This window comes from Strongylocentrotus purpuratus, unplaced genomic scaffold, assembly GCF_000002235.5.
Source record: "Strongylocentrotus purpuratus isolate Spur 01 unplaced genomic scaffold, Spur_5.0 spur5_scaffold_21, whole genome shotgun sequence".
NCBI classification, from domain to species: Eukaryota; Metazoa; Echinodermata; class Echinoidea; order Camarodonta; family Strongylocentrotidae; genus Strongylocentrotus; species Strongylocentrotus purpuratus.
Window position 1 is genome coordinate 40,508,556 of NW_022145607.1, and position 72,089 is coordinate 40,580,644.

The window sequence follows — 72,089 nt, forward strand, 5'->3', positions numbered from 1 at the left end:
TACAAATCGGGACGGACTTTTATGCCACATGTTCGTGTAGTCCCACATATTTATTTCTGTGTACAGTGCTTGTAACTTTACCAGGACTGGGATAAATATCTTATCATTTTGATGTTTCCAGAGCCTTGCAGTCACAACAATTATGCTAGATGATCAACCCTTTTCTGATCGATTCCACATCGTTTCATTAACAATGCAATGGCATGACCAGAACTCAACTTTATCTTTAACTCAACTAGAAACGTGCGCGTTACACCGTTGATATATCATGTGATAGTAATGTCAAGTGTGCACATGCATGCGTGCGTAACGAAGCTAGATGTAAGATCAAATGTGTGCTCGCATGAGATGTGATTCAATAGTCTGAAAGTACGCGGAAACCCTTCATCAAATTGCATCGGTCTCGCGATTTTATTTTGAGCGATACAATTGTCATTGACAAGAACACATCGGAATGATTTTGTGGTATTCATCGCTGTGTTTTGATTATATTCAGGCCTTCGTAATGCAAGCAGGTACTGTTACATGGGATCTGGAAGAGAGCCTTCGGTAACTATAAGAGATTTGCTAATGAAGTCTGCATGCAGCCCATCGCTCGTTACTAAGATACAAAATGAATTACTTCGAAGATTCTTGAATAACCAACCCTGACTCGCTTTCCATAGCAACATGTTTATTTGCAGAGTGAGTTCAATTACATTTTCTTCATTATCTTGTATTCTTCTTATTTTCTTTAAATCATGAGCACGAATTCTTTTTCTACACCATAAAGTTTTTATAAGTAAAGGATGGAGGGTCAGATCCGATTCATCATAATATTAATACAAGTTATTTTATCAATGTTTATATGTTATATTAGACAATATATTCTAATCAAATTTACACAACGCACAAATCGCATCCAAAACTTCATAAGCTCATCATGCATTTAAAAACATAGCTATTTAGTGGAACTCACAAAATCAAATGCAACTCCTGAATCCAATGGAGTTGTTTAAAAGTTGTAGTATTTGATCGAGAAAATGGGCTCAGTCAAGATCAAACTAATCTAGAAATATTATCAACACAAAACATGTTCACATTTTGATTAATTTGAGTAATGAAGATAACATATCGACATCATATTATGACGCAGTTTAAATCCCCACTGTACTACGTGTAGCCACTTGCTCCCTCTAGTTGAGTCTCTGCCCTTTCATATGACACCTCAGTCATGAAAAATAAGCTAGGAATAACAAAGTTCTGTTTGTTTAAAGTAGTGATTGCATTTCCATAATTTTATTAACTCAACTTTCTAGAAATGTGATTTTCTCTTTGAAATTTAGATACCGTCCGCCAAATGACTTTTTGGTTTCCTCTCTTCAAATTCATTTTAATCACTAATGCATGAAATATGCATCATATGAGTTGCATCAGATGAAAGAAGAGGATCTAAACTTTCCAAATATGTGTCATTTATTAATTATAACTATGACTAAATTATGATAAAACATCGATTATTCTCGGTTTCGTTTTTTCCGGGACGCACTGTATGGAAAACTTCCCCAATCGGTGCCTGTAGGTCCCCCATGAACCTCTTTTTCTTATGTTAATTGAGAGCTGAGTTGATGAGATAGCCACCTGTCAGTGACCTCGCTGGGTGGTCTAATCCTTTCTGGCCGAATTAGTACAGACGGCCTTTAAGTGAATACATGAAAATGAAATATTTATGATTTTGGTTTTATTACTTTATTGATTTCACATTCTATTATATCTATCTAATATATTTTTTCATTTTTGACTTCCAGATACTTTATAGCATTGTAATGTTTCCAATTTCATTAGATTATGATAATAATTAACACGTTTAATTCTTTATAACATTACCATGTTCATTTTTTAAAAATCTCTTCATACGACATCATTAACTTCACGTATAATCACTCTATAACTTCATTCCGTGTTCGTGTTACTATCAGGACAAACACAATAGTATATTCTTTCAAGAAGTCGACTTGAGGCAATTGTAATGCCTTACTGTACTACCTGTATGAATCACTCTAAACGTTCTTTCTTTCATTGTATCTTATTTCTCTCTTTATCCCTTATCCCTTGCCCTTGATCATGTTCTCCTTCGAGCTTTACTTTTAACAACATTAATGTGTTTATTGAAGGAACAAACAATTGACTGGTGATACAGATTAAAACAAGGAACAAGTTTTATCGGTTGGTTTGTTACCCGAGTAACCATGAACACACCGTCTGCATGATATGTTGGTTATTGGTTCTCTCTGCAAACATAGCTGAGCGATGATAACCATGCAGATTCGATGGTAGTCATGTACCCGAATTATAGAAGAGTCTTTGCGAGTGTGGTAGTACCTGCGCTTATTGAAGCCTGTTTGTGAAGGCAATTAACCCATATACGCCAGTTATCAAAAGGATTGTAAGGTTAGAACTAGTGTACATGGTTAGAACTATTAATTTGGCAATCACTTGTTGTACGATGTCAGTCTTACATGGCTTGTTGAAGCCCTCACCAGACGCTGACGTACGTTGCCCTACGTCAGGCAAATGACGCCTTGTTTTCGTACACGTCACGAGGCGTCATTTCGGTTGCGTTATGAATTATCAAATCGGGTCATTGTCGCCGTAAATATCCAGCAATTTGACAATTAGAGACTATATCACGACTGTACTGCGATGCTTCTACTTCAAAAGCGCTGCTGACTAACTGCCCCTACGATTACACCTAGACCAATGCCGACCAAGCTGTCATTTTTACTACGATTGCCGTTATACGACGTACATGACCATACTACGTTTCTCGTACGATTTGTGACGATGTATATATACATCTGGGGTGTTCAATCATTTCCTCAGTTATTTACCAACTTCGAAGGTGAACGACCTGATGCTGATTATCGTAATTAAAACGGATCGAAGTAGTTGCCGACGGTGCTGCGTTTTGATTACGACCACAGAGATATCCCCACAATGCTACCACGCTGCTTGTACGATAATGGCGTTCCGACTACGTTCTTAAGACTTTGCCCCGCTTTTAGTTGACCACGACCCGGCTATACGCTTATTTGTGCACGTGAGCGTAGAGAGAGCATGCAGCTTCCCCACCTAGGATCTCCTAGGTGGGGAAGCTGCACCCCAACCAAACTGCGCTCGTGGAGATCCCCCCCCCCCCCCCCAGACGTTTGGCCCACGATTGGCCCCGATTGGCCACGCTCTCGGCCACTTTTTCAATCGTAGTAGAAGAGGCGTCTATGTGTGAACGGGGTATTAGCGACAGGAAATGGAACTAGGATTGAGTGTAGAAAAACTGCTAATAAATATGCTTAACAATTTCGATAGAAAATAGCTTCAAAGAAAGAACGTAGATTGATGTTAAAGTCGAGAGCAAGATGCATAACATGTGGTTTCATAATTGTATTATGTGCTTTCCGGCAGTATCAAAAATTGAGTAGGATTTCCGGCAATTTTGTTGTTGTTGTTGTTGTTCATAGCTTATACCCGGGCCTCATCGACAACTCCCACACCTCACCGACAACAGCCAAGAAAAAAAAATACATTACCTCGAATGAGCAAGAATTAGTTTGGTTTATAATCGATGGCGTTTATCGGGGTTTGACTGCATGAGGTATTACCGGGTAATCGCTGATCTAAACATTTTACCTACCACATGAAGAAAAGAAATTCTCGAAATGGAATCTAATGCTAAAATGAAAGACTTTGCTTGACATCCAATATTTTATTTCTTTGTGGCTTAATTCCATAGTTTGAGAATATACCTAACCAAGGAAGTAGCTTTCTAGTTTGTTACCATACTTTAAAATATGAAGTATTCTGTGTTATTCTCAAATTTAAATGTACTCTGTAAACTTATTTGATTTCGTAGACACTTATCAATATTCGTTACTTATATAATTCTTTTGTTCTATTATATATTGTAATTCTGTATGGTCTATATATATTAATTTTTATTTTGGATACTTGAGTGGAAAAATGAATAAATCAAATCAAATCAAATCAAAATGAGTTGTTGATTGTAAATATGAGCTTACCTTTTTTGCCAAAATTTGTTGAAAATCACATGCACGTGTAGTTTGCTACAATTTTATGTTTTTTTCATGATCATAAATCTAAACTACCTTCCTAAACTCATCTTTCTGTGCATGATATCAAAGTTGTTGCTTTATCTAAAGTATCTTAAATTCTTTGAAAATGTGACAAAATCAGTGATAATTTTAAAAGAAAATGGCGTTCTTTCAATCTTACTGTTGGCCTAGAATACAGATTTTTTTAAAGATGATATTTGTTTTGTTTTGTTGTCCCTAGTATTCAGGTGTTTACTTTACACAATTTCCCACCGATTATTTGAAAATTTGATGCATTATTCTGCTGATTTGAAAAGTGTTGATTGATTTATTTGATTTAACACTTGTCAGATGGAACAACCTTATCAGCACGAGTGAGTGATGTTTATCATAGGGCTCAACATTTCAAACATTACAATCACACATAAAGGAAAGATACAACCTTATCAGCACGAGTGAGTGATGTTTTCATAGGGTCAACATTTCAAACGTTACAAGCACACATAAAGGAAAGATACAACCTTATCAGCACGAGTGAGTGATGTTTTCATAGGGTCAACATTTCAAACATTACAATCACACATAAAGGAAAGATACAACCTTATCAGCACGAGTGAGTGCTTTTTATCATAGGGCTCAACATTTCAAACGTTACAATCACACATAAAGGAAAGTTATCAACACGAGTGAGTGATGTTTTTATAGGGCTCAACATTTCAAACGTTACAATCACACATAAAGGAAAGACACAACCTTATCAGCACGAGTGAGTGCTGTTTATCATAGGGCTCAACATTTCAAACGTTACAATCACACATAAAGGAAAGATACAACCTTATCAGCACGAGTGAGTGATGTTTATCATAGGGCTCAACATTTCAAACGTTACAATCACACATAAAGGAAAGATACAACCTTATCAGCACGAGTGAGTGATGTTTCCATAGGGCTCAACATTTCAAACGTTACAAGCACACATAAAGGAAAGATACAACCTTATCAACACGAGTGAGTGACGTTTCCATAGGGCTCAACATTTAAACGTTACAATCACACATAAAGGAAAGATACAACCTTATCAGCACGAGTGAGTGCTGTTTATCATAGGGCTCAACATTTCAAACGTTACAATCACACATAAAGGACAGATACAACCTCATCAGCACGAGTGAGTGATGTTTTTATAGGGCTCAACATTTAAACGTTACAATCACACATAAAGGAAAGATACAACCTAATCAGCACGAGTGAGTGCTGTTTTTATAGGGCTCAACATTTCAAACGTTACAATCACACATAAAGGAAAGATACAACCTTAACAGCACGAGTGAGTGATGTTTATCATAGGGCTCAACATTTCAAACGTTACAATCACACATAAAGGAAAGATACAACCTTATCAGCACGAGTGAGTGATGTTTTCATAGGGCTCAACATTTAAACGTTACAAGCACACATAAAGGAAAGATACAACCTTATCAGCACGAGTGAGTGATGTTTTCATAGGGTCAACATTTCTAACGTTACAAGCACACATAAAGGAAAGATACAACCTTATCAGCACGAGTGAGTGATGTTTTCATAGGGTCAACATTTCAAACGTTACAAGCACACATAAAGGAAAGATACAACCTTATCAGCACGAGTGAGTGATGTTTTCATAGGGCTCAACATTTAAACGTTACAATCACACATAAAGGAAAGATACAACCTTAACAGCACGAGTGAGTGATGTTTATCATAGGGCTCAACATTTCAAACGTTACAATCACACATAAAGGAAAGATACAACCTTATCAGCACGAGTGAGTGATGTTTTCATAGGGCTCAACATTTAAACGTTACAAGCACACATAAAGGCCCGGTCACACAGCCTTTCGCGTCTGTATCGCGGGTAAAATTTCGCGATTTTTTTTTGCCCGCGGTTGCCCGTGGTGGAAAATGTGCAAAATTGGCTTACCCGCGGTTTACCCGTGGTATATGCCCGCGGAACAGACGCCGGCGACTGTTCCGCGTCCTTATCGCGGGTGAAGCGCGGCGGTACCGCGGCCTACCACGCTTACACGCGGTACACACGCTAATGCACGTGATAACAACGCGGTACAGACGCGGAACAAACGTGCTATGACCGTGCTCCACCCGCGATTACCCGCTAAAATTTCGCGTCCAATTCCGCGTGTAACCACGTCTTAACCGCGGCCGTAGCACGTCCTAGCACGTTCGTTCCGCGTCTGTACCGCGTCTTTACCGCGTGTGTACCACGTGTACCACGTGTACCGCCCGCGATTACCCGCGGTCTAAATTTTTGGGCAGCCCAAAACTTTTTCGCGCGGCCAACCGCGTGTGAATTTCTTACCGCGTGTAACGACGGGTAAAGTACGGCTGTATCGCGTCTTTATCGCGACCTCAAAGCGTCCAACAGCGTCTGCTTCACGGGCACAAATTTTTGGCCGTGATTCGGCCGCGATACGCCCGTGGAGGGCTGTGTGACCGGGCCTTAAAGGAAAGATACAACCTTATCAGCACGAGTGAGTGATGTTTTCATAGGGTCAACATTTCTAACGTTACAAGCACACATAAAGGAAAGATACAACCTTATCAGCACGAGTAAGTGATGTTTTCATAGGGTCAACATTTCAAACGTTACAAGCACACATAAAGGAAAGATACAACCTTATCAGCACGAGTGAGTGCTGTTTTTATAGGGCTCAACATTTAAACGTTACAATCACACATAAAGGAAAGATACAACCTTATCAGCACGAGTGAGTGATGTTTTCATAGGGTCAACATTTCAAACGTTACAAGCACACATAAAGGAGAGATACAACCTTATCAGCACGAGTGAGTGATGTTTTCATAGGGCTCAACATTTAAACGTTACAAGCACACATAAAGGAAAGATACAACCTTATCAGCACGAGTGAGTGATGTTTTCATAGGGTCAACATTTCAAACGTTACAAGCACACATAAAGGAAAGATACAACCTTATCAGCACGAGTGAGTGATGTTTTCATAGGGTCAACATTTCAAACGTTACAAGCACACATAAAGGAAAGATACAACCTTATCAGCACGAGTGAGTGATGTTTTTATAGGGCTCAACATTTAAACGTTACAATCACACATAAAGGAAAGATACAACCTTAACAAAATCAATGAACAAAAAATCTAAATCAGAAAATCAACAAGAATTGACTTTTGGTTTCCACATATGAATTTAGAAAAGAAACAGCTCTTTTTTATTGATTCATTACCATGATTAGATTTTGTCAAGCACGATACATGTTTAATCATATCGACCAAGACAATGAATTGATGGATAGATCTAATGGATAGATCTAAACTAACATGATAAATGACAATCCTGTTTCGGGCTTCTGATGAAACTTATCCGCTAAATATAACCTGTTGATCAAGTTTCGAGGTTAGGACTCGAGTAGTTTATACCTGAGACTTTTAAAATAGAGATCCACTTCAAAGTGTCACGCAAACGATCTTAAAACGACTGGACATGAGTGTTAAAAAAAGATTGTAATACATAGTATTACTAAGCATTATGCAGTCCATTTCATTTTCTCTTTCTTATTTTAGAGGAAAGAAAGTGATGATATGGTTTGAGGAAATAAAACTAATAGGTGTGTTTGAAGGACGGGTGAAATCCAAATATAAATTGATTCCTATCGATGTGCAGGGCTGCATACGACTCATATTTTGTTGTGCAAACATCTAAATATATTTCATAGATTTTTTGATTTTTTTTTTTAAAGACCTGCTATAAGCTCCACCAACAAAAAATGATCCAAATCTGATACATCGAGGAGGCGCGATAGCTCAGTCGATAGAGCAGTAGTCTAGTAATCCGGCCACCCAGGTTCGAAACCAAGTCGATCGATGAGGTAGTGCTCTTTGGTAAGGCATGTACTAAGCCTCTCGGAGACGACCTAAAGCCGTCGGTTCTCTGGTTGCTTACTAACAAGCATTTATGCTTTCTCAGTAGTCAGGTAAAATAACCACCACTACACTACATGTACATCTTGTGACATCATCTGTCAATCATGAGTGAATCAACAAGAGACAGTGGTATGTAGCTTCACCAGAGCTGACCATCTGTTTACAGTAGACCATACAATACCAATATAGAAGTTGCTATGTCAGACATGCTGTAGCATCACCAGGGAAAGGAAGGTAATGTGGAGGTATTGTGTGAAAGAATGCAATTCTTGTGTGAGCATGTGCTGAGGTGGGGGAGGTTTGAACTAAGGCGGTATACTACTTGCTAAGTTAAGACGCACTTTGAAAAAAATATCTTAAGTTTTTATTCGAAAGGCACGTATAATTTATATTCAAATATATAGATGCTAATCTTTAATGAATCCTTCCCAGTGTTCTTCTGAAGTTTTATATTAAAATTTTGACTAGAGATGCGAAGGTCGTACGTTTTATACCCGACACAGCATTTGCCCTAAAGCAAAGTAGTTGTTAAATTGGTATAGATTCGACAAGCATTGGAGCGCCACTATAAAATTTCACAAATCAACAATGATCCTTAGGGATTAAAGAATGTGCACACAATTTTGGCGGGCAAGCCTGAATCCGATGACCAAGGTAATAGTATATCTGTAAATTGCTAGGAGAAATAGGCGCTATAAAAATCCAAATATTATAAACTTTTATTGGTATTGCATGTTTTTTCTCATCGAGTTGTGCTAATAAACCTTCATCACCAATCGGTAGCTTTGCAATAGTGATCACCGATACCCTTTCCACATGAACGAGATAAAGGTACACGCTTTTATCCTTTCTATGTATAGTCACACGATTGGATTCAATCATCTTACGATTTTCATTAGGTATTGGGTAATACCGTGTATGTTTACACATAGATAATTGCAGTCCCGCGGTCTTAATTTGATTGTCTGCGAGCGTCATTAAAGGGACTTGTTAAAGGTAATACAAAGTTTTGGGAAATTCTGAACAATTGGTGGATAGTGATTCTTTACAATTTTGATATATTTGGATGCCCCTGTGGATGTATTATAAGCACTAGAAAATTTAGCGCCTGAAACACTTCTGCTTTCGAGAAAAATTGAATATAAAGATTTACCGGTGCTCCCGGTAAATTTTGATCACTGAATTTCTAATAGCGCCTATGGCCGTACAATGGTAGCTGCGACCATGCAAATCTCAGAATATGTAGTTGTGATATATAATCTTCCAAACAGGAATAGCTAATCGGTCGACTTTAGTCAATAAGCATTGTTTTATAGCTTATTAATATCTTGACCTTGAGAGGGAGCTATACAACACAAAGAGTTTATTGTTTACAATTTCATAACTTTAGACTCGATTTCAACCGCGACAGCGATCACCGAATATTGTAAGATCGCATATGCTTCCAATATGTTCATTTGAAACAAATTTATGACCCCATACCAAAACTTTGTATTACCTTTAACATTGTTCAGATGAGGGGAAATGGTGCTAACGTAGTTACTTCAATGCAAGATGTACAAATAAAGATAATCTGAAAGTTTTAGTGAAAACAGCCCATTATTAAGGATAAAAACGACGCCTTCAAAGTAAACCATAGATATCTTAGTGGTTTGAGAATTATTTACATGTTAGAGGGTGAGTACAGTAGAAGGAAAATAATAAGTAACATTTCATCAACCTTCAACAATGTTACAGAGTCACTTTAAGAGGAGTAATAACCGATGCAACGAGAAAAAAACGGTCTAATTCATCCATTTGCTCTTTTGTCTGTTTGATAATGTCATCAATAAAATCAATATTACCACTAAATGACAAATTATTTATATTATGGGTAAGCTGATAGATCAATGAAAAGAAAGAAAATAATGGCATTTATACCATTTTGTTTCTCGATTGCGAAAAACTAAAAGAAATTAATGGACTTTTATTTTCACTGTCGTTTTCTATTTCGTCATCACTTGTTTTCCCTTTTTAACAACAAGTTCACCCCCTCTCTCATGTCCTCTTTCACAGTTTCCTTCTATCCCTGCACCCCCTCCTTCTCTCTCTCTCTCTCTGTATCTATCTATCGATTTAAAATCTCCATATCTCCTTTCTTGCATATCGCCCCTCCACCACTCCGCCTCTCTTGTACTCGTTCCATCTCTCTTTCTACGACTCCCCCTCCCCCCCTCTCTCTCTCTCTCTCTCCCTCCATTATAAGTGCCACTCCAATCGTACATGTCGAAAGTGAATGACATTACCAATATTGTTTTTCCTGAAACCTCCTTCGATAAAATGTTCAAACATTGATTATTTTTGGTAACCGTGACGGGAATATATGACCTGAAACGTCATGTTCTTCCACATTATTGATTAATTTAGGGTTCAAAAGAACGTATTATGTTTGAGGTGTTATTCGATATTTTATTTTACTTCGATACATGTATGGGTAATTGTAATTCTTTAACTCTAAAATCATATCATCATAACCAGAAATATTTACCTCAAATTCTTATTCATACCATTGCCACAACTACTCCCTATAACAAACATTATAATCCATATATCAAACATACTGGAAATCTATCGAAAGTAACCCCCCCCCCCTTCCCTCGTATCTGTTTCCTCATCATTCTTTTATTGTACATTTTTATATTTTATTGTATTTAAAATGAAAGTGACTGGTGTTTGCTTTTTCGAAGGAACTGATCACTCGATAATATTTACAAAACCGCAAATGTATCTGCTGTAATATGATTTTCTATTTCCTTATTACATGTATTTTGATTCCATTATCGCTCGAAAGAAATTTGTCGTCGATCCTTTTAAACCTGTTCTCTTAATTTAAGATATAGCCCTATTTTTAACGGTTGGTTAAGTGCAAATTGAAAAGGTTTGCTTTTGAAACTCAATGAAAAAAAGTATTCATTGATTCGAGTAAACTATGTGTAAAGATGTGAACTGAAGCATTGTCTTGTAGTTTTATTTTGATTCTATTGTCACTCAAAAAAAGGCATCGATACAAAACTTATGTATGATCTCATTTTCCTTTTCGTCCTTTTTTCTGTAGAGCCAATTCCTATTTGTGAATTTCTGCCAATTGGCGGATTCTCTCTTCCCCTTCTATTTCTCTCTCTCTCTCTCTATCTCTCTCTCTCTCTCTATCTCTCTCTCTCTTTCTTTCTCGCTCGCGCTCTCTCTCTCTTTCTTTATAGCACACCACCATAATCAACACATCAATCATAGTTATTTGTTTGAAGCTAGATGGATAAAAAAAAATGATATGTCACCTATTTAAAACATTATCTTGTAGCTCAATAAGTCAACATGTCTTTCAGAAAATGCCATCGATACACATTTATGACTTTTTCTTTTCATAATTGCAACAGGATTTGTACAAATTGAGCGAGTATTCTTGTACTTCCTCTTTCTCTCTCTCAACTTTTTATTATTCATTAACATATTGTCTTTTCGATTTAGAGTGTTTTAAACTTAATGAAAACGACTCTGTCAATGCCTTAACCATGTCCAATATCCGTGAAATATTTGTTTGTACATGTAGTTCAATATTGATTCCGATGTCACTCAAAATATTTCGTTGGTGTACATGAAATATTTTCTACTAAAAAATGTAAAATAGACGCAATTTAGTCACGTAGAACTATGGAGCTTGGTGTATTTTCTCTTCCAAACTCCCTCACTATCTATTCCATATTGAAAAGTCTCTCTCTTTCTGTCTCTCTCCCTCTCTCCCTCTCTCCCCTTCCTTCCTCTCATCCTTTTTAAGTTTTCCCTCTATAATACCGTCACATAAAGTGAAAGAAAAAATGCGGACGCTGTAAAAGCCGTTCGATAAAAAGTTCAATTTATGCCATTATTGTATCACCTAAACATCATCTTCTTTGGTTTGTGCTATACATTGTCTGTGTAGTAGGTTGTAACTCTATAATATAAATGAGTTTTTCTTTCTAGATACGGAAAAACGTTCGTTCTGGCAAATTTTAGCCATTCAGACTTGTGCTTGTATCAATGAATAATTTTGCCTTTCAGTTTGTAAATAAAGCCTCGAAATTAAGAACTGTCGTATGCGAATCGGAAAATCATTGGTGTGACATTTTCCAAGGCTTTTTAATTATATTTCCATGGGTTCTGTAAACTAGTTCTATTTAAAGCCCAAATCCACTCCAAAAATAACTTACTTTCAATAGAACCAGAAAAATCAGACAAACCAATCACAAAAAGCTTGAGCAAAATCGGATAACTAATAAGGAAGTTATGAATTTTTAATGTCATGAAAAACTTTGAAAATCACTACACAAATTGGCAACTCACTCATGAGTCTGTGACGTATGGTCTTCACTATCTACTAATTATTTTCTTTATATTGATAATATAAATTTCCTATTTTCCCCCTAAGAATCTTATTTCTTCAACCCAGCATCAAAGTTTAATGAAAAGTAATATGTTTTTGTGTGGATGCACAAATAAAGAGTAATATTTGTCCAGTTAAATCATGAAAAATCGAATTTTGATAAACTATTTATATAAAAATCAATAATTATGAAATACAATATTCAGAAAATAGCATCAATTCTTCAAAATTCATAAAAGTTTTTGAGAAATGTCATGCACGCAATATGATACAAATCATATAACCTGGGCAAAGGCATGGGGAAATCAAGTTTTGGGAGATAAAAAGGGAAATTAATGGTATTAAACTATATAAAGCAATTGATAAGTTGTGAGGACATGACGTCACAAACTGATAACCATCTTGGCAATTTGTGTTGTGATTCTCATTGTTCCATGGTTTTACATACTTTTTCAAAAATTCATTACTTTCTTATTGGTTATCCGATTTTGCTCAAACTTTTTTTGATTGGTTTGTCTGATTTTTCTGCTTTTTATTGAAAGTAAGTTATTTTTGGAGTGGACTTGCCCTTTAAAGCCCAAACACGTTTGCTTCTTCTAGCGAGCTCGCGTCAATAAAATATAGACCGACACCCCCCCCCCCCCTGAACCTGATACTCATTTTGCAAAACACAATATGCAAATGTGGTCTAGTGGATACGGCATCATCGTCATTTTTGTCATCGTCATTAATGTTGTTATTATTATTATTATCATTAATGTTGTTGTTATTAGAATACCACAGGTAACATAATAATCTGAAGGGCTTTAAAAAACACATTGTGTAATTGAGAGCAATACGTTGTGTAAAAGTTTCTTCAGGCTGAAACTTAACAGCAATTTTGAGATGTCATAATATGCATCACATTTCGTGTTATTATTTCAACATCATATCATAATTATCAATTTTCTCATCCAAAATGGAATGGCGAATTCATTGTGTAAGATAAGTTTAAAGCTATTTTTGTCATAATCTGTTCAATTTTATCGGCGAAGGAGCTGATTATAAGAGACATTTTGCAGGGAACTGTTAATCGCTGTGCTAAATTCGGCAAAAAATAAAGGCGTGGTAAATGAGGGAAATCAGGAAGATTATCAGTCATGCAGACTGTTTTTTTGATACATTTCGTCACCCATGCATAATTATATTTATCTGAAGTGCGCTGTTAGAAATATTTAAGTGCATCATTCAGTGAGATCTTCATATTCCACTAATCATGAAATATATTGATCTTTTCATTATATGTCCATACTAATGGTAAACGGTCAGTAATAGATTAATGATCAAAGATGAATTTATAAAGATCTTATAACAGAAATACGCAGTCAATTTACGAAGAACTAGCACGGAATTTCCCAAAATAAGTTTTAACACTTTTTTGTTAAAACCTCATTTTGAAGAAGAAAATTATCAGTCATTCTCATATTAATTTAATGTCATTACTTTGGTCATGCCATATAATGTTCACGTATAATTGTTTTTTCCTAGGACATGCCCCAGCTCTATCATTGTCATCATCAAAATAATGCCATAATTAAAAATAATAAAAGATGAATGACAGTTGATACATTTTATTCTCGTCCTCAAATCATGGAATGTGCTTTTTATTAGTGTTATAAAGTACAAAACAATACAAGGCTGACAATAATGATAATGGTGGCTTCTTATATAGCGCACTGTCTTGTATGTCACGTCGTGACGCTCCTAATGATCCCAGATTATCAGCGCCCTTCATCCTCTAGAAATGACGCTATATAAATAAAATCATTGCTACCAATACTATTACAATTATATTGATAACCCCGGTCTTAGCTGGCGGCCAGATATGTAGCGCTCTCAAATATCGGGTACCCATTTACACCTTGAGAGTGGCAAAAGTGGATTATTGTCTTGCTAAGGGACGTTAGTGCCGGGCTAGGAATCGAACCATTTAACCCCTGGATTGAGAGTTAAGCGAACGATCCAATATCCCCCGACACCTTCAAAACTATACGGCAGAAAAAATATACAAACACAATGAATAGGGCTTACTTATTTTGTTTGAAATTAGAAATATTAGATCTCCGTGATGTGTTTACGTCTTAAACTCTCCCGGATTTATGTGTGTATCCGCGTGCTTGTGTGTACTTCATGATTGTTTTACTAATTGATTTTTGTGATGAAAAATCGAGGAAATCATGTCAATGGAGATATTCGTCGCCTCACAAAATCAACGTTATTCGTAAAGCAATGCATTGCCAGTTCTTTACTTGTGTGAAACATAGGTCATGTTTATGCGTGCAAGGAATGGGGGATCGAAGAGATGAAAGAAGATAAAAAACGGTAATGGGGTCAGAAAATCAAGGAAAGGCAAGCCCCCATCAAAGTGCGACGATTCTGTTTCCTTTGCCTCCCTAGTATTTTATCTTTCTTTTTCTTTCCCTTCTGTCCCTGTTTTCTTCCTTTTTTCTGGTTTTCTTAACGGCTATCATGTACATGGTTTGTCACAACTACTCCTCTCTTCATTGCGGTAAAATTTTAATGAAACCACCAAGATATGACATTTTGAGGAGAACAGCGCTGTCGACGTTCTGATTCGTTCAGATTATCTAATTTGTTTCTTCTTTCTTTCTTTCTTTCATGCTGCTTTATTGTGTTATCAACTTATCATGATAAAGAAAACGTGTTTGCATATCGTGCATATCGCTTGGATTCACAGACAAGCCATGTCAACTTCGAAATGTTTCATTAATGTTACTGCTCGAATGCTAAATGATGCCTGTTGTAAACGAGGCTGTGTTTGCCTGACGCAGCTTCTGAAGTGCCATGTAAGCGTTATATCGAACAAAAAAAGGAAATAAAAAACGACCAATGCAGACATTGCTTTAAGTAATTGGCCTATACACTACAAAATGTAATTGCTTCCATAGAGTTGATACGCTCAGGTAATAAAAGTAATAACAAAGTGGGCATATTTCAGTCACACCGCTAAACTAAACCCAAACTGACTCATTAACCGACCGATTCTTGGCCATGCGAGGTGATGTATTTCTTATTCAGTCTTGTGTCAGTCTCCTTGGTGTGACCGGGTCTTGGTTGTGGTTTTGGTACTATTTCCGATGCGGGAAGCGAGGAGATATGATAAATCGATGTATATAGTCGTTCTGTTCGCTTTTAAGGAATTGCCTCAGTTCGGTGCTCAGTTTCCGCTGGCCTTAAACTCTCCCATGCATGGGGGAACGAGACAGTGATGACCGAAAAATCGTTTTATTTGAATCAGACTTATAAAGGAATATATCTGACCATATCTAATTTAAAGGGGGAGTTGAGTTCTTGTTTAAGACCGTTAATGCCTTCACAGTGCATGGCTATTAATTCTTTTTTTATGACATTTCTAGTACCCCTTTTAGTACCTAAAATTGCTTTGAAAGTAATTGTAGACCCCAAAATGTGTGAAATCTAGATTAAATCCAATCATAACAATTTAGCTCCAGTTTCAAAGAAATACGGTGACCATTAATTAATTAATTAATAATAACAATACATGGGCCGGCTGGTTGTGCGTTTTATAACCAAAACGAAAAAGCCAACAAAAAAACAAAAACATTGGCATTGGCTGGAATAAAACATATAAGGCGCTATATCGTTTTTTCAACGGCTGGTTCATAATTATCGGGGGGGGGGCACAACAAATATAAAAAAAACTGTTATATTTGTGGAGATTTCAGGCGTCTCTGAATCGATTTTGATCAAACAAAGATGATTTTGTCTTTTAAATCGTATGCTATTTTAAATTTGATACCCAGTTTTGTTATTATCTCACACACACAAAAAAGGTGTGAAGCGCCCTCTGTACCGAAACTCGACTATCCCTTTAACTGGATGTTTCAGATACAAATACTGAGAATCCTGTTAATGTCTAGAATTGTCTTGGAATAACGAAACAGCGTTGACTTTCTGGTGGTTGACCTTTCAGATCTGCAGACAATTGAGCAATTTAACACGATGGGTTATAGTAATGAATTAGACGCCGTCTTTATGTCAACATGGCGTTTCTACTCAATTTACGTTATGAGCTTCCAATATAGGGAGCCCCTTTCCACTTCATTGTATATATCAAAGAAAACTTGCCATATATCCGGTTGCGTATACGTGTATCGCACTGCAATAAGCCAATTACTAGATACAATCTGGGCATGGGCTGATAAATGTCAATTGTAAAACCCACTGAGACAAATACTGCATACGTGCTCATACGGTAGTAGCTATGTAATCATTATTTACGATTTATTCACCCTTGTTACATTCTATGGAACACAGTTGGAAGTATTCTTCTCAAGCTAGCAAATAAAGTGTATTCATGATTTTGGCAGTATCTATTCTTAAATGCACAGCGTGGGACTACTCCTAAAAGTCCTTTGGCTATTCTGGTTCATTACTAAAACTATTAGCGATTACACGTGTTTGAAGGTATAGCTTTCATATCCGATTAATGGCAACGTGAGAATGAAACACGTGTCTGCTCTCTTTTCTGGACAAATCTCATGATATATTACTGTGCAGCTCATTCCTCGAGGAAATTTCTTCTTGAATATGATCCTGCTATTTCCCTCACCTGATTGATGATAATGACGTAACATAAATCGTTAATAGGTTTTACTTCATAATTCTTCCATCTTTAACCCTAATAAGGCCGGGGGGGCATTATGGTCCCCCCCCCCCTCCACGATTTTTCTGATTGCTCGGGAACGCATATGGATGGCGCCCCGCCGCTCGCTGATTTTTTTCTTTCGAGTCTTGCGCAACTTTTAAAAGATTTTTTTTTTTAATCGGACCTACGGTTACAAGGTCACGTGACCTTTTGTCTTTTCATGTCAGCCCGAAAATCGCTCCTTTTCGTGATTTGTGTACAAAACATATGGAAAAGTCATTTTTCCTAAAAACCGATCAAACATGGGTTATTGGGTCTTGTTTATGTTTAGGTGGTTGTTTTGGGAGTCAAAATAGTTGAATTGTAGTAAGAAATTAAATAAAACAACAAAAACAATGAAATACATAAGTTAAAAAAACAATGAAATACATAAGAAATTATCAAAACAAGGGATAACATAAGGAATTAGTTTGCTCTTCCAAATTTGTTTGTCGTATTATTATTCAGAATGGTCTAATGAATATATATAGTGAAAAAGAATGCTTAAATATGAATAATATATGATTTATGGGTAAAATTGTGATTTTTATGACTTTATTTGCATAAATTACCATAAATATGCAAATAGCCCGGCCTTTTTAGGGTTAAGCAATGCACAGAGTTTCTACCACGTTACAATTACGAGTGTGTGTAGTTAATGTATATTTCACAGAGATACAGCCCATTAGACCGACAGCCTGCGAGCCTTCTAAAAAGGTATCTATAAAGGTTGAGGAGACACTGGTTGATAATCTTAGAATCTGTGAAAGCTCACGAGACCAACTTTGTCCGCTTCGCAGGCTGTCCGTCTATTGCGATGTCCCCTTTAGAAGTGTTTAAACAAATCTCTTAAGGGTTTATTCCAGCCCGAACGGGACAGTGGATTTTACATTGCACATTTAATACAATTTTTCAATAGTCATTAATATCATTATTGTCATTATTATTATTGTTATTATTATTATTATTATTATTATTATTATTAGGAGAAATTAAGACTATATACCTGTTCAAAACAGACTATTGGAACAACACCAATTTTCGATATTGACAAAGGCGATCAACAAATTGTACATTGTAGAAGTTGCCAATTATTTGCAAAATGTAAACAACGTTAAGTAAAAATCAAAGACTGTATTAAAGTAGGTAATGTTGTTAGAGTATGTTTCTAAATCTGTATTTATTTCAAAAGCATGTAAGTTAGGGATGAGGAAGATATCGTTTTTTAGTATTTGTTTTAGTTTGGTGATATTTTGTGAGACCATGTTCATTAGTTACAGAGTGAAATACAGACGTATGATAGAATCAGATGAATATACAGAACCAAGAACCTTTTCATATTATCATGTGTTTTTTGACTGATCTTCGTATCCATGGTAAAATGGATATTTTCCTATAAAAATGGTCCTGTTTCATTGAATCCATTCAAGATATTTTTATGATTTATAAAACTATTATTCTTTATATTGCTTAAAGGGACTTGGTAACATTGTTCAGATGAGAGAAAATAGTGCTAAGGTAGTGACTTCAATGCTAGATTTACGATTAAAGATAATCTGAAATTTTTCCTTAAAAAAAGTCCATTATTAATGATAACAATTGGGAAAAACTGATCTGATCGATTTCTAAATTCTATGTTACTAAATCTAATACTATATTTTTATAATTAGATCAAATTTGAGGTGAATGTTAATCATCAGAAAACAATGAATTGGCTTTACATACCATGCCGAACATTTAGGTGTTGAAAGACTTTTAAAAGCCTGTTTTATGTCTTACTTTCATGGTAAAACCGTTGGGATTAATCAAAAATTGGTTGGGAGAATTTTACTGTAAAAAGGAGTTGCACATTGACGCCTCCAAACAAAACCATAAATATCTTGGTGGATTGAGATTTTTTTTCAGATTTTCAGACAGTAGAAGGAATATAATAAATAACATTTCATACAAAAATTGAGAATTTGTTTTCCTCAACCTTCAAAGATGTTACTGCAATTAAACGTGATAGTGAAAGTTATATAAACTTTCCAAAGATCCGACCTGAATCAGATACGGAGAATTCTTTTTTCCTTGACCCACAGCGTCTCCTTTAAGCAATGTTTTTGCATGATATTCTTGACTTACAGAATGCTAGAAATTACACATTATTCTTGAGCAGAAAAAGCAAAAATTACAAAAAATTAAGTCTAATCTAATGCAGCTCATTATGCCGTTCACCAATAAAAGTCAATTAATATTTACTAATCATTAAAGTCTCTAAATTGGCAAACGCAGTGTAACAAACATAATTACTGCTCTCGAGTACAATTCGTCTACTGAGCGCAGGAAGGGCGTTAACTCCATGTGAAGGTATATTATTTAACGCCTTTCTTGCTCACAGCAGATGAATTGGTAATTTTTCCTTTAACGCCCCACTGTCCTACTTGTAGCTACTTGCTCCCTCTATATAGAAAACTACCCCAATCGGTGCATGTTGGTCCCCCATGATCCTCTTTTTCTTATGTTAGTTTTGAGCTGAGTTAATGAGATAGCCACCTGTCAGTGACCTCGCTGTGGGATCTAATCCCTTCTGGCCCAGTAGTATTGACGGTCTTTCAGTTTCGAAATTTTCATTCGCATTGGATCATTTACTTTACATTTGTTATACTAATTAGGAGTAGAAAATAAAAACAATTGATGCCAAATCGAGGAAGGTAAGCTGATTAATTTAGACCTCAAGAAACGCTGAATTAATCTTGTTAAATCTTCTTAAAACTATACCCGGGGAGAGCGATGGGCACGTGAAACCCCTTGAAAACCAACAAATTTAGCCTCTTTATTCCCCCTCCAAAGTTTTAGTTCCAAAAATAAACGTGGAAAATAACTACGTTTTTTTTTCTGTTTCATTTTCTCCGTTTTCCCAGGGATATGTGAGTTAAACTCACATATCCCTGGTTTTCCTTTGTTTTTATTTCCCTCCATATCAGAGTTTTTTTTAAAGTAAGTTAGCAAATTGAAATGTGACTATTTGTTTTCGCTCGTCGGAGGTTTCTCAAGGTTGTTATCTCGCCACCCCCTCCCAAATGATATGAATCCTGGATCCTCCCCTGAATTAGGCTGAATAGCATAGCACTACTTTGTCACGCAATAACTATTTGTCGAGTGGAAGTGCATGTCTACTTCTCTGAGGAGTGTTGGTTGCCCTGACACACTGTGACCTGTTGTTATCAGATTGAGCTTCTGGCGAGCGGTCGGGTACTTTCTTTGAAATTTCAAGTGCGTAAGAATTAACACGATCCATTTCCAATTCCCCCACTGACTATTCTCCACATAGAATAGATGGGTAATAGGAAATAGGCGAACCAGTCGATCAATATCAGGCATATTTTGCCCGCTGATTTCCAGATGGAAATTTCACAAGCCTTAAGAGTCTGCTTTTCAGGGAAAAGAGGTTAATTTGATGTATTTTTATAAATTAGATTACATATTCGTTCGTCGTGTGTATTGACCAAACATCATACAGATTTTCTACTTTAATTGTCATGGAAAACCTTTGTTTCTTCTGTCTTATTGACAATGCATAAATAGCTATATTTCAGCCATTTTAGGACTCAAAGGGAATTCTTTCAACAGCTATTCAGAAATATAATTCAAAGTTCTGACACATCTATGAATAGATATGAGAAGTATGTTTTTTAACATAAATCTGCAATTGAAAGGTAATTACCTTCCGAAAGCGGACTTTATCATTATACTTATCATAATTATAATTGTCATTATTATCGTTATTAATATATATTATAATTTTTATTGAAACTATCATTACTATAATTTAAAAAAAAAAATTATTATTACCATCCCTTGTATTATTAAAGACAAAGAAAATAAACCTACCTTCACGAATCGTAAATACATACTTGGCCAGGGTAAATTTAGCCCCCTGCCAATACATATCACGGTTACACAACCATTTTCACATTATAGTCTACTCCCCCCCCCCCCCTCCCCCAAAACAGAAGAAAAAACACGTCGTTATATTTTTCTTTTTTCAAGCAGGGCATAAATATTTAATCTCACGATGCGAGTATTTTTGATATATTTCAAAGGCTCCTGCATTGATTATTCAAAAGTTTCATATTTTCCATCAATCATCCGTAGGACACGTATCGTCGCAAGATTCAATCAATTTTTGCGATGTACAGACCGCCTTTGGTCATACGTGATATGCCAACTATTGAATTACTAAAAATGACCTTGCAGTTTTTAGTAAAACATTATGGTTAACAAGGCCAAAGGCTTGTTGTTGAAATTTCCCTTTGCTTTAGGGTATCATTTTTAAAAATCAATATTGGCTATCATAGAATCTGAAATATGGCTAAATAGTGAAATGAAAAATAATATCATCAATATTGATGAAATATCTATTCTATTAGTTTCAAGTCTGCAGTTTGAGTCAGGTACCCAACTCTATGAAATTTGCTTAGGTCATTCCTTTGTTTAAAAAGGGTGATAAAATAGATGTGAATAATTATCGACCCTATTTATTTATTGTCCTCTTTTTCGAAAATTATAGAAAACATTATTTATTTTCGGATAGTATTTTTTTTTATAATCATATCAATTTTTTTAGGGAAACATAATACTGTACACGCATTATTTTCCTGGACTTCTCCAAGGCCTTCGACACGATTAACCACGATATTTTACTATATAAACTTTCACATTATGGTGTACGTGGGATGACCTTGGAGAATGTATTTTTAAATGACAACTCTTCAGCTCTTCGTATTATAGATTATGGCGTTCCGCAAGGTAGCATTCTTGGCCCACTCTTAATTATCTTATGCATTCAAGACTTTTGTCGATCATGTGATATTTTGTCTTTCGTACTTTTTGCTGATGATACAATTGTCTTTTTTCACAATGACTTACATAGATTAGTTGAAATAATTAATGTTGAGTGTAATATTTTGTTGTGGATTAGAGCGAACCAAATGAATCAACCAGCAAATGAAAGGTATGCTGTTTCGTAAATCTATAGATTCGTTGCTATCTAACACAGTTTCGGAAAATATCCCATTTTAGCAACGGTGTCGATTTGTATCCGTGGTTGGGGGGGGGGGATGATAGATGCCAAAATATTTTCGGCAATGGATCAAAGCAACCAAGAGGTAGAAGCGTGTGGCAGGTTGCACCCCCTCCCCAAGCGCGTAGCCAGGATTTCATTTTTTTTTTTTTTTTTTTTTTTTTTGGGGGGGGGGGGCGGTAGTGAGCACGCAAAGCGTGCGAATCACTTACAGAGCGCGCGAAGCGCACTCCCTAGGGGAATGGGTGCAGGGAGGGAGGAGTTTCCCCCCTCCCCGCGAAGCGCGGAAGCTCTGACGTTTTATTAGATTATTAAAGAAAGAAGACGATTCGATGTACCATTCTCGACTCTCTATCCTTGTCTGAATTCAGTTCCCCTCCCGCGCGAAGCAGGGAAGCTTTGACGTTTTAAATAATTATTACTCTTAATCCTTGTCAGAATTCCTTTTCGCCCAGCTTTCACGTTTCATTAAATTATTAGAGAAAGAAGACGATTCGTTGTATCGTGTCCTTGTCTGAATTCAGTTTTCCCGCGCGGAAGCTTTGCATTTCAATAAATTATTACGCTTAATCCATGTCTGAATTCATTTTCGCCCATCTCGCGCGAAGCGCGGAAGCTTTGACGTTTCATTAAATTATTAGAGAAAGAAGACGATTCGTTGTATCATGTCCTTGTCTGAGTCCATTCCCCCCCCCCCCACCCTCCCGCGCGAAGCGCGAAAGCTTTGACGTTTCATTTAATTATTACTCTTAATCCTTGTCTATATTCATTTACGCCCATCCCTGCGCGAAGCGCGGAAGCTTTCGCATTTCATTGCATTATTAGAGAAGGAAGACGATTCCGTTTATCGTGTCCTTGTCTGAATGCAGTTTTCCCCCTACCGCGCGAAGCGCGGAAGCTTTGACGGTTCAATAAATCATTACTCTTAATCCTTGTCTATATTCATTCTCGCCCATCCCGCGCGAAGCTTTACCGTGTCATTAAATTACCATTACCATTTTCGACTCTTAATCCTTGTCTGAATTCAGTTCACTTCCCCCCCCCCCCTTCCCGCGCGAAGCGCGGAAGCTTTGACGTTTCATTACATTATTAGAGAAAGATGACGATTCGTTGTACCGTTCTCGACTCTTAATCTTTTTTCTTCCTACGTCCTCTTCCTTTCTTCTTTCTCTCTCTCTCTCTCTCTCTCTCTCTCTCTTTTGGGGAGGGGGGGGGGGGACCGCCCCCATTGCCCCTCTGGCTACGTGCCTGTATCCTCTCTGTCTTTCTCTCCCACTCTCTACTTTTTGCACTTTTTCGCTTCGCGCTTAACATTTAGCTCGTTGCTTTTTAACGCTGCGGCTTAGCATTTGGCACACTACTTTTCTATGATGCTGTTGATTGATTAAATTGAATAAATTCATCAATTCCTGAAGAAGCCGTATGAGCGACGATTAAATATATTCTTGTCTCGTATACGGTTGTCTCATTTACGTATGTATTATGAAAATGGGATAGCAACATGTGTATATTGGTGGTCATCTTGCAAGTAATAACCATTAACTACTCCCATCTGGCTCTCATTAATTTTTCTCCTCATTTTTAATTTTTTGTTATGGTGAATTATTGGGGGGATGATTGTACAGGCCATCCCCCCCCCCCCACCTGAAATATTGGGGGGGATATATCCCTCCCATCCCCCCCCCCCGGGATCGACACCCATGCTAAAGGGCAAAATAAATCCTCGTTATAATATGATTATGGTATAATATAACTTTTCTTTCTCTCCTCTTTGTATATATTTCATTATATCTTCTTCTTGTTTTCTCTTGTTTGTTTGTTGCTGTTGTTTTTTTGTTTTGCTTTTTACTGTTAGCTTCAATTTGGATGTATGGCATTTACATATTTGTATCATGTACATAATACTCATATCGTTATTCTCGATGTTCAAATCCGTTTATTTATAACCTGGTGTGCAATTTTTGTTTGTCGTTTAAGTCGTATATTGTAATTTTCTATATTTATTTATATTTGTTATTTGTTGAAATGCATATAATTGTTTGTGTTATAAAGGGCCCCAAGGAAAACAAGTATTTTTTTGCTGAGTGGGCTACCCTTCTATTTAAAGATGTGTAATAAATAAATAAAAAATAAAAAATATATGAAGGTCCCAAATTATGGAACTCTTTAAGTAATGAAATAGATAATGCTCCATCTATTAATAATTTTAAGAAAACAAAATGTAAATTGTTTTTATTACAATCTTAAGGACCTCATTAAATTATATCGCCCATTTTTCTTTTCCCGTCCTCATTTCTGTCTTTCTTTCTTTCTTTTTAAACTTGCTGTTCTATCTTTTTTCTGTTTCGAAACAAGGTCATTTTCTACTCGCTGACTCAAAATGTAATTCGATATATTGCATTGTGCCCTGTCATGCATATCTCCTTTCCAATGCGCATTTCTCCTTCCTCATCTTCTTCTCAACCCCTCATGCAGCTCATCCTTCTGTAATATTTTCTATAGCCCCCAATCTCTCACTTCTTTTTGGGCTTTGTCTATGTTTTGTATTATAACCGTGTTCTCCTATCTTTGTCATGTAAAGTACTATCTTGTCCCGTTCTCGTCTTTTTTGGCACCCCCTTTCCCCCCGCCTATTGCTAGTTTCGTTTGGTAGTTAGGAATTTGTTAATTTTATTACTCATTATTCCCAACTATCATTTGAGGGGTCCACGATTATTGTACAAGCATTGTATTTTAGTGTACCCCTCTGTTTTCAATATGTATTCCTTAATTATTGTAAATGATTATAAATTATTTTTAATGTTTTGTTGGAAACAGAATGTAAATTGAATTGAAGTGAAGTAAAATCAAATACATGTAATGAAATAAGATATTTAACTTTATTTCTCACAGTTCTCCCACATTTAATTTGCTTCTGTTATATATTAATCAACTATTTGTGACATTTAACACTACCAATTAAATATTAGGTTAGATACATTTTATAGTAATTCAAATTACGTTTATGATATCGGAGAAACCTATTCTGATTATCTTCGTGTTGCGTTGAATTTCACAGACGAAATTGTATGACATTCCTTTTGTCCACCATTCGCTGATACCGAAATAACCTATGTATATTGTAGATTCATATTTCCAAACAATGTCGGCATAAACTGTTAAGATTTGAATGCAATGTCGCCCGCCTAAGATCCAACTCTTAATTAAGGACATACCTGCATGTTTATGAAGGACAAACCGCTTCTGACTGCAGACAATATAAATAATATACAAAAATAAATGTACAAGAAAATAACCTTTCGATACTGTTGTAATCACTGTAAGTAGTATTTGCAACCATGGTATTAGCGGGGTACGACGTGCCTATGGTTTAAAAATACAGCATTGCAAAAATAACTCACTGCCCCCCCCCCCTTTTCCTGTGTATAAACACCACTTGTACTGCAGAGGGGGGGGGGGGGGAGATCTGCTATCGCGAGTGAGGAAACGGGAGAAAGCGTGACACGTTAGGGACTTTTAGATTTCAACGACGACAACGTGGACTGCTACGTGTGACGTCCGTGTAAGGCACTGTTAGTGCCTTAAAAGGAAGTCACACGTAGCAGTCCACGCAAATCTTAAAGTCCCTTATATAAAGGAAAGGGCGGAGAGAATGGACTGAGGGCAAGCGAGTTTAAGGAAGATTCCCATTAACTAAAGGCTTACGAGACCAAAATGTTTGTTTCTTTATAAAAGGATTCAAGCCAGGGGAGCACGAAACATAACTGCCACTTTTCATTTTGAATATGTCTCTTTGACATTCAGTCTCTTGGCAATAATCATGTCTTTACCAATCTGACCCTAGATAATTGTCTCGTGGCACTCTCAGTTGTGTTAGCAAACAGGAGAGTAGAGTAATTGCAGTATCTGGTATTTCTGTCTAGTATGTCTAATGTTGACTCCGTGAGCTTTAGGCGCTATGGTAAAAAGTAATGCGGTTATTATTTTTTTTCGTAAAGATGCCTCTTCGATGTTTTTCTATGTTGAACTATGCATTGGTTACACTTTTTGGAGGAAAAACAGGTACAAATTAATCACTTATATTCTCGTTTTGATGAATAACTGTTTGACGTAAGCTATAAGGGGAATGAGCAAAATCAAGGATAAATGCTATGATATGCAACAAGGCGTTGTAAACATTGATAATCCCGCATTGTATCCATATCAACAAAGACATCGATATATTACACATTATTGTATGGAACATTATCTGTTGCACGTTTGATATAGGCTATCTGAAAGATAATTCTTAGTCCAATGAATGGGGAATGAAAGCCAACAAGTGACCATAATCCTCCAAACAGCAAGTGTTTCGCAATAACTTTTCTTTTTAGGGAGAGGAACAGGAAACGAAGGAGGCTCCAAGGATCACTCAATATCTTTGATTGATGGCCGGGATTCGATGTGAGAGGCTCTTATATGTCAACTGATGAGCTTGGCGCCTCTTTAAAGGAGAGTGTGACTTCATGAAAAAAATCAAAACAAAAACATAACAGAATAATAACACTCGTTGATTTTGTTTGTTTTTATATCCATACAGATACATTCTCACTATGTTGCTCATCACCAACAAAGAGTACAACGTGTACAAACCTTCGCTTAAAAAATATACTGGATGACGTCATTGAAGTTTTCAGAGAAGTCGAATCGGTGTTGCTCTTGATTCGTCGGCACTTCACTTTGACTGACAGATGTTCGATTGACCTTTATTATCTAACGCAGCGACTGACCTATAAAGGAATATGAGCGTAACTGAATATGGCAGTACCACGTCGATGCCTCCTTTCTACGCCACCGGACCAACATACTCCCCTGATTCCCGGCAGTCGGTGGCTGGTGTCACGGCGATCGCCATTACCGCTGTTCTCTCCATTCTGTGCAATGTCTTGAACCTCATCCTCTTGCCCCATCTACCAGAGCTTAATGAAGTAAATCGGGTGTTCTACATGTCTTTGGCACTCATTGATCTTGCCACAGGTATCATACTGCTTCCAATGAGTGTTGCCGCAGTTGGAGGAGAGTGGCCGTTCGGTAGTCCACTCTGTAAATCGTTGGGTTATTTACTGACAGTGAGCACTGGACTCTCGTCATCAACTGTGTTTTATTTGAATGGTGATCGCTTCATCGCGGTAACGAAGCCGTTACGATATCCGTCCCTCGTCAATCGGAAGCGTGCGATCACCATTATGGTATCGCAAACCATAGGAACGTTTATCATATTGTTCTTTGTTCTGTATTTCGCCGGCGATCGGTTCAACATCATCGTTTATCGTGAGTTCGGCATCTGCCTAGTGGACTTTTCCGAGCCTTACTTCGCACCTTACGCAATCTTCAGTTTTGCTATTTCTATGTGGATGTACGCCCTCTTGCTCCTTGTTTTTTACACGGTGATGCTACAGATAGTTCGGCGTCATGCTCGAACTATCGCTAACCAAGCAGCAATGGCAACGGTAATTGCTTCTAACACGCGATCTGAATCGGAAGTGCGCACCGCAGAAGACTTTCAACACGATATCGAGCGCGCGGAGAAACTCGCCCGTAATATGCGTCATCGCGGGCTACTGAAATCAGTGCTGCTAACGGTATCGATCGCTGGTGCTTTCTATATCGCTTGGTTGCCGTTTACGATTTGTGAAGTGGTGGCGGCAGTGCGCGGTAGAAGGATACATTTAAACATCATGGAGGTCGCGTCTAGATTAACGTTGTGCAATGGTTGGATGAATACTGTGATTTATTTACTTCTTAAACAAAGTTATCGAAATGCCTTGGTTGACTTTGTTCGTCGGACACGGCCTAGATTGTGGGATTAAACCTTGAAAAGCCGAAGTTTCATAATCGTCTTTATCAAGCTTGAAATCCACGATTTGTTTTATTTATGATAACAAGTTTGAGTAAAGTAATTACGTAAATATAACCATAGCTAATATCTACATCATGTTTATCACAGCATTTGATCATATCACTGATTAATTTATGTTTCTAAAATGCAAAATTTTGGTGCAATATTTGAGCCTTTTATTTATGTGTCACTGAGCAAAACAGTTTTCACATTTGATTATAGCTGGACCAACAGAAATATGATTGAATTGGAAACGAAATTTAGCTCGCAGATAACTGATGACCCTTCTCTGACATGAAAAGGCATTTACGATAAACTAATTGAGTGGTAACAAGCTGTTCATAATAATCTATATAACTTTAGCTGGGCTAAAACTTGTCTAGTTGATGTCCGTTTATACTTTTTTTCTTCTTCAATCATCAATCGCTGAAGGGCGCTCGGAGTCGGGGCTTTTAGGGCATTTCCCTAGTGGTTTATTCGAAACATCGAATGGCTTACATCTCAATCCCGTCATTTTAAAGCCCCTCTAAGTGTTGGGAGCCCAAGATTCGCCAAACAATTTGATGGCAAAATGTCACTTGAATTGTATCAAAATGTGAAAGAGGATGTAATTGAAGACCCACGTGTGCAAAGATTTCCCCAAAAGAAATTTGAAGACAACTATTTTCTTTCATCAATATTTGACTTCAAACACTTTTGTTTTGAAAAACCTTGCAGAAATGTTTCTTAAATGACATCCTCTTTCACATTATGATACAATTTAAGTGAAATGTTGCCATTAAATTGTTGGGGCTCCCAACACTTTAGAGGGGCTTTAACGTGACCAGGGGCGGCGATCCCCGGGAACGGGGGAGACACGCCCCCTCCTCAATTTCACGGTTTATTAAAGATACTATGTCCCTTTTGCAGCCAACATCAAATTCTGTAGAAATTTGCAGGAATTATAAATATGTCATGTATGTCGTATCTGTGAAATTTAAACGTTAGAAATGTCATAATATTCAAATTATGCAAGGAAACCCGTTTATTTGCTAGAGTTCACTGTCACACACTATTGAGTGACTGGCTTTTTTTTTTTTTCTTCTTTGGTAATAACATCCATAAAATGAGCTGTAAAGGGTACTTGAGCATTTTGTCTACATCAATAACCCACTTCTTGTAATGGCCAAAATTAATCTGATTGAATCTTTGCGCAGCATAAAACGTACGACCATTCGGTACAATGGTCTGAAAATCAGACTATTACTTACTGGCTCTATAGCTCTAAAGTCGATTCGACAACTAATAGTAGTTATTTTCCCACTTAGGGACATTTTCAAGCCTCCTTTTTTGTAGGGAAGTTCTAAATTAGTATTATCTTTCAAATGTCGTTGGAATTTAACCTTTTATTTTTTGAACTGCAAATGGGACATAGTACCTTTAAACCAAACTTTTATGCATGAATAAACAGGCATGAATTGCATTTGTTATTGTAGCATTGTAACTTTACCTCGTAGACTCAGTGGTGTGTGCATGGGAGTCAGGATGGGGTGATGGTTTAATTTTAGATTTCAGGACCTACCATTGAGATAAAAGTAACATCTGATACATAAGCCTAATGTATGTAAGCAGAGGAGGCGTAATTTTCAAAGTTATCAAGCTACGAAGACAAAATATTTGCACGCGCCAGTAATTCTACCATGCATTTAAACTGTCTGTTTGCTTTGCATTCACTTTATGTACGATCACACACATCGTGATCTACGTCACTAAATAACCGCTCCTCTGCATCCGCGTTATTAAGACATGCTTTTTCCATTGGTGCTTTTCTCAATATAATAAACATTTGAATATTTTTCCCCTTTTTGACTTGTCATCTCTCTCTGTTTCATCCTCTCTCCCTGTATTATATTTTGTCTCCCTCCTTTGCTGACATGTTTATTCGCGTCCTATATCCCGTGCTTTCCTTCTCTGTCTTCTTTTGGTTTCGGCATATGTTATGGGGATAGGATGCTCATGTTTTTGACACGTAAACAAACTTCAAGGGCAAATAAAATCATTATTTGATAAAGCCCTAAGGGTGGAAATGTGTAAAACAATTTATTCGTGTATACAGAGGATTATTTGTTTTGTGTGTATATGTGTCTGTGTGCGTGTGCGCGTGTGTGTGTATTTCCTCGAACTCTGAGCAGAACCTAATCCTATATAGCCTACATACAATTATTCACATACAAACATACATATATTTAGCTTAAGGCGTCATTAGACGGACAAATGTAGCAAATAAATAGTCATTAAGTATACATGGGGTGGTATTCTCAAAAGCAGACTAACTTTAGTCCATGGTTTGATCCTCCGACTAAGTATGGAATGCAAAGTGTACATATGAATATATTTATATCCCTAAATTACCATGATAACATCATTATTTCACAGTTATATTATTGTTTATTAATTATGTTATTACATTTTATTTTAATGTAGTGACAAATTAAATTATTCAAAAACATATTCATATGGACACTTGGTTAACATACCAGTCTTTACGATGTCTGGTTAATGTACCATGTAGAAATGCCGTCCTTAATATCATTCCGGGGGGTTTTCAATTTGAAAGTCTGGTTTCTTTGATTGTCAATTAACTCCTATCCTGTGTATTTACAAGCAAAAGATTTCAGTTATCAGAATGGGGTCATATCCCCCTTTGAATGGTTTGACATGCCATTACATTTATAAACACTAAACTCATTATAATTTGACAAATAGAAGCTTTGCAAGTATGTTCATTCTTTATGGGATGTCGTCTGCTTGGGCAGTATTGGTCCATATAGTGACGTCATTAAAACATCGTTATTTTCCCGGCGAATCTCTCGTATATCCCAGCTGCTATGGAGGGGGTTGAATTTGTATTTGTATAAGTCACCCGATATGTAGTTGACCTAAAACTTGTACGATGGCCATCTGTTAGCTTACCAGTTTCTAGTGATATATTAGTTGACATATTAGAGCGACACGTCCCCATATACCATATTAGGTAAATCACCTCTCGTATAACCAGGATAACAAAAATATACTTATGATTTTCTTTTTGTAATATGCCTTAAAGTACCCGCTCACTACACGACCTTCCTGCGATCCAGTTTTCGTAAAATTAAAATAACAAAGCTAGGGTTTCCTGCCCAGTTTCATATTTTCGTCACTGAAATCATTTAAGGTGCATTCAAAATCACGCACAATAGTCGAACGATCTATATCGGTCCTCTAAATGCAAAATCCGGGCAGTGGAGTTCATTTTAATAGAGACACGCGATTCCATTTATGAGTATCCATATCAATGTATCGGCAAAGTTATTAGGCATTCCGTTTCTTGTTATCCGCAATCTATACATCTTAGGAAAAAAAAAACGTACGTACGTTTCTTGAATATTTATATCTCCACAACTTTACCAAAGTCACGTAAAGAATAGTGTCCACAACTTACACGGGAAAGTATCCATATTTACAGACAAGATTTGCTTTCAGTCGTTTTAAATTATTTCATACGGACATTACCCTCACAACAAACACACGCGCAAGTACACCTTTATACTAGGACTTTCCATTTATAAGTATATCTTAGGCTGATGATTTATAGCACCGCCTGAAACTGCCCGTTGATGAGGCTCTTCTAATGTATAAGACGACTCCCATTATGTCCTCAATAATTTATTATGATAATATTCTGCATCAAGAATCATAACAGAGCAAATACATGATACCATTCAAATGAATATATACCTTAAGTATCAAAGAATGTGGATTTCTTAGATTGCAATTTTCATGAGATACCCCTTTTATGGATTTTCGAAAAGAAAAATAATGTAAATCAACTTCACACAACACACCACACTTGCAACTCACTCAAAACAACGCCGTGAAGCTTTCTCTCTAAATTTCTCTTCATTTCTCTTGATAATAGTAGTGGCCACCGAAGATGGCGCTCTTCTGATAATCTGAAAGGCTCTATCAAGATTTGGCATAACAGCATTTTCAGATTTTTAACAAACATTCGAGATACCCCTCGAATATAACTCTCGGGGAAGGAGAAGTTAAACCAATACTATTTTTAATTATTATTTAGACAATCCTGTCACTATTTTTCAGAAAACTAAAATTGAAAACAGATAAATCTTCAATTTTGTTATCTTATTATTATTTTCGGCAAAATCGGATAGAATCGTAGTGACGTCAAGACAGTAGTGCGATTGTTTATGATTGCGATTTGAAGCCGACTAAGCTTTTATTCTGACTTGAAGAGTTCAATGTACTAAAATTCTGGTTATTAATATCCTTGTCATTATTCAGAAGCTGAATCAGGAGGAAGATGTTTGTATAGTGGGCGGTGGGCTGTAAACATATAGAGATCAAATAATGGTTTACAGGGGAGTACGGTAAAACATCCATACATTAGAAAGTTATGCCCTTTCATAGCCATAAACCATCAATCATTTCATTACCAATTGAACTATCTTTCAATATGTTTTGTCTGTGGCCCCCGGTCGTTCCGTTACTTTTATGGCGTTCTCAAAGGCGACATAATCTAGATACGTACATCACGTACTTCAATTTAACAGCGTCATCTATAATTAGATTTTTGCCAACGCGGTTCTAGGTTGACACACAAAACATGGCGAATGTTCGTTGGAAAACTACAAAAGAAAAAAAATGTGCGCCATCATGACCCGTTTTCTATCAAATTGAAGATTTAAATCCTACGCTTGGCCTGGGATTAAGCTAGTGTTAAAAATCCAGGTTTAACGAAGGAGGTTAGTTTGAGAGAAGGTTCCTTGATTTTAAAAAACTAACTTTAATGTCATTATTGGAATGGTGAATCTTTAATTAGACAAGGTTATCAAAATTCAATGCTTGGAAAGTTTCGAAGTAATGATTATTATCAATTACAAAACGCTTAAATACAGCCCCGGCATAGCACCTGAAGAGCTTTCCGACGCTGCTGAGATGTGTGACGTGACTAACGTCACATGTTAAACATGATTTGCACAAGCACATTCCAGTGCCTGTTTTATCATCTTCTCTTCAGTTATTTATTTTACTTCATTACCGTCAGGCTAAATGTTTAATATTATTGTCTCACCAAATCCCGCGCATGCTATTATTTTGATAGAAAATGCACCGATAAAAAATAATAAGGAATCCGTCGCTCGTAAACAAAATAAGACGTCATTTTAATTTAAGCTGTATACACCGCTGTATGTTGGGCGTTTCAAGAGGGAACAATTGCCGTCTTTGCTATTATTCCGGGGGGGGGGAGGGTTCAATTTAAAAGTGTGGTTTCTTTGATTGTTCATTAACCCCTATTCTGTGTATTTACAAACAAAAGAATTTAGGTATCAGAATCGGTTTCATATCCCTTTTTGAATGGTGTAAAATGCTACTACATTTATATACACTAAACTCTTTATAATTTGAGAAATTATAGCATTGCAGATGTTCATTCTTTATGGGATGTCGTCTGCTTGGGCAAGATTGGTTTATAATGTGACATCGTCATTTTTCTGGCGAATCTCTCGTGTGTCGTAGATGCTATGGAGGTGGTTTTATTTGTATTTTTATAAATCACCCGATATGTAGTTGACCTACAACTTATACGATGGCCATCTGTTAGCTTACCAGTATCTAGGGATACGTTATTTGCATATTTGTGATTTTCTTTGAACTTTGAATTTCCTTTGTTAACGTGATATAAATACATAAAGGTTTGGGACTAGCTGAACTATTGTGTTGCTTTGTTGGGCAAAAACAACACATTATACTTATCCATTTGAACCAGACTACGGGTCTAAAATTATGTTTAAAAAAGGAAAACATAGACCTCTGAATATGTTCTTCCGTTGAACCCGATCTCGACCGAACAGAAGCTTAAATCCAACTTTGGGTTTACATTTAGTACAATAAGGGAGTTTACAGATACAATCTGCGCATGGGCAGATAAAGGTCATTTGTACCAACATGTTAAAACCCACAGAGATGAATACTGGATATGCGCTCATGAAAGTTTTGTAACATTATTAATTTATGCACCAACGGTACATTCTATGATACGCAGGTGGAAGTATTCTTTTCAAGAGGGCAAACAAAAGGTATTCAAGAAGCACATCTAGGACTTTGGCAGTTATTATTCTAAGATGCTCAAAGTGGAACCTCTCCATGTGTAAAAGATCTGTGGATATTTGGGGGTCATTTGTACCATGTGCTATCTGTAAACTCCCTTATACGAGCCACTAAAACCAACTAAGCCAAACTCTGTGTATAGATAGCTCTGGAAAGGAGCATTCCTATTCCTGGACGAAAGGTTTTGGCAACAAGCAAACCATAGTCACTGGGTCATCAGGTCATCAGGTCATCATCTCCATCACCTCTTAGATTTACGTGGTACCAAGGAAAGAGAGTCACACCGCACACCGGGTAGGTAATTAATGCAAACATATCGTACATTATAATTGATGTGCAGTTGAATTAATGAACTATCTTCATCCTTTGATGTCTGATGTTTGATGCCGGCAAAATAAACTGAAGTGATGCCAAGCGATTTTGACATCTGAAGGTTAATATGGTGCGCGGCCGAATTCGTCAAACAACAAACACAGAAAGTGAATGGGTAGTTTTAAAAAAAATGTGATGTCATTCTGAAATTCCAATGCCTCACCGTGAAGAATTTGTGAAGATATATAGCCTGTGAGTGTCACAAATGAATGTTTCTTTCATGGAAATTTAACACATTTCCGATTAATTCCTCCCATTAAATGTCATACTACCATCATGAAAGATGGCCTTACGAATTTTGAATAGAACCAACAAAATTAATGAGCACATGTGGCAGTGGAGAAATCGTCACCGCAACACTTGTATTGTTGGCACTAAATCGGTTCGCTTGTTTGATTTTATTTTATTTCTGCATTTTTCCAAATATAATATAACTGAATAACAAAGAACATATAAATGTAAGGCCGCAATCATAAGCAAAGCTTGACAAGGATGGCGGCCTCCAAAAAACAAAAAACAAAAAATCTTAAGGTAAAACTTGAAATGAAAGAGTGTTTAAACGATCTTTGTGTATGGGTTGGTGAGTGTGTTGTGCAAATGTATATATATTGTGTGTGTGTGTGTGTGCGCGCGCGCGTGTGTGTGTGTGTGTGTGTGCGTGCGTGTGCGTGTTTGTGTGTGTTTGTAACGAATGGTGGAAGTCCACGTAGCTCTGTGTGGCAGTGACGGATCCAGGGGGGGGGGCCGAGGGGCCCGCCCCCCCGGAAAAAAGCGTGTTAAAAGACGTGATTTTAATATACAGTTCCTCAGGTAGACGAAGGAACATCCCTTCACTGCTATTATGTAAAAATGAGTAAAACAGGTGAATCCCAAGCACCATATGTGAGGAAATAACCAAACGTCGCTTGAAATGGTTTGGCCATGTTGTACGCATGCCGCATCACCGCCTACTAGACCTAAAAGAAAAGATGTTGTATTGCCCTTTGGGAGGCAAAACCGGGGTCGGTCGGTCGGAAATCTTTTTTTTTTTAACTTTTTTTTTTCTTCTCCCTTTTTGTGCTGATATTTCTCACTTTTTTTAATAAAGCACCGACCGTAGATTTCAAGTTTTGGGGTCGGTCGCAAAGGGCAATAGAACATCTTTTTTTAGACCCTATACCAAGCATACCAGAACAACTTTAATGCACGCAGACCTTGGTGACGCCCTCCAACGAGATGGAAGGACTAATTTCGGGGCGATGTGGGATTACCCACACAAGAGGCGGGACAAGAGGCAGAGCAACGAGCCCAGGACAGATTAGACTGGAGCATGATTTCTCGTAGGGGAGCAATGGGACACACCGTCCTATGCAGCTAAGTCAGTAAGTAAGAATAATAATAATGATAATAATATAAAGTAAGTAAGTAAGTAAGAATAAAATGGCATATGCAACAATATCTCCTTTTGAAATGAAGTCAACCCCGGCTTTGTTTTATATTTCACCTTGTTCCAAATAGTCCAGTCAAAAAAGCAATTTACCCAAAACATATCGCAAAAGATTTTTTTTTTACCGCTTTGATCTTTTGGAATAATCCTCCATACAACGTATCTAAATAGCGGAAAGCAGTTAAATTTGCATGATATGCAAATGAGCTATTGTCTTATTTAAAAATGTATACATTCCCTTTAATGTTTTAAAGGGTTTTAGTGCTTAGTTATGCTTTTAAGGTCAGTGAACACAATGAAAACATTACATTTTTCAGAATAATCCCACGACTGATTAATATTATATTCGTTACATAAAAAAATGGATTGAATACTTAATCTGTTTCAATCGGATAATTAGATGCACATTTATAGGGAAATTATGAATTTTGATTTTGATGTTTTGATTTTTTTTTTTGGTTGATTTTTTTAATTTTTAACGATAGACGCTTGTTTATACATATTCTGCTAATTTAGTTAACAATTTGGAGATCGATCAGCTTGTGTTGACCATGTTAGTAACATCAAGAATATATTTTATGCAAATTTAAACCATAACATTATTTTGAAATGCTGTCACTGTGTTTACTGACCTTACAGCATAACGTCCAGTACTGAAATTCTTTATATTCACTACTGTAATAAATGCACATTTAGAGGGGAAATGTGAATCTTCTAATAAGACAATTGCATATTATGCAAATTTAAGTGATTTCCCCTATTTACATTTTCCTAAAGTTATAGTTGTTAAGAGATTATCCTTGAGATCAAAGCGGTCAAATAAATTCTTTTGCAAATAGTTTTAGGTAAATTGCCATTATGACTGGACTATTTGGAACAAGGTGGGTTGGTTTCGTTAAAAGAAGATATTGAATAGACCTTTTTCTTTATGTAACCAACATAAATGCACTGGGTTACCCCCAAAGAGCTCGTTTTGTTGACAAGACTAAAAGGACATACGTCAACAATGCATTTGACGTCAAGATAAACACGAAGTGAGGGTCATAATTCTGACGTCAAAAGTGTTTTCCAATTGCTCGTAATTACACATGCCCTTCGGATTTTAAGGTATATGTGGAGAAAGGAGCAAAATATTTAACGGGGTTGATCCAGTAAATAGAAATAAACGGTTCACATGAAATGCTTTGAATATAGTTCTTTAAGTAGTTTATATATTGATAACGAACATGTCCAAGGCAGGGAAATGGGCGATCCTCAACTGCAATAATATTCGTTAATCAATTGAATATTACTCCGATGATCTGATAGGGGCGCTAGACCTTCAAACGAAGTGGTGTCCTCGCGAGCACGAGCAGAGGCTCATTATGACGCACACACGATCTCATCTGCCTGCGTGCATTTTGGAAAAGGCGTGGATTATGATATTGATTGATTAATGAAATTTATACAAAATCAAGTTACTGGCTTCTGTAAATTTAAAGAAGCTAAATGATGTTTCATAGTCAAATGCTTCTCAGTTTTACGCCTTTGCTCAAGTAAGTTTGTCTCTGTGTACTTCTACAGGGTTAATGTTATCTACAATGCTTCTCAGTTTTACGCCTTTGCTCAAGTAAGTTTGTCTCTGTGTACTTCTACAGGGTTAATGTTATCTACAAGGAAGAACAGTAATATTCTATAAACAATGCTGAATTTGGGCTTTCCACCAATTTTTGTCTATGTACATGTATTAATATTTCATTTTGTATATTTTACTATGCGCAATATTTTTATCTGATTTCGGAAATAACAAACAACAACAACAACCCATATTTCCAATGTTCCAGTTTGCAAATCAAGGATAGTTTGTTTACAAGCGTTATATATAACAATGAAAGCAAATATGGGTACATAATTAAAGTAAAGCGCCTCATTTTGGAGATTTTTACATTTTGTCACTATCCAGAGAATTACAAAGTATTCCTCCAAAAGATTATCAAAATACTAGTATAATATTATTATAGTTGATAACACGTGAATGAATATATCACCTATTACTTGTGTATGTAAGCCTTATATATGAATACTGGGTTTTGACGGTGCACTGTAACCACGATAAACCCATATTTCTTTAATTGCAGGGGAAATGAAATGTATGATGTTATGTGAGTTAGATTTTAGTTTTCGCACAGGTGTAGTTTCCAGGACTCATCTTCAATCATTGAATCCATTTATTTACGTTTACATTTCATAATTATACTGATCTGTCAGTATGATGATAACCTTAGTGTAGATAGATAGTCGAATTGGATAGGAGAGGGGATATGCGAAAAGAAATAGAATATGATATAATTGTTTTAATGTGTTTTATTTACACCAGTTCTAAAACCATCCAAAACATAACACTTTGCTCTGTCGGTGCCGTGCATCCTTTCTTTGGTCTTCACTGTAGTCAGTGGAGGATTGAGTAGCACGGGTTGGGGCACCCCCTCCCCCTCCCCTCCTCTGCAAAAAAAAATGTAACGAGCACTATAGAAATACGGCCCAAAAGGCACATGCTGATGTTCCATTCCTTTTTTGTCTTGCTTGCTTCTCAAAGAATTTTCAACCCCCCCCCCCCCCCCCCCCCCCTCGCCACATACAAAAGATCCGTCATCTGAATGTGTTTTTCTTTGGATTTAACAACCGGTACATTTACATACAACGTTTGTAGAAGTGGAAAATACAGCCACCCTCATCCTCACACATACACACGCACACATACGCATTCTCTTTTTCATCTCTCTATCTCTCTCTCTCTCTCTCTCTCCTTCTCTCTCTCTCTCTCTCTCTCTCTCTCTCTCTCACACATACCCATCCTTTCAGCCTATACATGTATTCCCTCCGTAAACTTTAACAAAAATACTTTTAGAACTTTTAGAGGCAATATTCGGATGTGAGCTTAATTTGTGTCAACTTTAATGTCAAGATCGGTTACAAGGACAGACAGGTTGAATGACATTCGATTAACGTGAAACTTGGAGGTCCGTAGCACTTACTACTAGTGAATTATTCTTAACTATTCTTAATTATTCCTACTATATAATTCGCTAGTTCTCCCGTATATAACATATTGTAATAGTGTATGGGCAAATTGCGGTTCGACACAAATTAATTCTATTTTTAAACTGCAAAAGAAAGTCATACGTATTTGTACAGGTTCGCATTTCTTAGCTCACAATGATCCTTTATTCTATAAACTTATAGCACTAACAAATTTCGATCTGAACACAACTCAAGTAGCAGTTATTATGTTTAAGTACATTAATGATCAACTTCCACCATCCTTTGGTAACATGTTTAGGTTAAATATTTTTGTTCATTCCTACCCTACTCGCATATCTGGAAATTTCCATCTTACAAATCCCAAATTATCAATAACACACAAATCTGTTACACATTCTGGCCCGGACATTTGGAATAATTTTCCCCGACAACATAAAGTCCTGTTCAACCATCTACTCCTTAAAAGCTACACTTAAACGACAAATAATACAATCATACGCTCCTCACTCTTTAAATTAGTATAAAACCGTGACTTATTTTGTTCTTTATCATGCAACTGCTTATTGCACCTGCACTACACCCACTTGATCATCCAGTTTCCCAAGAGAGTTGTGTCGCCAATTCTTTTTTTCATGAGGCCTCCATCCATCTCCAGCCTAACCGCTCGCGATGGTGGTCTCCTGCGTTCTAATTTATTGACAAATATTTCATATTTCTTATATCATTTGTATGCTTCATACATGTTTATCATATGATATGATTGTGCATGATTTTCTATTTCATTACTTTTGTAAACATTTCATTCATTGTATTTGTTCTTGTTCGAATATTTGTACCTTGAATTTGTATCTTTTTGAACGTAGAAATAAAATCAATCAAACAAACAAACAAACTATTCTTCTTTTCAGTGAAACCAGTCCCTGGGTCTAAAATCACGCTACCATGCAAAAGCAAAAACTTAGACCTCAGAATAATTTCAAATGTTATACCCCATTGTGATCAAAAGTGTTATGTATAGTTGAAGTTGAACACGGACCAAAGTATGTGACAGCACGGGAGACTGTTTTGTCGAAGGCCGATGATCAGAATAGTGATTGCCGCCATGCATTCAAAGGAAATATACAGGCTTTGATTATAAGACCGATATTGATGTCATTAGGGGCTTTTAGATTTGCACGTCGAAATAGTGGACAGCTACGTGTGACCTCCCTTAAGGCACTAGTAGTGCCTTAAAAAGACGTCACAGTGCCTTATTAAAAAGGACATCACACGTAGCCGTCCATTATGTTGACGAGCAAATCTAAAAAGCCCTATTCACACACCAGTGACGGATCCAGGGGGGGGGGGGGGGGGGGGGCCCGCCCCCCCCCCCCCTTGAGAAAAAATCATGTAAAAACACGTGACTTTTACTTTTTTGGCGCTCAAGGGGGGGGGGGGAATGCAAATTTTTAAATTTTCGAGGACCAAAAAAATAAGTGCTCACTCACTGGTTTACCGAGTTATATCTGAACGAGCCTTTAGGCTGTAGGCCTATCACAGCTGGGTGTGTTTCACAAAGATCCTAAGATGAACTTATCACTAAGTTGGACTTAAATATTATGGAGAGCCATTTGTAGCCTTGAAATCAAATATATTCAAAAGCAAAAATTCAAGTATTTTTGACTTTTCATAAATTCCATATCAAGAACATGAAACCTCCTTAATAGTATACAAATATACACTGCCTTGAGAGGTTCTGGTTAAAACTATGCGCAAGAGGTGACTCCAATAGTACTATTTGCTGAGGGGCGCAGCCCCGAAGCAAATGGTACTTTTGGAGTCGCCGAGGCCCATAGTTTAACCAGTACTTCGAATAGAAGGCATGGTATATTTGTTTTATATCCTGCATCAAAAAATTATTTAAAAAAAAAAAAAAAAAAAAAAAAAAAAATTTGGAAGAAAAAAATTTAGAACAAAAAAATGTCAATTTTTATCTAAAAAGATTTAAAATATTTTGTTTTCATTAAATTAAGATTTGAAAAAAAAAATTGATTCAATTCAAAAAAAAATTCACATTTTTTTTCAACTCCCAAATAGTAAACCAAAATAGTACTCTCATATAGTACTTTCTAAAAATAGCTCAAATATTTTGGGTCATGTGACGAGCTCTCAACCAATCAGAAGCCAAAAATTTTTGATGCAGGATATAATAGAAAATATGAATGATTTGAATCAACTTTTTATGCCTTTTAAAATAACTTTTACAAAATATTTTCATAGATGTTAATGGCTTTCCATAATTGTTAGGTCCAACTTAGAGTTAAGTTTGACTTAGAATCTTTGTTAAACGCCCCCTAGTGTTATACCCAAGAAAAGGGGGGATCATGTTGCAGGGTTGCGGATCACTTCGGTGTTCGTCATGTGTGCGGACTATGCATGGCACTAGACACACAGCAAGTGACGCAGACGGGTAAAGCCCGTCGCACACGAGGTAGCATTGGTCTGACGTAGCACTGCGTCAGCGTCGGGTACGATATTTTACCTGCAATGTGGTGTGAAGATGGCATCGTCAGAGAAATGATTGCAATAATTAATATAGAATGCAAACATCGCGCTGATTAACTGACGTTAGGATAATTACCTCCACACTTGACTGGATTAGATCAGCCCAGGTAATAATTGAAATCGAGATGATGTCTCATGTATAATGGGGTTAAGCTCTGGTTATGGTCGTGGATTAAGCATGCATAGCTTTTAGAAAGCGTTACAATTGTTACCAATTTCATCTTCAGTAACGTTACACGGACCTAACTCTCTTTGGACAAGCATGACGGTAATCTCAATGATTTGGTTGATGCGTGTGGACTTACATAATGTCGAATACATAAGATCATTTTAGCCAACGGTTCACCATGTTCACCGGTTGCATCGTAACCACTTCCAGAAGAGTCTCCGAGCCTCGGCGTTTGTAAGAATGTAGAGTACAGGAAGTACCCAGGTACTGCTGATGGAGATTTTGTCCAGAATATCCACGGCCGACTGATCAACTTTGGTTACATAATAGATGACATGGGGTGACCATAACGTGCAGAAGGAGACAGACATGAGGGTTACAGTAACGTATCCTTTCATTCGCCATCTTGAATGTCTGCGGTCCAGAAATCCTCTGACTTGACCGAGGGGTCCATTCTGCGCTTTGGCATGACACTGATCGTAATTCGTCTTTGCTTCAGTGTTATCAATGCGGTTTTTTGTCTCGAAATTGGCCACTGCTTTTGTTTTCTGACGAACTATAAGCAATAACTTGATGTTGATAAATGAAGTAAAGACTAGTGTTGCACAAGGAAGAAATGTCTGATAAAATGTGTGCACTGCAGACACCCAATTAGATTTTGCACTCAGATCTTTATTAAGGCAACGATCTATCATGAGATTCATGAATGTACTGTTTGGAATAGGTAGGTAGATACCACTAGATAAAGCGATCATCAGAGTTGCGAGTGTGACTGTAAAACCAAACCGCCTTCTTGTTACCAGCGTGTAATATCGCAATGGTCTTGTGACGAGGATGTAAAGATTTAAGCTGATGCCACACAGAGACACCATCGCAATAGAATGCGAGACTTGGTAAACGTAAGAGAACGCCATACTTATGTAAGTACATGAATCTTTCGATGTGCTTAAAGACCAGAGTAGTTGCCAAGCATTCCAAATGATACCATATACCATGTCCGATGCAGCCATGATTTCGTAAAGAACGCGCATGTGAACTTGAAGCTGAGTTTGATGCCGTAGTACAATCAGTACCGTAGCATTGGAGCATAAGCAGAAGAATATTATAATAAAATACACAAGATGCTTTGGTGCTAGAGTGCTTGTTGCCATGTCAGTAATATCTGAACCCTGTGTACTCTCCATCAGAGCATCATTAGACGGATGTAAGTGAACTCGAATCAACAGCAATCTGGTGGTCGCAAACATAACAGATGTTGCGGGAATGATACAGATATCCCAAAACCAAATCATTTTATATGGCCAGCTTTACTAAAAAAAATTAAGAGGTTGTTAATAATTAAGAAAATTAGTAAGTGCTTTAAAAGGTGGCAAATAGATCATCTAATGCAGGGACAAGTGGAGTGGTAGTCAGTATATTACCACAAAAATATATTGGAAATGGGTTGATGGCATTATTGAATCAAAATTTGTCAAGAGTCCATTAAGTCAAGTGCCCCTGAGAAATCTCTATGTTGAGAGCTTTGTCTTGAAATGCTCATTAAGTGTTTACCAATCACACATTACGTTTGGAAAAAGCTTCAAGCTTCAAACTTTATTTACTCACTTCCGCTGTCATAAACTTTCTCGTAATAGTCTTTTATTAGGTTACTTCATATGACTACTTTCACCTTGTTTATGGATAATTTCAACTTGCGCTAAACCACTTTCTCTTATGGCTTTATGCCAAGCAGCAGCCACGTGTAGATACAATGTAGGCTCACCAATACGCAAACAAATACGATTAAAAGAAAACTGAAGTGCACGTTTTCCAACCTCACATTAAGTGATTGCATTTAATGGAACTTTAAAAAGTCTTAACGTGATACATAATCTCAAACAATATTTTATTCAGTATCAGTACCGTTTTCTTGAAGGATTTGAAATGTAAATACATATCTTTAAAGCTTCATTTCAGCAAACACGACAAAATGAACCGGGCCATTAAAATATACCCATTTAGACGAGCCATTGCCTGCCAAACTATGTGGAAAGTGAAGATCATGATATATGTCTCTTCATTCAGCTCCCCCTATTATATTCCATTAGTACATCAGTCCATTATTAATCAATTCAAAATTTGTCATTGTAAATAATAAACTAACTTAAAGGTCCGAGCGTATATGGAAATGACGGTGTTTGCATGACGATTCGTCACCAGAGATGATTGATTTTCCCAATACAGCAGCGACCTGAAATGCGACAAATTTTAATCTCCTTCTTTTCTTTCCTGGGAAAGATCAGTTTAGAATCAGTTAAAATCATCCAACCTCGAAATGAAACCTCTCCAGAATTATTTTCTTCTACTTCCTCAACTTATGAGATGAAATGTATTGATGCCATACCAAAACTATACACCAAATTCCGGTCAGATAAGTCCACTCGTAAAGACATTATTTTTTTTAAATCGTAACGCACGGGTTATCATAGCCACCATTATAGACGAATTACAAATGTAGTCTAATATCCATGCGCGCTGTGTCACCACTTTTTTGTTTACATTTACGAACAGGCATAATGTACATGTGACAACACAGACAAATATCAATTGGTGACAATGTACATACACTGTCGCTCATATAGTTGGAATATTTTTGTTTTACCCTAATTTATGGAGTTATTTTGACAATGATTTATTCCTAATAGATCTAGATAATTGTATACATTCTCAGATTTTATTGAATAATAATTTGCAAGTGTTTGTTTTGCGTGACTGCTAAAGCATGTGTATGCTACTATGCTTATGAACTAGGGGACCTGCGCCCTTAAGTCATAAATGACAGTAATGAGGATTAATGCCCATAAAAGGGCACTAATATAGCACATCGACACGGTTTTGATCATGGGGCCTCACAGTTACAAGGCCATTGCTTTGTCACTGAACCATGGCTGTACGCAGCGGGGGTTAGGGTAGGGGGCAGTTCCCACAATATTGTTTTTCTTTAATGCAATAAATGTTCAATAATTCATTGAATTTCCCCCCGGTCCCCAACAGAAAAAATCTTCTGTGTGACCATGCCTTGAGCCATAATGCATGGACGTACAGAGGATTTTTTTTATGGTGGGGACCGGGGTAAAGGCTTTATGGCTACGAAAGAAATATGAGTAGCATCAAGGAATAAGCTCAAGATGATGATGATAACTTAAGGAAATGTTTTAGAAAATGCATCCTTTACAATAATAGAAAAGTGCTCGAATTCATGAGTAGGTTCCTGTGATATGCTTGTTATATGCTTAATCGGTTAGATCACACATTATTTTTTTAAACCAGTTTCTGTGTTGGAGCTATTAAATATTGGTAAGAATCTAAAAGGAGGCACAAGCTGTGGAATAGAAGGTATTAGTCCAAATGTTGTGAAATACACGTTGCCATACATTGTTGAACCCTTCCTTTATATTTGTAATTTATCGTTATAAGCAGGCCATGTACCCAGCAAATTAAAAATATCGAAAGTAATACCTGTGTTTAAAAAAGGTGACCAATCAGACTTTTCGAGCTATCGACCCATATCTATCTTGCCATGTTTCTCCAAGATAATTGAAAGATTAGTTTATAATAGATTGTATGGAGTTTTAGCAAAATATAATGTTTTATTTCATGGTCAAAATGGTTTTCGATCAAACCACTCTACTGACATGGCATTAATTGAAATACAGGATATAATAATACAACTTTTAATAATAATAAGCATTTAATTCGTGTTTTATGGACCTTCCTAAGGCATTTATAATAATAATAATAACGTTTTATTTACCCAGGGTAGCCACTTCAGTTATGAAACTGCTCTTCCAGCGGGCCCTGCATAACATAACATGTTATTACTACCCTTCTCCAATCTAATATGCTAAGCGCCTAGCTAGAAGACAGAAGGTCCCAATGTTATAAGTCTTTGGTATGACTCGGCCGGGGTTCGAACCCACGACCTCCCGTTCATGAGGCGGGCGCTCTTACCACTGAGCCACCATGCCTGATTCGCCTTCTTTATCTTTTTTATTACGAAAATTGCAATATTAAGGTATGGGAGGCACACGTTTTTAATGGTTTGAATCTTACTTATTAAATAGACAACAATGTACTGTTTTTAATGATTGCACATCATATTTTAAAACCTTAAAAACTACCTCAGGGATATATTTTAGGACCTTTATTATTTTTAGTGTACATAAATGATATTACCAACTCTTGCCCTGGATGTGATTTGATGTTATATGCCGATGACACAACCATTCTATCCTCTCATAATGGTATTGATCTTTTACTTCAGTTTTTTAAATGAAAATCTTTCTAAAATATCATCTTCGTTTAAGTGCAATAACTTATTTTGACTTGACTTATGCCGTCCAAGCAGGCAAGGGGCCTCGTGATGGCTTCTGTATGGTGATGGTATGCCAGGTTTTTCTGTTTGCAGCCAATCGTGATGCATCTGTCAGCCTTCTTATGGATCTTGCTTTGCAGTCCTCTAAGATGCAGCCAAGCCATCTTATCAGTAAATGTCAATTCAACGCAATATATATATTTTCATAAAAGAGGATATCAAGTACCTAGAAACATAAAAATATACATAATACACTCTTGCAAAGAAATTAAAGTGTACTTTTTGGGGGTGTTACTTTGAATGAATCCTTGAATTGGAAGGACCATATTTCTTCTGTATGCTTAAAGGTTGCACGTTATGCCGTAATTATATATCGATTGAAAAATATTTTACCTGCATATGTCTCATTTAATATTTACAATACGTTTAGTTATCCATTATTTCTTACTGCAATACTATTTGGGGGAAATACTTATTGTACACACTTGCACAAACTAATTATATTACAGAAGAAAGCAATACGTATATGTACTAATTCAAGTTATATACACCCTCATCCCCATTATTTGAGAAATTATGTACACTTTAGTTATTAGATATAAACAAGCTACAAATATGTTCCCTTATTTAACGATTTAATACCCAAACTCTGTTTTTATATTTAATGAATATGTTTTTTTTCAAATTCTCAGATGCATAGTTATCGTACAAGAAATGCAAACACATTTCATCGGTGGACATATAATAAAGATTATTCAAGATACTCTCTGAGACATTCGGGTCCACTTCTTTATAAAATGTAACATGTAACCAATTCAATATTTCATTTAATATAACATTCAGCAGACAATATAAGAAACATTTAAATTGTTCATATTAATTACTTTCAATTTGTTAAATATCTTTTATTAAATTATCCTGTAGAACCATACCATACTGTTTGATCCTCTTATATGTTTTGTTTAAATAATATTTGTCATGTTGTCATGTTCTTTGTTTTATGTATTGTTTGACCAGTGTCTATTTGTTATGATAATAATGTAAAAACAATACAGAAACTAGGTGACTAAACCTAACAAGCCAAAAACCTGGCTTTCATTGTGTTCACCATTTTCCAATTATCCACTTATGTTTTTTATGTAGTCTGTTCCTTGCTTCTCATTGAATATTATACTTGTTTTTTGTTAAATCTTCTTAATCGTTTAATTGAAATGTCATAGTTTTATAATGTTTTTATTGCCCAATGACGGTTTTTTACACATTTTTTAAAAATTGATGATCGAATTTGGAAATATATGATTTGAATTGAATAAATTAATTTCTTAGTCAGTACGTTATCAATAAAACGTTTTTTTTCCCCGCCTGATATTTCTAATTCCTCGAAGAAACTTCAAACAAAGTCTCCTCGCCTCGGAGTTGGTTAGCATGTAAAGTATAGGGAGCACATATGTACTGCCTATTGCTATTTTATCCAGAATGACGACATAATAGAGCTCGATGTCGATAGAATAGTAGATAGCATGCGGTGTCCAAAGGGCGCAGAACGAAGCAGACTGGATGATAACAGTTATGTATCCTTTCATTCTCCATGTAGGCCGGCTTCTTCCAGGATGCCTCGCAGTGGACGAACGGATACACCTTGTGCGTTTGTGTTACCTTGACCAGCATCGAGGCGTGTACCTCCAGGGAGGATGTTGACTGCAGTGCGTCGGGTTGTCTCTAAGCTGGCCACCGCTTTGGTCTTTTGACGCACAATGACCAGTAACTTGATGTTGATTGCAGACGTAAGGGCAAACGTGGCGCATACAGGAAAAATCTGATAGAATGTGTGCACGGTAGAGGCCCAGTTTGGTTTTGCATTCATTTCTTTAATGAGACAACGGTGTACCAGGAGATTAAAAATGTCGTTTTCGGTAATTGGTAGATAGATACCACAGGATAGGACAATCACCAAAATTGTGCAAGCAACCGTCATATTAAACCGTTTTCTGGTTACCAGCGTGTAATATCGTAATGGTCTCGTGACGAGGATATAAAGGTTTAAGCTGATGCCACTTATAGATACCATTGCAATCTGATGTGAAACTTGATAGGCAAAGGGAAATAGCATACTAATAATTTTGCAGTACTTTTCTGATACGACTGTGAACCAAAAATAGTGCCAAGTGCTCCAGGCTGTGCAGAAAGTCATTTCCGATGTGGCCATGATGATGTAGAGAACTCGCATGTGATCTTGAATCTCTTTTTGGTGCCATAATACCACCAGGACGACAGCATTCAAAGTCAAGCACATGACGATTGTAATAAAGTACACAATACTTGCCGGTGCCAGCGTTTCAAGCAACGCCCTGGTAGCGTTAACGGTATTTTGGGTCTCCATTTGATAGCTACACAACAAAGGCGTTTCTGGATCTTGGTGAAATTCAAATTTAAGATTCAGTATATCACCAGGCCTACGTGAGATGAGGATGTGAGCTTGCTGCGCTCCGTGCAAAACGTTTATATAAGGATATATTTCGCTCTTGAAAGGATGCAAACTCATGCGCGCAACAACTTATCACCCTCTTGACAACAAATATATTTGGTTAAGCGGTGGTACAAAATAAAATGTTACAAGCAGGCGATATGACTATTTGCCCGTCCAATCGTAATGAAAATTGGATGGATGGTGGCATTCACATTCAATGTTGACAGTCGCAGTAAATTGAATTTTTCTCATGCGGCTTGCGTGCGGCCAGTCATCATAAGTTCTGTTCATACACCCTTTATTTATCAACCTTGCAGAAGCACCAAACACTCTCACATTATATTGATCCCTGATGAGGGGCGTCGCAAGTCTGTTTTTCAGTGGGGATGTTGGATCGAATTCGCCTCCAAGGGTAAAAGTGATCGTCAATTTTTCAAATTTGGCCACAGATATTCCAGATGATTTTATGTATGAGTAAGATTCATTTTAAACAAAGAACTCTGTGACCTTTCTGCAATAATCATTCCATTATTAATACGTGATCGACATGTTTGCCTAAGCTTGAAGCCATCATGAAGTTGGCGTGTGTCAGCATTAAAACGTTGAATCAACAATCTTACTCTAGACATGGTGGAATCAGAGGCGTCTCCAAAGGGGGTGGGGTGCGACACTCCCCCCCCCCCCCCCACCTGTCAGGAAGGAAAAGAAAGGAAAGAAAGGAAAAGAAAGGAAAGAAAAGAGAAGAAAGAAAGAGGAAAAAGAAAAAGAGGGAGGAGAGGAAAGAAAGGAAAAGAAAGAAAAGACATAAATGGAGAAAAAAAAAAAAAAGAGAAAACGAAACAAAGAAACGGGGGATGAAAGAGAGGAGAGAGAGGGGAGGTAAGAGCCTGGTAGAGGAGGAGTGTGAGTAAAAGAGAGAAGGGGGTTGTTGGGTGGACCGGTGGAGTCGTCTCGTCGAGGGAGCAAGAATGACACGGGTAAATATGTTGCTGTGTCGGTCAGCTGTGTCGGTATTCTTGCTCGATCCTCATACTATATTAATGCAGAAGTTTGAAGTCGGTGAGATGTATATTGTCGGTCGGCTGACAAGTTTTTTCCCTACGAACTGTGACTTTTTATCCGCTGTGACGACTTCGAGAGTGACTACAACTACAATACTTGTATTTTCTCGAAGTTTCACTTTCCTATAATATCAGTTAAAGAAATCAGAGGTTTAACATTTTCGGGGAAACTAAATTCAAACAAGGATTAAGAGTCAACAACGGTACGACGAATCGTCTTCCTTTCTCTAGTTTGATGAAACGCCAAAATTTCCGCGCTTTGCGCGGTAGGGGAAAACTTATTTAGACGAGTCGATAACGGTATAACGAATCGTCTTCTTTCTCTAATAATTTAAGGAAACGTCTAAGCTTCTGCGATTCGTGCGAGAGGGGGGAAAACTGAATTCAGATAAGGATTAAGAGTCGAGAACAGTACACCGAATCGCCTGTTTTTTTCTTCTTCATAGTTTAAAGAAACTTTAAAGCTTCCGCGTTTTGCGCGAGAGGGGGAGAAACTGAATTCAGACGAGGATTAACAGTCGAGAACGGTACAATAAATCGTCTTCTTTTCCTAATAATGTAAGGAAACGTCTAAGCATCCGCGCAAAGGCCTTTCACCCACCCCCCCCCCCCCTATATGAGCGCACTTCGCTTGCTGAGTACCGCCCCTCCCTAAAATAAGATCCTAGCTCCGCGCCTGCATTAAAATATATAGCTATGATGCTGACTAAGTTGACGAAATAATTCGTATATTTATGTCGTCGAGGAAAATGACCATTTGCGCATACGCAAGTACATATGTTTATAGGGTTAAATTTGTAGATATTGGGACATTTGATATTGTCGGTAATTGGTGGCTAGTTTTTTTCGGTAATCGTTGGCCTATACAACCCCCCCCCCCCCCAACTGAAAAAGGTCTAGCGACGTCCCTGGGTAGAAGGCATAGATGTGAAGACAAGGCACATTTTCGTCGGTGGTGGCAATGACTTGACTTGTCCGAATATCTTTTGTCCTATATTCTAACCTTTGACGCTGTTTCATAGTGAAAATGCAAAGTAGATAAGATGTAAAAAAAACAGATAAAACACCACCTCACGGCCCGAATATGAGTTGGCGAGTGCACATGTAAAACTAAATCCTGGTTGATGCATTGGCAATTTACGAACGAATTAGAGGCCCCTGAGTGGTTGTACATGAGAGCAGGCAGGAGAAAATTTGATTCGCACTCTAATGGTTGATAAGAGTATGCTAAACTTCGGTTTAATACTTTTTATTCGGCGGGAAGTTAAATATATTACATGTTATACATCCAATACATGTATGTATATATTTAGGCTGTTTATTCAGGCAATGTGTAGTTTTATTAATTAGGAATGATATGATTATTTACTTGTGCTCATTTCATTCCCTGCTCTCTCTCTCTCTCTCTCTCTCTCTCTCTCTCCTTTCTCTCATTGTACCTCCCCTTTTCTCTCATCCTCTCTCTCTTTCTACCCTTTTCGCTCTTTCACTCTCCCTTTCATGAGAATTCTACCTTTCCCTGCTCTTTTATATCCCCTGTTAGTACATCCTTTCACTTAATGTACATACACGAACGTAATATAATTCTTTTATATTGTCATTATGTTACTGATTTATTTACTATGCTTTGTAATACTATTGTACATGTATAAACATCACTGTATTTTTTTTTAATTGACCCTTTCAGCTTTGTGCTGCTGGTCGATCAGTATATACCAATTAATAAAAAAATATATACGTCACTTAAGATGGTGCGTCAAAACGGCAGCTGTCTCTGACGCAGTCTTACGCCATACAAATGACGGCAGCTGTCTCTGACGCAGTCCTACGCCATTCAAATGAATGACGCCTCGTGTGCAGAAGGATGGAGATTGTCACAGTGATATTGTTACTAGTTTCGTCTCAACATACTGTTTGACCACTCAAAGATGACTTATGGAGAATATGGATGAAATTTTATGAACAGAGGTTTGAATCAAGTATGTCCAGACACTGCGGGTTCATACTGAATATCAATGTTACGCAATACAAAGTAAAACAATAATATCGCATCACAAACGTGAATAATATTAGTTTAGGTGAACAGTAAAATGAATATTATTATTATTATTATTATTATTATTATTATTATATTATGACGACATGATGAGCAAGCACTGATTAACAAAAAGAGAAACGTGGTGAGTACTGTCGGGTTTAAAACTTGTCATATAATTTCCCGACACCGCAACAACCAAACATTCTGTAAATACAATATTACACCCACAACAGCTGAATACAACAGTTCCTCACTAGGCTCCAGGGAATAAAGCTTCCGTAAAATGTAATACCTCTTTGAACTGGTCTACGAAACTTCAGTATTTGTGTCGAGATCATAGCACCTTGCTTTGGGGGTTCAGTTTATACATAGGAAATTAACACTTACTGTATGTCAATCATAGGTGAATCTTTTCAGCTGAACGTATCTGAATTATCAGGTGATCTAAATGTGAGATATAGATGCGTTTCATCAGCATGAAGATGATGGTGACGAGTTTATACGAGGTTTATACGATGCTTCGATGATGACGACTAAAGAGCAATGGGCCCAACACGGACTCATGGGGTACTCCGAATTTGAATGAAGTAAGATAAAATATTCCGGCCCTGATCGAAATGCTCCACCTACGCACAACTCTCTAGATTTGCATAAAGGGTAAGAGTCAATCCTTTGATGTAATGAAGTTTACATGGGCAATGAAGTTTACATTTCAATATTCTCCCGCTCGACAACAGCGAATACCTTTACAAAACTTCCTGCACAGTCTCCTAGCCTCTGAGTTCGTTACCAAATAAAGAATAGGCTGTACCCATGTATTGCTTGCTGAAAATTTGTCTAGGACCACCACGTAATAATCATCAATATCCATCGCATAATATATAACATGTGGTGTCCACAAGGCGCAAAAAGTAAGAGACATGATTGTGACTGTTAGGTATCCTTTGAATCGTCTTTTGGAACGCGGTCTATCCAGGCGAACGGGTCTGTTCTGTGGCATGGCATGACCTTCTCCAGAGACATGGCTATTCTGCCTATCCACGCGACTATCATTAACAATGTGAACGGTTGTCTCTTTGCTTGTCACCGCTTTTGTTTTCTGACGCACAATAAGCAGTAACTGAACGTTGATAATTGAGGTGAAGACCAGTGTAGCACATGCAGGGAAAATCTGGTAGAACGTGTGGATTGCAGAAGGCCAGTTTGACTTTGCACTGAGATCTTTGTTAAAGCAACGAACCACTAGAAGATTCATGAATGCACTGTAAGGAATTGGAAAATAGATGCCACAGAACAGAACTATGACTAAAATAGTGAACGCGACCGTCAAGGAAAACCGTTGTCCGGTCACAACCGTGTAATACCGCAGTGGTTTTGTGATGAGGATGTAGAGGTTTAAACTGATGCCACACCGAGACGCCATTGCAAGCGAATTCGAAACTTGATAAACGAAAGAGAATATCAAACTTATGACCTCGCATGCCTCTTTACTTTCAACTGTAAAAAACAAAAGATGCCAAGTGCTCCAACTGATTCCAAAAGTCAAGTCCGACGCAGCCATGATTTTGTAGAGAACTCCCATCTGATATTGAAGCTCCTTTTGTTGTCGTATTATAACCAGTACTATCGTATTAAAAATCACACAAAGTACAATTGTAATGATGTATACAATACTTTCAGGCGCCAGTGATCCAGCCATGTTACTTGTAACGTTCATTAGCGGGTTACCCTCCATCTCGTAACTCCCCAATGTACAAATTGCAAATATCTTGTTGCAATTTTGATAACCAGAAAGCAGGTATTCATAGACGGAAGGAGAACGCTTAAATGAGCCAAATGCTACAAGGGTGTCTTGTTTAAATTGAGGCCGCGTTCGGTGGAGTGTAGGCTAATAGCACGCTTTTAGCAAGATTAGCATGCTTTTAGCGATTGCATAAGGTGATAAAACAATGTTAATAAGCTCGTTCTCTCAGGCAGGCCGTATGAGGTTGAATGTCTATTTGCAGTTTGGCGACAATTCATGCGATCCATCCAGGAAAAGTAATATTTACAATAGGTAGAACTAATTGGTAATGGTTGTCGAGGCGACTGATTAATACCACTTTGGTATCTGATTGCCTATGCAGACAGTTGCGTAGCGATCGAGGGCCATGCCATGGAGGGGCACTATGGTATCGGAAGGGGCACTTTTTCACTAAAGTGGCTGTAAGGCGAGAGAACTATATCGAGTAGGGTGAGGGTGCTGAAGTAGTCTGTAATCTTCTTACTTCCTCTCTCACTTTCCAATTCTGTCGGTCTATCATTGTCTTTACTTTTTGCTATTAGATTGTGGCATGTGCCCCGCACCCCTGTAGCTTTAATTTGGACATCTAAATGCATCATCCTTGTTAAGTAACGTTCGAATCGTAATGTGAGGGAATTTAATCATTTCAGTCGTGTACTTAGATGCAAAATTAGAAAAAAAATATGAAATTATTTTCATGGCTGATGTTAATTAGCGTACCATACAAACTATAGTCATGGAATGGATATATAAATGTTTTCTTTGTGTTTGCTGACCTTATAAACATCACTTTAAGCACTAAAACCCCTTCAAAATTAGTACCTAAATGCAAGTTTATATGGAAATATAAATTGATAACACGACATAGCTAATTACGCAAATGTATTACTTGCAATGCTAAAATTTTCATTAAGTTTTAATTTGCTGTTCAGATAACTATTCCTAAGATCACGACAGTGGAATTAATTATTTTGCATTTTATTTTAGGTATATTTCTATTTTGACTTAAATATTACAATCAAAAGACCGATTTGTAAATCACCTTACATTTTCTTTTCTCTAAGATATAAACATATAGAATTGCCTCTTCTCATGTTTGAAAATTGAAACAGAAATGCTTTATCGTTGCAGACGTGGCGATAAGGACTAAACCCATATTTTCTCCGTTATACAGAAGGGGGTTAAATCTTGATGAATCTAAGGTGTGTCATTTTGTTGCGGTATTGGACACCGCACTGTTAAATAACTCTCGGAACAATGAAATTTACTTTTAATATACAAACTTTGTCGCATTTTAAAACACACATGTTGGGTTTTTCTACTTCATGAAAGTTTATAATTTCATTTTTCTCGTGTAAATAATCCTTTCATTCCTAGGAATGTATTTCGTGTGATTTTAATCTGCTATCTTTTGTCCTATACCGTAGAGGCCTAGATGTCATTATTGACCTGCTCGATTAAAAGGCTTTCTAATTACAAACAAAATCTGGGCTTTACCTCTGCCTCACTGGAAACCACAGATTTAGTTTTCTTTACATGAATATGCGTGAAAAAAATCGTCACTTTTGACTTTTACAGCATCCAGTTATTATTGCAGATCTTGTTCAATCCTTGCATACAACACAGTGTAATCAGCATAGCGCAAATTAGTATTGTTTATATCTCAAACACTCATGGGTGTCGATCCGGGGGGGGGGGGGTGGCCTGTACAATCATCCCCCCCCCCCCAATAATTCACCATCACAAAAAAAAAAAAAAATAATAATAATAATAATGATGAGAGCCCGATGAGAGTAGTTAAGGGTTATTACTCGCAAGATGACCATCAATATACACATTTTGCTATCTCATTTTCATAATACATACATATATAAATATAAGAATATAAAGACAAGAATTAATTGAACTCTCGCTAATACGGTTTCATCAGGAATTGATGAATTTATTCAATTCATTCAATCAACAGCATCATAGAAATGCAGTGCGCCAAATGCAAAGCCGTAGCGTTAAACAGCAACGAGCTAAATGTTAAGCGCGAAGCGCAAATGTGCCAAAAAGAAGTAGAGAGTGGGAGAGAGAGATAATGAAAGACAGAGAGGATACAGGCGCGTAGCCAGGGGGCGGTGGATTAAGAGTCGAGAACGGTACAACGAATCGTCTTGTTTCTCTAATAATTTAATGAAACGCCAAAGCTACCGCGCTTCGCTCGGGAGGGGGGAAACTGAATTCAGACAAGGATTAAGAGTCGAGAATGGTACAACCAATCGACTTCTTTCTTTAATAATTTAATGAAACGTCAGAGCTTCCGCGCTATGCGCGGAGGAAGGGGAACTTGAATCAAACAAGGATTAAGAGTCGAGAACGGTACAACGAATCGTCTTCTTTTCCCCTAATAATTTGATGAAACGTCAGAGCTCACTACCACCCCCTAAAATAAAATCCTGGTTACGCGCTTGAGAGGATAATAACCCAGGTAGCAAGCCCATGTGGGCCCCACATGGGTCCCATATTCTCTAAAATGTTATCTCTATTGAAGGTGACTTGAAAAAAGTTAATAACTTGGAAGGGAGGGGTACAACCTGCCACACGCTTCTACCTCTTTGTTGCTTCGATCCATTGCCGAAAATATTTTGGCACCTATCCAGGCGCGGATCCAGGATTTTCCAATAGGGGGGGCCGGAAATTTCGAAATTGCGCAGAACTTTTTTTTTTAACTCAACATATCAACAGGGTCATATTAGAAGCACCATACCGGTACAATTTTGACATTCCCATCAGGGGGGGGGGGGGGAGGGCTATAGCCTCTTTGCCCGAAAAAGTAATTTTCTGGTTTCACAATTCGGCTAGTGAGCGAAACGATCGAGCAAAAATTTGAGCATAATATGTATATTGTGAAAGTGTTATTTATCACGAAAATAAACGAGAAAAGATATCAAAAATTCATATTCGGGCAGCTCGCTGTCCCCCCCAAAAAAAAATTACGCACGAAGCGCAGAAGCTCCGATGTTTCATGAAATTATTAGAGGAGAGGATTCGTTGAACTATTCTCGACTCTAAATCCTTGTTTGAATTAAGTTCCCCCCCCCCTCTCGCACGAAGCGCGGAAGCTTTGACCTTTCATTTATTATTAGAGAAAGAAGAAGATTAGTTGTACCATTCACGACTCTTATTTCTTGTCCGAATTCAGTTCCCCTCCCCCCCCGCGCGAAGCACGGAAACTTTGACCTTTCATAGTTTAATGAAATTATTAGAGAAAGAATTAGAAGGTTCGTTGATCCATTCTCGACTCTTAATCCTTCTCTGAATTCAGTCCCCCCCCCCCTCCCGCGCAAAACGCCGAAGCTTAACATTTTATTAAAATATTAGAGAAAGAAGACAATTCGTTGTACCGTTCTCGACTCTCAATCCTTGTCTGAATTCAGTTTCCTCCCCCCCCCCCCTTCCACGTGAAGCGCGGAAGCTTTGACGTTTCATTAAATTATTACAGAAAGAAGACGATTTGTTGTACCATTCTCGTCTTCTAATCCTTGTTTGAATTCAGTTCCCGTCCCCCCCCCCCCCCCCATCCCGCGCGAAGCGCGGAAGCTTTGACGTTTCATGAAATTATTAGAGAAAGAAGATAATTCCTTGTTCCATTCTCGACTCTAAATCCTTGTTTGAATTTAGTTCCTCCCCCCCCCCCCTCTGGCGCGAAGCGCGGAAGCTTTGACGTTTCATTAAATTATTAGAGAAAGAAGACGATTTGTTGTACCAGTCTCGTCTTCTAATCCTTGTTTGAATTCAGTTCCCCCCGCCACCCTCCCGCGCGAAGCGCGGAAGCTTTGACCTTTCATTACAATATTAGAGAAAGAAGATAATTCCTTGTTTCATTCTCGACTCTAAATCCTTGTTTGAATTTAGTTTTCCCCCCCCCTCTCGCGCGAAGCGCGGAAGCTTTGACGTTCAATTAAAGTATTAGAGAAAGACGACAATTCGTTGTACCGTTCTCGGCTCTCAATCCTTGTCTAAATTCAGTTTTTCTCCCCCCCCCCTTCCGCGCAAAGCGCGGAAGCTTTGACGTTTCATTAAATTATTAGAGACAGAAGACGATTTGTTGTACCATTCTCGTCTTCTAATCCTTGTTTGAATTCAGTTTCCCCCCATCCCGCGCGAAGCGCGGAAGCTTTGACGTTTCATTAAATTATTAGAGAAAGAAGATAATTCCTTGTTCCATTCTCGACTCTTAATCCTTGTTTGAATTTAGTTCCCCCCCCCCTCTCGCACGAAGCGCGGAAGCTTTGACCTTTCATTAATTATTAGAGAAAGAAGAAGATTAGTTGTATCATTCTCGACTCTTATTCCTTGTCTGAATTCAGTTTCCCTCCCCCTCCCGCGCGAAGCGCGGAAACTTTGACCTTTCATTACAATATTAGAGAAAGAATTTAAAGATTCGTTGTTCCATTCTCGACTCTTAATCCTTCCCTGAATTCAGTTCCCCCCCCCCCTCCCGCGCAAAGCGCGTAAGCTTTGACGCCTCATTCAATTATTAGAGAAAGAAGACGATTCGTTGTACCATTCTCGTCTTCTAATCCTTGTTTGAATTCAGTTCCCCCCCCCCTCCCGCGCGTAGCGCGAAAGCTATGAGGTTTCATAAAGTTATTAGAGAAAGAAGATAATTCCTTGTTCCATTCTCGACTCTAAATCCTTGTTTGAATTCAGTTTTCACCCTCCCGCGCGAAGCGCGGAAGCTTTGACCTTTCATTACAATATTAGAGAAAGAAGATGATTCGTTGTTCCATCCTCGACTCTAAATCCTTGTCTGAATTTAGTTTTTCCCCGCTCGCGCGGAGCGCGGAAGCTTTGACGTTCAATTAAAGTATTAGAGAAAGATGATGATTCGTTGTACCATTCTGGACTCTTAATCCTTGTCTGAATTCAGTTCCCCCCTCCCAAGCGAAGCGCGGAAGCTTTGACATTTTATTAAATTATTAGAGAAAGAAGACGATTCGTTGTACCGTTCTCGACTTGTCAGAATTTCAAAAATATTTCCTTGTCTGCTCCTTTTTCGTCCTACGTCCTTTTACTGCCCCTACCGCCCCTGGCTACGCGCCTGCTTTAAAGAGAAAATGAAACAATCATGATTGTGATAGCATACAATTAGGTTAGTAGAAATGAAAGATCTATTACACCAACCATGGATAAATCTACTTCAAGTTTTACCAACATGAGTTCAAATACAAGTACAAGCGAGTTGGTATGAGCTGAATCCAAATGAAGGGCAAAATAAGAGTTGTGAAGCGGCCCTACCGTTAATTTAAAATTTGACTGTTGAGTATATAGCTTCTATTTAAAAGACATCCAAAATATTATGCCCTTTTCAAATTTCTCACTAAAGAGTGGTGACCTTTGTAGCGCATGGGCTGTTTTTAACGTTTAACTTTGAATCTGCGGCTCGAGATTTTATGCGGCCGGCCCGGCCCGGCCCCCTCTATTCTATGACGTTTGCCAAGCCTACTGAAATGACCCCAAATTTCCCGATTACAGTTTTTCCCTTATTCGTCGTTACTGTCACTTGGCGCCATTTCTTTATCTTCCCCCTTTCTCACCCGACTTTTCTCTCCCCCCCCCCCCCCCCCACCCACTCAGTGTTATCTAGGGTACGAGCATTTATGTTCCCTCTCTTTGAAAGCACCCATCTTTCTCCGGTGTGTAACGTCAGTAAGGGCCGGTTTTTTGTATTACGGGCCGGACTTTGTTGCGTGAAAAAGTAACCCTTTTTCGGAGATTTTGGAACACAAATTGGGGGGGGGGGGGAGGGCTTTTTTCGTTTTCTTTTCTCCTTTTCTCTCTCTCTCTCTCTCTCTCTCTCTTTCTTTTCTCTTCTTTCTTTTCTCTTCTCTTTTCCCTTCTCCTTTCTTTTCTCTTCTCCTTTTTTTCTTCTCTTCTCCTTTCTTTTTTCTCTTCTTTTCTTCCTCTTTTTTCCTTTTTTTTGCGCCGCCAATAGGGGGGGCCGCGGCCGTTTCGGCCCCCCCCTGGATCCGCCACTGCCTATCATCCCCCAACCACAGATACAAATCGACACCCCTGCAAACACTGACACCCTTTATAAATGTAATACCCTGAATCTCTCTGCACATATTGAATTACGTGGGGGTCATTATGCTACGGTCACAAAGGTTCTTACGAACGATAATTTCGTACGAATCTACCTGTTTTTCCATTGTCTTCCCGAATTTCCATTGTCTGAAAATCGTTCGTACGCCGTTCGTAGCAGTTCGTAATGGCATTTGTGACCGAGGCTTTACATACCATTGACGTACTCCTCTTTTGATTTCTATAAAGCCTATAACTTCATTGTTGGTTTTGATGGCAGTTGATTGCTCCCATCAAAGTTAGGAGATGAGGCCTATGTTCCTACCATCAACACTTATTCTTTAGTATAAATAATAGAAAACAATGCGCAATGTCTTACATGTACATACAACGTCTTCAAAGATGAGCGGGTAGCAAGGTATTAAACAACAAACGTCACTAACTAGTTCCCTATAAAACCAATGAGCACACTCTGTTTTACCACTCTGTTTTGTCCGTGGTAACCACATGCAGAGTATACAAACTAAAATGACGGAGTTTTAGGGAAGTTTTTCAAAGACTCGAAATTTAACCGTGACTTCTGGACAGCATTTGCTACAGACTAATAACCTTCTTTCCAGTCTTCTTTATGGGATCTGTGAACATTCAAAGGATGGAAATCCCCTCACTTGCTAATGAGTGGAATGAATTTCAAGCTGCAAAGATGGTTGAAATAAAACACTCCTTTATTGTTAGCCGAAAATAATAAAGAGATTTTGAAAAGTAAAGGTTTAGTCCTTGTGTCGGCATACATGCACCACTAGCTCGTGCTTCTCAGACAAAATATAATTAAGAGACTAAGAAATCCAAAGTTGCTATATACGTATGTCACTGATACAGAATATCGGTTAGTTAAAAGTATCTCGACATCACCTGGTCGACATACATGGTGTCACTGTGTGTCATCAGCAAAAAGATGAAATGTTAATGATGACGATCACTGTTTCAACGTAGTAATGTTGGATTGTTAAAGCTATAGGCAATGAATCTAACACGGATTTCTGTGGTACTCCGAATTCGAAGGAACTAATGTCACATGTACCATTGCCACTACACAACGGCTCAGAACTGCAGGAAAATAGTACCTTATACGGTCGATTGCCTGGACAATAATAATAATAATATTTAATTTGTATATAGCGCTTAATACAAATGTCTCTAAGCGCTTTATGTCCTTTGATATCTGCAGTACACTTCGGGACGACATTCATCTGCGATAAGTTCCATCAAAGTACTCTCGCAACGCAATGGGATTTGATGCAACCTAATTCAGATCTGTACCTTGCGTGAAGTTTACAGAACTTTTAACGAGATCTGTTTGCCATTTTTACGTCTAGTCAGTGAGTTTACAGTCATCGGGTATGTGACCATGGTGATAAACTGAGAACACAATAGTTCAGGTTCTTTAGGAGAAACTTTTCCCAGTTTGAATAGTTCTTCCTAACGGTTCTCCTATACCCGACAAAGCTGGTTACATCGTAGAAACTTCCAGCACAGTCTCCTCGCTTCTGCATTCGTTACCACGTAAATTGTGGGCTGTAACCAGGCGTTATTTGCTGAAAATTTGTCTAGGACCACCACGTAATATTGATCAATATTCATCGAATAGTAGATAACATGTGGCATCCACAAGGCGCAGAAGAAAGCCGACATGATTATGACTGTAACGTATCCTTTCAGTCGCCATTTTGACCGTCTATCTTCCAGAACCGCTTTGAGTTGGCGGCCGGATCTATACTGCGCCTTTGTATGACATTGGTGACAATCTTCACGCGTTGTAATACATGTGTGAACAGGTTTGACTGTGTGGGGGGCTGTCTCAAAGTTTGCAATCGCTTTTGTTTTCTGACGTACAATAAGCAGTAACTTGATGTTGATTGCGGACGTGAACGTAAGAGTTGCACAAGCAGGGAAAATCTGATAAAAGGTGTGGACTGAAGAAGGCCAGTTTGATTTTGGACTCAGATCTTTGGTGAAGCAGCGATCTACCAGAAGATTCATGAATATACTCTCAGGAATTGGCAGATAGATACTGCAGAACACAACAATTGCTAAAATTGTGAGTGCAACCGTCAAACCAAAACGTCTTATTGTTACCAGCGTGTAATATCGCAATGGTCTTGTGACGAGGATATACAGATTTAAGCTGATGCCACAGAATGATGCCATTGCAATCGAATTCGAAACTTGATAAACAAAAGGGAACACCATACTTATTACTTGGCATGCCTCTTTACTTTCAACTTGAAACCACAGAAAGTGCCAAGCGCCCCAACTGATTCCAAAAGTCAAGTCCGATGCAGCCATGATTGTGTAAAGAACTCGCATTTGATCTTGCAGTTCCTTTTGCTGTCGTATTATCAACAATATTGCAGTATTCAAAATCAAACAGAGTACAATCGTAATTATGTACATTATGCTCTCAGGCGCTATTTTCTCCGCTGAAACATTCGTATCATTCAATGACTGTGTATTCTCCATCTTATAGCTTATACAACGTCAAAAAAGCAAAGATCACTTGAAAATCTGAACTGGCAGGGACAGATATTCTTAAACAGACACTGAGTACGGTTAAATGAGCCAACCGGGACAGACCTGATTTTATTATCTTTTTAATAAATACAATCATCGAGAATTTACAGTATGGGCTATTATCGAGTTGATAAAAAATTATATGCACGCTCTCAGTGATACCATCAGATAAGAAAATATCCAGCAAGCCATCTGGGAGAAATTTGTATTGACTGTATGTTGACACATCTCTCCCAAGCATTATTACATTTTAACATTGACAAAAGCTGACGAGTGCCGCAGAGGCGACGGGTTTCCATTTATTTTGTCATGGACAGGTTGTATTCATAAGACTTTAAGTACGTGAACAAACAAAGATTTTCGACGCCCCTACCTCATTCAAATCGATCTCCGTTTCATTCTCGAGTGTTTTTCAATGTGTAGGTTTATTCTGCAAAGTTTCCATCGTGCCTTTTCCAGAAAGATGTAACTATAGGACACACTATCATGCGTCCACTATAATTCAATTAAGGTAGTACTTAGGTGTAATGATGCTTCGCGGTTTCCATCATAGAAACAAAGAAAGATGGATTTGATATTTACTCCGAGTTGCATTGCCACATGGGAGCACAGTGGGGCACGTGTTGCCACCCCCATCAAATTAATTGAATTTATTTCCATATTTGCGTTTAAAAAAAACAGAAACACAGACAACACGGACAGCATAAAGCAATAACACAATATATCGATATCTATATTTTGTTATTGAGTTCACTATCTATTAAAATAAGTACTCATTATATACATTATATAGCCTATATTCTTTTGTTTTGGGCTTGCCCACAAAGCAGTAGCCGCCATATCGAACCGGGTTGGCCCAACTGTGTTTATAGATGGCTCTGGTGTAAGGCCAGTGCGTGCTCCCTCAATGGTTGGACGCTTCGCTACTTATGTATGTTCTCTAACATGTCTAAGAACCATTTCTCTATATAACCTAAATTGGAAATATAACCACCAATATTCTCATGTACTGAATTATCAACTGAATTATCGTCAGCAGACGGGATGAAAATGACCAAGCCAATTATAGCCACGATAGAACCAAATAGTTGCGCTGATAGGAATAACTTTAATTTCTTGAGTTAATCCATCAGCACGCTTTCCACAAATTTGAATATATTTGTGAACGACATTAATATTTAACAGTAGGCTTGCGGATGCACCATGTGAGAGAGAGGGAGGATTGAGGAGTCCTTAAAAGGACTCTCGGTATATCTTTCTTGAGGGTCTGTAGTCCTGAAAAGGACTGTTGGTGTAGTCTTGAAAAAGAATGTTGGTTATCTTTCTTAGCTTATAGTTCTAAGGAGAACTATAGCGCTGATTGGAGAGGATGGGTGGCGGGAGTGACATTAATATTGAAGAAAACTAAGGAAACAATCGATTCAAATCGCCCTTAATCCTTTTTGTCCCCGACCCTAAGGCACTTTCAATAGCCTTGTGCGTCACCTATCGAAATATGTGAACATTTCAATGGGGTATTTATTTATCGGCTGTTACATTGAGAATTTTTAGAAAACGTCTCATGCGTAAGAATATCTCTCCTGAAGTCTACAAAATGAAAAGTTTCATCCTTTTCATCATCATTTCAGGTTGATCTTAGCTGTACACTTTCATCGGATAAAATTCTCTGAAATAGATCAATTTTCACAGACCCTGACAAATCATGTATAAGAAAGTTTTATCGACAGATTTGAACTTCATTCTCCCAGATCTACAGAATGCGCCAAGTCTATTACTCACATAAAACAGTGGCCGTATATACGGCACTGTCACAAAATCGTGTCCCTAGAACAAAGAGTGCCCTCTAGAGTCCGCCTACCCATCCATGTGGGTCTCTTTCGCTCTCTCTTCTGTCGTTAACGACGGAGACGTAATATGCTCTTCATTAAAAACACAATTACGGAACCCCGCCCCCCACCCCCCCCCCCCCACTCAGCAGTCGGAATGACCGCGTGCGTGTTGCCAAAATGTCCGGTAAAGGGGTACTTTTCGTGCGACAAAGTCCGGCCCGAGAATTGTAAAAAAAAAAAGGGGTGTATTTGACTTTTCACCCGGAGATTTTTTTAAAAAGGGGGTGTTTTTCCTTTTTTTTCCTCTCTCATCTCTTTGGACTCCCGAGAAGTTATTCTGAATTTAGGGGGGGGGTGGTACATTGAGCATTTTTCCTGATTTAGGGGGGGGGGGGTCTCTAAGGCAGGAAAAGCCCTCGAAAAGCCCGCGAAAGGGGGGTTCGGAAATGTTGGCAGTCCTCAGATAGGGGGTGCTTTCAAAAAAAGGGAACGAGCATGTGCGTACCCTAAATAACACTGAGTGGGGGCCGGGTACGGAACAATAAAGAAATATTTTGGATATATGACCTGAAGGAGGATATTTTACGTTTCTGCTCTCATTGATAAGGACTGAGGAACAGTTTAGAACTGATTTTTTTTTTTATATTAATGTGACTTCTTAATTGCTTTATCAATAACTACAACATACGCGCCGTAGACAAAATAGTATGGAAATACTTTTGATGAACATTCCATTTCACATATCGTTTTCTCGTCACTCGTTTAAAATGCTGGGAAGCCTGTACACTCCTTTCTGTAATACGCTGTCATGGACATGATGTCGTCGTATGTTGAAGGGAAGTCCACCCTGAAATTAAGTTGGTTCTGATTAATAGAAGCAGAAATACGAGAAAAACATGTTAGTGAGAGTATGAGCAAAAAGAAAAACCATTGAAAATAAGAAAGTTAGGAATTGTTGAAGGTGCGATCAATTAAAAACAAATTGGCAACTATGTGATGTATCTTGCTAGCTCCGCTCCCATTTGCCCTGTACTAAAAAAAAAAAAACTTTATATTTTTCATTTAGAAAATGCTCAATCATACATTCTACCCCAAACATCAACGAAAGTATATGTAATTTTCTGTTTCGAGCAAATTGAACAGGAGCTCGCAAAATATGTCACGGTGTTGCCAATTTGTGGTCCACCGATGACGACTTAAAACAAAAATCATAACTCTCTTATTTTAATCGGATATTTCTCAAACATTCTCTACCGGTAACTTGTTTTTCTAATTGTTCTGCTTTTATTAATACCAATTTGATATCAGGTTGGAATCCCCCTTTAGGTCTAAAGTGTATTAAAGGGACAGTTGCCTTCAGAGTGCATAATTATTGCTCTTATTTTTTTCACATTTGTAGTGCCCTTATAGGAACTAATTTTTATACTAATTGCATCAATGTCTTTTGAACAATACTATGTGTAGAAAAAGAAAAAGAAGAAAGACAGAAAGAAGTAAAAAAAAAAAAATATATATATATATTAAAAAAAAGGGAAAAAAAGAAAAAAAGAGAGAAGATGGAGAAGAAGAAAAAAAAGATGATGAAAAGAACGAGAAGGAGAAGCAGTAGAATAGGAGGAAGAATAAGACGAGGAGGAGAAGAAGGATGAGGAGAAGGAGTTGCTCTCCATCGGGCAAAACTCATGAACAACCAAAAGTGGTTTAGCGCCATCTTTCGCTCATAAATAAGTTATTTGTCTGCTAGCAATTTCCTTTGTTGATAAGTAGTACTCGAAAGAACACAATAATGCATGCAAAACATGCTTGAATAATCAATGAAGGAGATCTCAGTTTCATTTATGCCCTATGTTTCAAAATTACATTTTTCAAAGATAGTGACTTAGGTTTCATTGTGGCTATCAAGTCCTGTTGCTCCGATGAACCTTTGGGCATCTACCGCTTCATCACCTCTCTCTCGCTGATGTATGAGTCATTTTAGGGATCGCATCATCTCTTCCATGCATCACTCATTGATGCGGCATCCAGCCCACTATTCTTTTGTTGTCGGAGGGAGAAAGCGTGCATAATTAGTAGACAATCCGATACCCTTCTTGTCTTATATTAGCCATCAAATCTGCCCATTTGGCCATTTGGGACTCCTTTGTCTAAAGTCGTCCTAGCTAAACGCAGTCCGTTATTAGAGATCTGATTAATTTGGAGACGCGTGTGCATTGTGCTTTTACCCTACTAACATCAACAAAGCGCCGTGGTTTGTATGGAGTATACGAGCCGATTCGACTAGCACACTGATCTATCCGGTTGCAGACGACACTGCTCTAGCACAGTACGACTACTACGAATTGCTCGACAGTTTGATTGTATGGGAAAGGTTGTATTGTTGAAATAGTGATCTGCAAACCACCGGGTAAAAAGAATTTATTGATTTGTCAGCTAGCGATTGACTTTCTGCCTTTTCTCTGATTACGTGAGTATCGGTCAAGTGGAAAATATTGGGCTTACCAACTGAGAGCTGGAATAACAGGTTGTCTAGTGTGTCCACCGGGCGGGCCACCGGGATGTTCACATGACACATGCTTGTGATCGACGCGCTAATTGGCACCTGTCCAGTATTTGTCAATTTATTGGATACTGTTCATGATCAAACATTTCTCGTAATATTAGCAGAAAAGACAAGCTGTAAGTGGAAGTGCATTTGTTGGGGTCGTCTGCTTGCAGATTTTCGTGTTCTTTATGGATTTATATCGGGATTATTTACTTATGCAGTGATCAACTGAATTTCATCGCAACACAAAAAGGTAAGTTTAGAGTGACACCCGATCAAGATAGAGGGCTTAGGTCGTAGATGAGTGCGTATTGTGCATAGCATAATTAAGACGTATTGAGCCTATTCTAATAAGTCATAAAATGTACACATTATTAATACGGCTCCAGAACTTTTTGATGTCTAGTAGAGTTTTTTGTGTCAGTATAAGAATGACAGATTTTGTTTCGAATCCGTCAAGTTAACGAAGTGGAGAATTTTAGCAGTTAAACAATTATTATAATACTGCTGGGTAATGGGTTGGGGTAGAGAGTGGGCACTTGGTCTTCCAAAAGGGGTTCAGGTCTGGTAATGAGGCTGCCTCTTTAATATCATTTCATTTTTGAAATGATTTTGATCTCGAAAGTCATTGAATTGAATCATTTCATATACCCTTATTTTTTTCCCATTTTAGTAGTTATTGATTCCATATTTTCTTCATTTTATCTGTTCAGAACCAGAAATGCGTTAACTCAGTGTTAACGATTTATGAGTCAATATATTAATATAGTTCTTATATCTTTCATTTGTGCTTGTTTTTTTTTGGTCTATTTTCCCATTTCCTTTTTGAATCCCTTTAAATATTCCTTCCCCTTGTGTATACCTCTGTAAATCTATTCTATCTTTGGTTTCTCTGAGTATTTAAATGATTTTAAAAGGGTAGGCTGTACTCTCCCTCAACTGTAGAACTGCAAATGAATCTCTTACACAGGGATGATGGGCAGATATTTTAGATCTATAAAAGCACCCAGGCCACACAGTAATTCAGTTGAGATGAACAAAAAGCCAAGGACAAAGGTTTGTCATACATGGAGCTACAAAATTTATCCAGGGTTAGCCATGCAAATATTCATATACATTTTTAACAGTGTATTCACACTGCATGCTAAAACGGTTGATTTTCTCACATTCCAGAGTTTTGTCGGAAGTTGCTAGGCAACCAATGCCCATAAACAACAAAAACCTAAATTGAAAACCCACCACTGTTGTTGTTTTTATAAACGCCGACCGAAACGCTGCCAGTTTTTGGCTTTCATCTTTTTGCAATGTAAATGCTTGCTCTCAAAACTCCATTGAATTATTCCAATTTTTGGGTCCTATGGCTCTCCTCACTTCTCTGTGCTGATGCATGCAGAGCACAGCCAAATGGAGTATGCACAATTCAAACACACACACACACACACACACACAAACAAATTATCAAGCATTAAGCACCGATGCTTTTTATCAGGTTTTCCAGTATTCTAAATGGTAGTTTAATTAAATAAAAACTATATTTTTATTTTTTCCCTGCAATGTAAATGACCTAATTTATCTGCATAGTGCTATGTGTGCTCTTGGCTAGTATCTTTGACAAACACAATTCCTATACAAACAATATCCTGTAAATAAATACCGTGCAAATTGATGACCTTGATAAGAGTACTGGAAGACTGATGCTTATCCATTTGTAACCATTGTATCAAAGGACTATTCAACTTGAACAAAAAAATCTCCTAAATATTGGCCCTAATTGCAAATTTGAGTTGTGTATTCTGTTGCACTGAGAAAAAAACCCTTTTATAATAATTAGATTAAATCTTACACAGCACTACGTATAACTGCACAACTTTAAAAGTACGAAGATACACTGACATCATGATGGCATATGTACATCTACAGAATAATAATAATAAATAGAATATTGATAATAATAATTATAATAATATTGATACTACTAATAATCATAATATTAATTATGGTAATGATAATAATAAATGTAGTAATGACGATGATAATAGTGATGTTAATGAATAACGAAAATAAAAATAATAATGATAAATATATGCACCAAATCCACTTGAAATCAAATGCTCAAGGAGCACTAGTGCAAAAGATGTTCAGAGCAGCATAATTACACAAAATTACTGTTGAGATTTGAATGACTATATCTTGATATACTGATGTTTTTAACTCATTCAGACATTGTAGTGCAAGCAAGCATTATTGTCATTTACTTGCACTTTTGCCAGGGAATGAACGGCCCTCACAAATAATTTCATTTTTTTCATCATGATTTACCGCAGTGATTATATTCACACATGAAATATGTTTCTCTTTATGTGGGTACCATATCAAAAGTATGAAGTCTACATAGAATGGCATTTAATATTGATGTGTATGATATTGAGAATTGGTATTGATAAAAGTATAAAGTCTACGTAGAATGCCATTCAATATTGTGAATGGGTCCTGATAAAAAATATTCAAGTTTCATTAAAGATAAAGTTGAGTACTGGTCATGCGATTGCATTGTGAAAGAAACGGTGTGGATTCGACCAGAAAAGGTTGATCATCTAGCATATATAAGCATTTGTGTATATTGCAAGGTTCTGGAATCATCAAAATGATAAGAAATTTGGCCAAGTTTTGGTGAAGTTGCAAGCACTGTACACAGAAAGATGTATATGGGACTACACGAACATGTGACAAAAAATTCGGCCCAGATTTTTACAATGTTACATGCCATATTTAGAATATGAAGGCATTTGAAGAGCCATGCTTTTCAGGGAACATGTTTCATCTGATCTTCTTCCACACTTGCATAATAACAACGATAACGCTCACAAATTATTTTTCACCTCTTTCCAGAACTCAACCTTCTCTTTAAGTTGGTCTTTTTTCTCTTGCAGAACTTCGAAAAGTCAGAATCGTGAGAACAATTTAAAAAACCTGAAAAGACACATATTTCAGATTTCAGAGATGCATGTGATAAATTAACTTCCTTCACTTTTTTATAATTGATGATATTCAATCTTTCAGAGAGAGAGAGAGATGTATTCTATCCTATAAAGACAGGATACATTGATAACTCGATGCCACGATGAATTACAAGCTGCATAGAAACATTATCATCCATGCGTCTCCAGGAGTGCCCAAGAAATTCAAAACTTACATTATGCACAATCAATGCGCAGGTACTTATTGAATTGAAATACCATAACAACAGCATAAAGAAAACTCCGTCCTGTTGCCGCCAGCGATTTCACGGGTACAGCATCGCTTTCACTTGATTTGGAATGAAAGCATTTTGAAAAAGTGGAAGAGAGGAAAAAAGATTGCAGCATAGGATGGAAAAAAATGTGTGAGAGTGGAGAAGGGGGTCAGATTTACTTGGGGTTAGAAGAAAGAGAGAGAGAGAGGGGGGGGGGGGGGGGAGGAAGAATTCAATAACATTCACCTTCTAAAATTCCCCTTTTGAGTTTTTGTTGACTGGTACTTTATTGATTGATTGATTGATTTATTATGATTATGAAACAAACAAGTGACATTTTCTCAGGATTAAAGTGTTAAAGTGCTCTCTTGAATGTATGACAGCTTTTTAAAGAACTTTTAAGCACTGACTGCACTTATGTATTTTGGGTCTTTGTAATAGTGTATACAATATGAGAGTGATTGGATGATTTTAACAGAGAAGAAAAGATAGAAAAGCAACTGAAAAAAATTAAAGAAAGAAAGCTAGGAAACAACTAAAGTATAAAGGAGATGAAAAACTAAGAAATGTTAAGAGAAAAGGAGCAAAGAAAGAGGGTATGAAATGAATAATGAGAAAAAAAAATAAATCTAGGAATATGCAGAGGGTGGGAGATATGGAGAGAAGAGAGGGGAGGGTAAAAGAGAGAGAGAGAGAGAGACATGGTGAGAAAGAGAGGGGAGGGGAAGGAGGGAAAGAGAGGGAGAGGGGAGAGAGAGAGTGAGAGAAAGCGAGAGAGAGAATGAGAGAGAGAGAGAGAGAGAGAGAGAGAGAGAGAGAGAAGGGAACGGTAGGACATAGGACAAAGGGGTGAGGGGGAGAGGTTGAGGAAAGATGATTTTATACTAACAAATCCACCAGCAGTGCAATAAGATTATGCTGAAATCCCAAATTGGCTTCAATGTTTGCATGACCACAGCCCCAATCACTGCGAGCTCATTGGGTCTACAAATTGGGATCAGAGGAACATCATATGTGAAGAAAAATGCAATAAATTAGTGAGTCATTCTGTGACAGATGCTACATCCTACTGGCTTTGTGGAGTGCATCTTTGGAAGATACAGGCAGAGATGGAGATGGACATAGAGATGGAGAATGGGAGAGAAGAATGGTGGGGATGGGGGTAAAAGAGTGAGAATGAAGAGGAGAGTTCATTTTGTACTTTGTGGAAATGGAGCAAGACAGAGATAGAGAGAGAGAGAGAGAGAGAGAGAGAGAGAGAGAGAGAGAGAGAGAGATAAAGTGAGACAATGACAATGCAATGCTAAATATATTACCCATTGCGGATATTTCCAGTTACAATGTAGTTAGGATAATCGAGGAAAAGAGAGGAGAGAAGGGAGGAAGGTTCAGACAAAGATGATGGAAGAAAAGGAATGAAAGTATTCAAGGGAGAGATGGAGATAATGACTGGAGGGAGAAAGACTCAATGTCATAAATTTTTCAGTGATGTACGGTTTATTGTTTCATTTTCTGTAGGCCAGTTGGTGAAATTGCCTCAAGCTCTGAAGCTTTCTGCTTGGCTGATGGGAAGATTGAAATGAAAATGATAAATCACCCATGTTTAACTACTGCTGCACTTGTCCTTGTATGGTAATGACATAATGAAATGTTTAAAAATTGGTTCATAAATCTGAGCTTAAGTCTGTATGAATCTCTAGGTCAGTAAATTTAAAAGTACTCTATAAAGAGACAGTAAGATTAATATGAAAAATGTAATGTATTAAAGATCATGGAATATCTTTGACAACAATTGGAGTATTGACAAAGGAAAGATTAAAAGGAAAATGTCTGTGTTCAGCCAGAACTGAAATAAAGTGGGAGATCTCACCATCATTTTTTCTTCTTCTTCAAAATCTGAAATAACATGTAGATCTCACATCATCATTCATTTTGTGTGTCCTTAGATCAATAGATTTGATGCTCATGGAATTATTATGTTAAATCAATCATATGCAGATAAATCATTGTATCACCTATGTCAGATAATGTGGAAAAAAATTATTTCATTTGTAAACCGCTCAAATACATGTTTGTTGAAATTCCACTTCTAGGCCTAATTCTTTTGACAGAAACTAATTATTTCTATACTGTCCACTTTTTACTTTATTAACTCATTCATATTGTTTCTAGTACAGTCTCTTGTTTAAAGTGTATTGAGTCGGAACACGGAAGCTACACAACATCTCTATGATTGAAAAAATAAGAGACAAACATGTATTTATGGAATATCATGGAGAAGGCAACACACTCACCCATACTACCAGCTCTATGAAGCAATCTCTACCACACCCCTGCACCCCTACCTCACCCCTGCACCCCTACCTC

The 72,089-nt window shown here is 37.5% G+C and overlaps 2 protein-coding genes across 2 annotated transcripts; one reads left to right on the plus strand and one right to left on the minus strand.

Moving 5' to 3' along the window:
• The first annotated feature begins 348 nt into the window (after positions 1–348).
• LOC100888023 (beta-3 adrenergic receptor) lies at positions 349–28,788 on the plus strand. The gene is made up of 2 exons (XM_011667927.2): positions 349–684; positions 26,793–28,788. The coding sequence occupies exon 2, from the start codon at positions 26,995–26,997 to the stop codon at positions 28,060–28,062; it is 1,068 nt and encodes a 355-aa protein (XP_011666229.1). The 5' UTR covers positions 349–684; positions 26,793–26,994; the 3' UTR covers positions 28,063–28,788.
• Positions 28,789–41,955: 13,167 nt separating this feature from the next.
• Positions 41,956–42,687, minus strand: LOC115927972. The gene has a single exon (XM_030994400.1). It carries the CDS (start codon positions 42,685–42,687, stop codon positions 41,956–41,958), a length of 732 nt encoding a protein of 243 aa, XP_030850260.1.
• Positions 42,688–72,089: the final 29,402 nt, after the last annotated feature.

Coding starts and splice junctions, on each gene's coding strand:
- LOC115927972 (XM_030994400.1), bottom strand. CDS start 42,687: ATGGCGTTCTCTTACGTTTACCAAGTCTCGCATTCTATTGCGATGGTG.
- LOC100888023 (XM_011667927.2), top strand. CDS start 26,995: ATGAGCGTAACTGAATATGGCAGTACCACGTCGATGCCTCCTTTCTAC.